This window comes from Solanum lycopersicum, chromosome 6, assembly GCF_036512215.1.
Source record: "Solanum lycopersicum chromosome 6, SLM_r2.1".
Classification (NCBI taxonomy): Eukaryota; Viridiplantae; Streptophyta; class Magnoliopsida; order Solanales; family Solanaceae; genus Solanum; species Solanum lycopersicum.
In genome coordinates, this window is record NC_090805.1 from 7,577,897 (window position 1) to 7,649,985 (window position 72,089).

General features: G+C 38.0%; 1 protein-coding gene and 1 long non-coding RNA gene across 2 annotated transcripts; both read right to left on the reverse strand.

The window, feature by feature from the left end:
* Nucleotides 1–17,080: 17,080 nt before the first annotated feature.
* LOC138349201 (uncharacterized mitochondrial protein AtMg00860-like) lies at nucleotides 17,081–17,518 on the reverse strand. The gene is made up of 2 exons (XM_069299532.1): nucleotides 17,259–17,518; nucleotides 17,081–17,216 (listed from the first exon to the last, which is right to left on the reverse strand). The coding sequence occupies exons 1-2, from the start codon at nucleotides 17,516–17,518 to the stop codon at nucleotides 17,081–17,083; spliced, it is 396 nt and encodes a 131-aa protein (XP_069155633.1).
* Nucleotides 17,519–28,186: 10,668 nt separating this feature from the next.
* Nucleotides 28,187–31,256, reverse strand: LOC104647795 (uncharacterized). The gene is made up of 2 exons (XR_002027856.3): nucleotides 30,521–31,256; nucleotides 28,187–28,675 (listed from the first exon to the last, which is right to left on the reverse strand). It is a non-coding gene; the product is annotated as an uncharacterized lncRNA (long non-coding RNA).
* Nucleotides 31,257–72,089: the final 40,833 nt, after the last annotated feature.

Below are 72,089 nucleotides of genomic sequence, written 5' to 3' on the forward strand. Positions count from 1 at the left end.
CCTATGTGAAGTATATGTTTATGGGAAGCATGTTAGTGTGATGAATAAAGGTATGAGTAAGTTGAGGAGGAAATGTTATGAGAATGGTGATTATGTGAAAGGTTGCTCACATGTACTCACACACTTTAAATGAATGAAAGAGTTAACGAATGTGAATGGGGGATTGTAGGGTGAACACTCTTCGTGAGTAGAGATGAAGTGTTTAGACCATACTTACTATTCTTATAGAATGAAAAGAGGGAGTTTTAATGTGGACACTCTTCGTGAGTTGAGATGAAGTGTTTAGTAGCACCCACACTATTCCCAAGAGCTTCTTAGATAGGTTGGAGGATGGATACCCTTCATGAGTTGAGATGTGGTGTTAGATAGTTATCCCTTAACCTATAGTAATGAATGTCAAGACTCAGTGGGGGAGTTATGCTTAGCATCGTGAGGATTTGAAGAAGGGGTGGGCACACTTCGTGAGTAGAGATGTTGCACCCAATGTACCTCTTGAGATGTGCACTCCTCGTTAGTAGAAATGAGTTACTTATATGCAATTTCCTTATCCCTTAACTATGTGCGTAGCTATTGGAGAATCCATGTAAAGCTCAAGAATGACCCTACCCTAGGCAAGTGAGGATCCCTCATCCGGTAGGGGTTAATATCGGGATTCCATGTCTATCTCTCATGATTTATGTCGGTTAAAGATAGCCCCCACAAAAAAATGAAATGAACTAAGTCTTCCAAAAGGTTTACTACTTAGGATGGTAGTGGTATAGGATGCTATCTACTCATTGCACAAGTAGGAATTTAGAGGGAGTCTTGGTGTGACCTTATATAAAATGTATGAAGGGGTCATTATGTTAAGTGAAGTTATGTTACTTAATGTCTAAATTTAAGAAAGTGTGTTAAGTTTATGTATTGTATTAATTAGTATATGAATTATTAATGTGGTGTGCCTAATCTAAGGGAATCCTCAACGAGCATTTGGTGGGAGTAATAGTATGGGATGCTACTTTCACATTGCACTATGTGTAAGTTGGAGGTTGTCTTGGAGAAGGGTTCTTATGTGTAGTCCTTAAATTTAAGTGTGTTCCTTTAGTGTCTTTGATGTGATGCCATTTATGGCTATGTGTTATTTATGAGGTTGGAGGTATTATAATGTGAAGGTGTAGGATGATGTAGTTCTAGCATGATAGTAGTTATAATGGTTAAATGGAGTCCTTTGGGAGGAGGATGAGTTACCTTATGGCAATGTGCAATGATAGTAGGAATTTAAGGTGTAGATCTGAGAAGTGTTGAAGGAATGTGTTAATTTATTAAGGGTTGATGGTTGCCCTCTTGTGTGGATAATGTTTCATAGTTGTCCTCTTGATTTGATTGAAGTTCTTGTTGAGGTTTACTCTAAGGAGGAAAGATATTATGTTTACCTAGCAAATGGTGGAATCTGTATAGCAAGATTATTAGCTTCCGAATGAATCTAACTCAATGGATGGGAAGCAAAGGAGAGAGTTTATTCAATGAGTTTGAGTTATGTGGTGCCTAAGAGTTGAATGAGCTGATGTCTAAAAAAGTTTGGTTAAGCTTGAATCATAAGATGAGCGTGTTATGCTTGACTAGTGAGGTTGATGGTTAGTCTTGATGTTCATGAGTTAGGTTCGTATGAGTTCCCACCTTATGAGAGGTATAGTGGGATTATGAGGCATGAGACCTTGAATATTCTTAGTAAGGATCCTAACAAAAAGTAATGAGAATGTGTAAAGGAGCTAATCCGGAATGAAGACCACGGTGAGTCATGATTTCTTATGGTTGTCTTGATTTGTTTTAAATGAGTTTGCCCTAACTAGGGGGGAGTATGATTTGAGTAGCAAGTTTGTTGATATCCTTAACTTTTCCTTCTATTCTTATTCAAGCTTGAGAGTTAGAATGTCATAGTAGCATGTTGCATGGCATTTAGTAGTCTAGTTGAAGATGAATTTCACTGTTATCCTTGCTTTGTGCATTCCATGATATTATGTTTATGTTGTAAGATGAGTTTATATTGTATTGTCTCTCATATTGTCATGCCTTCTTAATGAATTTCTTAAAAGATGATTTATTGAATTATTAAGCATGCTTCACTATGAAGAGTTGGTGCTCACTGTATTGAAAAATACTTAAATAAATTGTATTTTCATGAGGAATGATTGCAATGTGTGTAGAAATTATGTATATTAGCATGTCTAATGTTGGAGAAAGTAGTTTCTCCACAAATGAAGAAATGAGTGTGCGCTTTAAATTATGGAAAATTGTTCCAAGGAGTTGTCTGTGTTGCTAAAAATGCTTATTAATGTGTAGTTTATGCTCCTTATTAAATTGGTGCATTTATTATAAATATATGATCATGGTTTGATGTGTCATATGCTTCTAGTTGAGTCCTTGATGTCCATATAAGTGTTTAGTGTCATTCGAGGACGAATGTTTTCTAAGTGGGGGAGAATGTAATGACCCTGATAATTAACTAGGTGAAACTTGATCCAACCATGTGCTTCATGAGTTTTTTAAGTCCTTAAATGGTTATTTATGGTTTTAGTAGGAAGTGTGTAAAGTTTTTTGGAAGTCAAACGTCAAGGGACGTTTGATGACTAGATCTCTATGTGCTTAGGTAAGTTCTTCTGTGCCTTGGCATGTTTGCAGTGTTATTAGGAGTCCAAATTGATGTGGGAGGAACCTAAGACTTAGATTACCCACATTTAGGGGATTAAAGTCCTGGTACAACTCCACCTAGGACCCACAAGGGGCTCGAGAAGAGGACCCCAACATTTAGGAAGATCCTGCCAGTTCACTACCCAAATGATGACCCCTCATCGACGAGTCATGCTCGGATCGACGATAAGTTGTCCTGAATATCATTACATAATTGGTGGTGCGCTCCTTGCCCCAATATTTCATCCTCTTAACCAATCGACGCCCTAGAAGGACAGTCTTCGATCAAGCGACGCCTTGTAGCTAGGAGTCCGCCGATGGTCACTGTAAAAGTTGTCTAGAAATCGACTGATCTTGGGTGTTCTTGTAAATTCACCCCAAGTCTTTTTTGAACCATGGAAGTTTGTTTAGGGATTTTTAGGTTATTTCAAGTTTGTTTGTAGTTCTATACCTAGACAAGACTTCATTTTCAAATATCCAAAACCCCTCCCTCAAGAAAGATCTCTCTCAAACTCCATAGATCCTAGAACTCAAGGAAGGGCTAGAATTGAAGGTTTTGGACGTTTTCTTCATCAAAATTTCGTGGGTTTCTTCTCATTGAGGTATGGTATTTCATTCTTGAACCTTCTTTCCTTCAAGGATCCACTTCAAAGAGATTTCAAAAAGGATTTTCAAAATCCAACTTCTTCTTTTTGTGATTGTAAGCATGGTTCTTTGGATGAAAACGTTTTAATGATTGAAATGTGTTGTTTTTAGTGCTAGTTGATATTTATGATGTCAAAACCTCAATAAACCCATGCTTATGCATATTTCCAACTTTTAGCTTATGAAGTGGGTTTAGTGTATAGATCTAGGGATATCGGTAACGGTATACCAGCTTTACCTTCCCACCAGCAAGGTCTTTATATGTATCGGTAAGTACAAGGTTCACCAGGTCTAACTTACCCGTCGTTAGCTACAGAATTCATCAAGGTCTACCCCCATTTATATTCTTCTTGTGATTAAGTCGAAGCATTCCATAATCGAACAAAAAATTTATATCTTACCAAATCATATCTTCTCAAATTTTAACAACCACCTGTCAAAATAGTATTTCTCAAATAAGTGTTAAATTTTTTTTAAAAAGTAACCATATCTTGTATGAAGATATCATTTCAAATAATCTTTCCAATATCACATTCAGTAAAAGACTTGTCCACATGCAAGTTCAAAACAGTGGGTCACACATTTACTTTATAAACCACGTAAAAATCATGAATGTTTTAAAACATCAATTATTGTAACTACTCACAGTACTCTTGTCGAATTGCCAAGCTTGCCACTCGGTTAATCCGTACGAATCCTTTTGGTCAATGTATAATCACATTCATAACAATCTCGTGCTAACTCCTTCATTTAGGCTATTTCATGCTAAAATTCAAATACTCGCCCCTTTTGGACCTATTGGTTGCCTACTAGTTTGATTAACCATATAAATTCAAGACATGATTAATTCAGTTGGAGAAAAAAACTATTAACTTCATCTATTAATTCATCTTATTCAACAAATTATAGATATTCCAATCTCTAGCAATCAGATTTTTATCACCCAAAGAAACTACCTGGCATAGGATTCTTAGCCAATCTCTAGAAGATGAAGAAAGGAAACAGAGATTTACCTTAAACCTCTTTCTCCTCATATGCTCCTTAAAGTTTTCACTCTTCAACTTTTTCTTATCGTCTCTGTTCCTTCGCTGGAAAAGAAACACAGTTGCTACGCTCTCTTCCTTTTCCCTTTTTTTTAATTTTTAGTTACAGCGTTGTTCTCGTTCTGTTAGGGCTTTCAGCTCTTTTTTTAAAAAAAATTGAGCTTTTTTTAATGAGAGTTAAATGACATATATTCCCTTATTTAATTATAGGGTATTACACTAATCCCACCTTAAGAAATTTGGTCCCTTAATTTAAAGCAGAGGTATACCTGTAGATTAAAATAAGACAGGATAGTTGTCTAGCATCTCCTTTTCCAACTCCCGAGTAGCTTCATCCATGGTATGGTTCCTCGATAAGAACTTCACAAACACAATTTCTTCTCACCTTAGCCTTCTTACTTGTTTATCCACAATAGCCACAAGTTCCTCTTCATATGTTAAGTTCTCATGAATTGGTATAGTTGGTGCGTCGAATACATGGTAGGAGTTTGAGATATACTTCCTCAACATAGAAACACAGAAAGCTAGATGGATGAAAGACATATCGGGAGGAAGTTCCAAACTATGCCCCACTCCTCCTACCCGGTCAAGTATCTCATATTGTCTCATACATCGCGGACTCAATTTACCTCATTTGCCAAACCGCATCACACCTTTCATAGAAGAAACTCGTAGAAAAACTTTGTCCTTAACCGTGAATACTAGATCTGTTGTTCTTTTATCTGCATAAGAATTTTGTCTTCTTTAAGTTATGAGCAATCTCTTCCTAATCAACTGGACATTATCCACGGGTTCTTGTACTAAGTTTAGTCCCAAACATATTAGCCTCTCAAACTTCAAACGACCCTATAAGAGAACAACATTTCCTTCCATACAAAGCTTCATATGGAGCCATCTGAATGCTGGACTGGAAGTTACTGTTGTAGGCAAATTCAACTTAAGGCAAGTAAGCATCCCAACTACCACCAAAATCAAGAATGCAAGATCTCAGCATATCCTCTAAGATTTGTATAGTACGCTCATACTGTCCATCTGTCTGTGAATGGAATGCAGTACTAAGGTCTACTCGAGTACCCAAAGATTCTTAAAAGGATTTCCAAAAGTGTGAAGTAAATTTTGACCCTTTATCATATATGATGGATATAGGTACTCCATGAAGTTGAACAATTTTATTCATAAATATCTGGGCATCTCACTCCACCATATGCAGTCTTTACTGGTAAGAAGTGTGATGATTTTGATAGTCGGTCTACAATTACCCATACAAAGTCATAACCTCTAAGAGTTCGTGGTAAACCAACCACAAAATCCATAGTAACTCTCCCATTTCCACTCTATAATATGGATTTGTTATAGTAACCCTGTAGGTCATTGATGTCTACTTTAACCCTGTTGACAAGTTAAAAAACTGGAAACAAAATTAGAAATATCTTTCTTCATACTTTCCTACCAATACAGTTGCTTCAGGTTATGATACATCTTACTGGAACCATTGTTCCTAGTATATCTAGAGTTGTGAGATTCTTCAAGAATAACTCATCTTAACCCACCCCTGTTTGGTCCACACAACTGATTACCTAGTCGAAGCATACCAGCACAATCAACTATCATCTGCTTACTTTTACCACTTGTGACCTCATTGCTATATTTTCAATGTTGTTCATTCTCATATTGAGCAGCTTAATGTGCTCCACTAATGAAGATTTGGCTGGCATACAAGCTAGCAATATCTTTGAACTTCCCACACTAAATCTACCACATGTGCCCTCAAGTTTCTGCACATCTTTTACCAACTGTCTCTTTTCATGTGCTAAACTGCTTATAGATTTCCTACTCAATGCATCCGCAACAACATTAGCTTTACCAGGATGATACAAAATAACACAATCATAATCCTTGAGAAGCTCAATCCATCGCCATTGTCGAAGATTCATATCTCTCCGCTTGAAAATGTACTTTAAGCTCTGGTGATCAGTATATATCTCACAAGTTTCACCGTATATATAATGCCTCAAAATTTTAAGAACCAATATCACTGTAGACATCTTCAAATCATGTGTAGGATAGTTTTGCTCGTGCCTCTTCAGCTATATTGAAGCATAGGAAATAACACGACCATTTTTCATAAGAACACATCCTAACCCAACTCTCAACGTATCATAAAATACCATAAAACCTCCAGAACTCAATGGTAATGACAATAGCGGTGTTGTTGTCACATATATTTTGAGTTTTCTAGAAGATTTACTCACATTCTTGTATCCACAAATATTTGGCATTTTTCTATGTCAACTTAGTCAATGGAGATGCTATTTTGGAAAAATCCTACACAAAATGCCTTTAGTAATTTGCCAAACCCAAAATGCTTTGAATTTCTGTCGGCGAAGTAGGTCTTGACCATTTTTGCACAACTTTTTTCTTTTTGGATTCCACCTTGATCTCATCTTTGGACACCACATTGCCCCAAAAATGCTATTGAGTCCAACCAAAATTCAAACTTTGAGAACTTAACATAAAGCTTATGTTCTTGCAAAGTTTGTAACATTGTCTTAAGATGATCCTTATGTTCTTCCTGGCTACGAGAGTATACCAAGATATCATCAATAAACACTATCACAAACCTCTCTAGAAACGGCTTGAACACTCAATTCATTAAATCCATGAATGCAGCTGGAGCATTAGTTAATACAAATATCATCACAAGGAACTTATAATGCCTATATCGAATTATGAATGTTGTCTTGGAAACATCTTCCTACCTGTTTCTAAGTTGATTATAATTAAATCGAAGATTAATCTTTGAAAAGTTGACAAACCCTGTAATTGATCAAATAGGTCTTTTATACAAGGTAAAGGATACTTATTACGTATTGTTACCTTATTTAACTTCCCTTAATCGATGCACACTCTAATAGATCCTCTTTCTTCTTTACAAATAATATTAGTGCTCCCCACGGAGATATACTCGATTAGATAAAACTCTTATTGAGTAAGTCCTGCAATTATTGTTTTAGCTCCTTTAGCTCTGCTGGTGCCATATGACATCGAAGGTATTGATATTGGCAATGTATGAAAATTTAAATCAATACCAAAGGTCTGTCTCTCGTATAGGAGGTAATCCAGGCAAATCCTCAGGAAATACATCTGGAAACTCATTCACCACCGGTACCTTCTCAAAGCTAAGTATTCCTTCTTTTGTATCCTTTACCATAGCTAAGAGACCCATGCAACCTTTTTGTAGTTACCTTCGAGCCTTCATACGGGATATAATTTTTCCAACCTCGAGGACTTGACCCCCTTTTAATACAAATGTAGGCTCATCAAGTATTTTGAATTTGACTATCTATGCATGACAATCAACAGTAGCATAGTAAGAGTATAACCAATTCATGCCCATCAACACATCAAAGTCAATCATATCAAGTACGATTACTTTATCTAGGGAATACCTACCCTGAACTCTAATGTGACAATCACGATACTCCTATTCAACAAATAACGAATCCCCCATATGAGTAGAAACAATATAAGGATGATTCAGCATCTCTAGTTGTCTACCAAATCTCAAAGAAAAGTATGAGGACACATAGGAGTGAGTAGATCCTGTATCAATCAGAGCATGGGAATCAAAAGAATGAACTGAAAAAATATATGTAACCACCGCATTTGAGGCCTGAATATCCTGTCTAGTAAGTGCAAAAACTCTTGGTTGACCTCTAACAACATTCTTTTTTCCTTGAATTTCAATGAAATGATCTCCATCACCTCTACCTATGTTTCTTGTACTAGTATTACTTGAACCGTTATGAGCAGTCTGAGTAGGTGCAACTAGTTGTGCATAAGTTTGAGTGGGGGTTCTTGACGGTTGAAGGAAATTCCTAAATTTATTCCCTAATTGACCATACTGAAAGAACCCTCTAGTAAAAGTATGACATTGGCCTTTATTTGATCTACTACAAGTATGACCGGATAGAGCACTAATATACATTGGCCTAGAATTACGATGTCCTTGTGAAGATTATTGTCCTTGAGTACCCTGTTTTTTATGTGGCTTGTAGGTGGACTGTGAAACTTTATCCAACCTTAATGAGAGCCTTGTTGTTTTCCCTGATTCCATATTTTGTGATTTTCACTCAAGTTGCCGCTGTAAGATCCCCCTATCTTGGCCTTCTTATGTACATCATAGGTTGTATGCTTCTCTCGACCCTTCTCTTCAATCTTCCTATCTAGTTCAATTGCTTCTGAATAAGTCATGGTACTCATATTTGGGACTAAGGAACTGAATAGACAACTAACCAACCCATGCACGAACCTCTTAACTCTATGTTCTTCAGTAGGTACTAATAAAGGAGAATACCTAGCAAGCTTACAGAATTTGGCGCTATATGTTGCCATATGCATATCTGGAGTCTGTACCAACCTCTCAAATTGTGTTGCATACTTCTGCCTCTGACTGTTAGGAAGGAAATTATCAATGAACAACTTAGTGAATTCATCCCACTTTAATGTTGCCGCTCAAGTAGGTCGACCTAACAATACAATCTCATACCAAGTGTTAGCCATGTCCTCCAGTTTGTATGCTGCTAGCTCCACCATCTCTCACTAGAATATCCTAGATCTAGAAGGGCCTTGAATGCCTCATCCAAGAAGCTTTGAGGATCCGCTGGACTATCAAAACTTGTGAATTTTGGTGATTTCAATTTCAAGAATTCCTGCAAGGGTACCTCTTTACTCCCAAAAGTATAAGTTCGTGCAGGTGATTGAAGTGGTGCATGTGTCTGAGAAGCAGCAATATTAAGCTCACCATGCCTCCCATATCTATCCATTTTATCGACCAAACTCTCTATGGCTTTCTGTAAGGAGGCAAGTACCCCAGTAGTAGCATTCTCCTGTGATGTTGGGGACGGACTAGTTCTCCTTTCCAGTAGTAGTGGTGTTGCGGTTCCCTGTGGTGGCATTATGACCCTCTCCCGACCAATTCTGTAAGCTCTTTTCCTCCCCAAGTTGAGGAAGTTGATTCCTTGGCTGAAGTGACATTACGTGCCTCAGGAACACCTGTTGTTGATCTATCATTAGATAATCAAGTTCGAGCCATATGGTTAACAAAAATGAATAATGTTAGATTAATCTAGTTGGAGCTAAACGCCATACACATATGCAGGAATTAGAAAGGAAGACCACACACATCCTATTATGTACTTGCAGTATCATAATTATAGAAATAGTCAGGAAGCTAACCATAATTGAGATTCTACTACTAACATGTGATCCATAAGTCATAAGAATAACCTAGTGCTCAAATACGAACTTTTTCACGACCTAATTAAGGACTATGACCGGCTCTAAGGGAAAGTATTTCAAAGCTACACTTACAAGAATTCTACAGAAAAATCGGGTAGGGTTTTCTTTGTTTTTTGCTCATCCTCAAATTTCCTTGTCTTAGAAATACACAATGTACAATCATCAATGACCTAATTTTCAAGCAATAAAACCAATTAATCTCCAAATGGTAAAAAGAGGTTCAAACTAGTCACTTCACTTCAATTAGGAGGAATTTCCTGACTCTAAATAAGAACTAACAAATGGAGCAACTTTAAGAGTTTTAAAGAACTAAATAAACATAGCAAATGAAATGTTCTCTTGTCACGTGAAGCAATGCGGGGCTCACAAGATGCAACCAAATCACACTCTCTAGTTAATGAAATCCAACTCAATACCACCTGATTTCTCATTAAAAACAATTAGTGAGGAGTGAGACGCTAGCTGAGTGAGTAATAACACTTAAACACAACCATTTTAATGACGGACAAGTCAGAAAACATGCTAGTGTGATAATCAAATGGTGAAGTGATCCTTTTTAAAATCATATTAATATTCATCTTCTGTGCCTCATAAAAGCAAAATCAATGTAAATACTAAATAGTAAACTCAGAAAAACATTCATTTATCAAATCATATAGCTGGAAGGTTTCCAAGGATGAATCATGTAATCATTGTGGCTTCTCTTGACGAAGAAACATATAACAGTGAACTCCACCTAACGGAGTTAAATATTTATATCGGTAGATCCCTACTCAAGGGATATCGGTAATGGTATACTAGTTCTACCTTCCCACTAGAAATGGCTTTATCAGTATTGGTAATTACATGGTGCACCAGGTCTAACATACTCGTCGTTAGCTACAGAATTCATCAAGGTCTACTCCCATTTATATTCTTCTTGTGTTTCACTAGAAGCATTTCAAAATCGAACAAACCTTTTAAATCTTACCAAATCATATCTTTTCAAAGTTTAACAACCATTTGTCAAGATACTATTTCTCAAATATGTGTAAAATATTTTCAATAATAGTAATCCTAACTTGTAAGAATGAGATCATCTCAAAAAATCTTACTAATATCACATTCAGTGAAAGACTTGGCCCACTTGCAAGTTCAAAACAGTCAGTTACACATTTACTTTATAAACCATGTAAAAATTATTTAAGTTATAAAACATCAATTACGGTAAGATTACTACTCACAGTACTCCTGTCGAACTACCAAGCTTGCCGCTTGATTAATCCTTACGAATCCCTTTGGTCAATCTTTAATCACATTCATAACAATTTTGTGTTAACTTCTTCATTTAGGCTATTTCATGCTAAAATTCAGAATACTCATCCCCTTTTGGACCTATTGGTTCCCTACCTGTTTGATAAACCATATAAATTCAAACCAAGAGTAATTCAGTTGGAGAAAAAAATTATTAACTTCATCTATTTATCCATCTTATTCAACTAATTTATATATTTTCAAATCTGTAGCAATCAGATTTTTCTCGCCAAAACAACTACCTGGGATAGGATCCTTAGCAAGTCTATAGAAGATGAAGAAAGGAAAGAAACATTCACTTCAAACCACCTTCTCCTCCTACGCCCCTTACAGTTTTCACCTTTCAACTTTTTTATCGCCTTTGTTCCTTCGCTAGAAAAGAAACGCAACTGCTACACTCTCTTCCTTTTCCTTTTTTTTACTCGCAACATTGTTGCTGTTTTGTTAGGGCTTTAAGCTCGTTCTAAAAAAAACTAATCTCTTTTTTTAATGAGAGTTAAATAACCTATAGGCCCTTATTTAAATATAGGGTATTCTAATGTATTTCAGAAAACCTTGCACAATGTCATTTTGCTTGAGAAGATTCAAACCTTGAGAATTCAATTGAAAAAGTCTTTTGTGTCAAAGCCATAAATCATGAACAACTTCATTTTTTAATGCAATTAATGAAATTGTAATGAAAGTTTATTTTTATCATCTTTAGTTCAACAATGACTTGTTTTGGCTTAATTTTTTCATAAATATTACAAGAATTATGTCTAAACACAAGAGAATAACTATTTTTAGTGAGTTGACCAACACAAAGAAAATTTTCTTGCAAAGTAAGGAACAAAATGAACATCATTAATTTTTTTACAGCTCCCTTTATGTTATTTGGAATGATACCTTTAACTTTTGCATCAACTAAGATGATGGTGCAGGCCCCTCTTATTTCTGAAATTGTGGTCGATTTGAACCACCATTCTACTACCCAAGCTCATTCTCAATCTTAGCTTTCTTGCAACTATACTTTTCTTTGTTCCTTAGCTTCTCCTCTTTGACCTGATGCACATAAACCATCAACATGAATATCTCCATGTTGCCTATCAGTATCGCAAACCTACCCTCTTTACTTGATGCACGACCCAAGCCAGCGACAAAGAAGCTCATTATGCTCCTCATATCCTTAACCAATTCAGGAGCATAGCGGGACAACGGGTGAACTTCAATCCATACTCATCCACACTCAAAGAGTCATGTTTCAGTGTAAGGAACTCTCGTACCTTAGCCTCTTTCAATTCTAGGGGAAAGAAATCCCCCAAGAAAGCTTCTTCAAAATAGACCCAACTCGAATGTGGTGCATCCTCATCTCTACAATCCTTCCATTGATCGAACCAAGTCCTAGTCAAATTTTTCAGTTGATATGCAGCTAGATCAACTCGTTCAGCATCACCAATATACATTACATTAAAAACCATCTTCAGTTCTTCAACAAAATTTTGTGAATCCTCAATAGTTATTGAACACCTGAAATTGGAAGGATTCATTCTCAAGAATTCACAAATCCTCAAACTTTCAGCCTCTTCTTGCCTACCTCCTCTTTGCTGCCAAACTTGATTAGTCACAACTTTGCTGAAAATCTGGATAGCCTCATAGAATTCAGCATTTCTGACTTCTCCTTGAGGTTGCATGTTTGGCACATTAGGAAATTATGGTTCGTCTACATTCATCCTAGTTGGACAACCTCTTGTTGCTCTTCGTTTAGGCATGGTTATTTGAAACACACGGAAGAACGAATTAGAGAGAATCTTTTAGAGATAAACTCTAACACATGATAAGGAATATAAAAGAAGTAAGAAATTCCTAAATGTTTTAGCCTCCTAATTATAGATGCAGCGTGCTTCACACCGATAACTAGGACTCTACTAACACGGTTTCATAGACTCCCTTTGACTCTTGAACTCTATGCTCTATTACCAAGTTTGTCACACCCCAAGCCTACACCCTAGATGTGGTCGGCACTGAATGACCATTATTGGTCTTGAGCAGACCATTGTTCTGGCTTACTTAAATCAGTGGAAGACTTAACTCAATGAAATAGAATCATTCAATAACTTAAAGTAAATAACTTAGCCAAAATGGCACTTAAGACCGAATAAAAAAATTCCAACACTATAAAGATAAGAGACTCAATACTAACAGACCCTATAACATCCTATAAAATTTAAGACTGAAAAGCAATAAATGTGTCCTCCAGAATGCAAGGAGGCTCGCCACTAACTATGAGTGCTTAGCTTGATCAACGATGAGTTGGATAATGTTGATATTGGTTACCTGCATCTGCATCAAGATACATGCAGGTCAACTGGCATCATTACATTGAATGTATGAGTATGTCAGTTGGAATGCTAACAACAACTTAAGCTTGAAAAGGCATAAGAAGGAACACTTACCTCTGTGTGTGTGTGTAAGTGATGATACAACGGCTTGCCCATGCTGCTAGAACTGTCCTATACTTTGTCGTCGCATAGAACTAACTGTTGCATAGAACTAATTAACTTAGTGGATCAACTTAAATTATGTGATCATCTAAAAAAAGTATGACCCATTAATACAGATAATGGCTACATGATTTTCATGTAGACTTGAGTTAATATAAACTCTCATCCCCACATCGGTGGTCAATACTACTCCCAAAATATACTTGCTCTTGTGTTTTTTAAAAAAATTCCTTCTTTGGGTTGAGATAATTGCTTAACAATTAGCTTTAAAAAGCTCTCTTGGAATCAATATTTTCTTTTCTTGCTCAAAACTCTTTTGGAAATCTAATTTATTCTTACATACTTAGTTCCCTTATAATTTTTGAGAAATGAACTTAACTCTTTGATCTTTAATAAGCTTGAAACTTGAATCTTAAAAGGAAGTTAAAACGTTTAATAAAAACTCTTGAAACTTTAAGAAAATTTTGTTTGACTTACTTCATAACTTCTAAACTTAACTCTTAACTCCTTTTACTTTAATCTTATCTTTCCTTGAATTGGATTATGGTTTTAGGTTCATGATCTCATATTTATGGATGATTTCATGATGCTTAATGTACCTTAGAGTGATGGAATCAACTAAGAAACATGGATACATCACTTAGGAACTAGTACAAAAGAGTGGGGAATGAATGGGGTGAATAGGCATCCTTGGCGCTCTGAGAGGCGTGGGGCACAAGTCCCAAACATCAGAGACCATGTCGGGGCGCTCTGGCTGGCACGACGCCCAAGTCCCTACGAACAGAGATTGTCCTGTGGGGCTATGGGAGGCGAGGCATCCCAGGGTCCTACACAGGCGTTTTGACTTTTTTCCTTCGTTTTACATTTCTAAACCCTCTAAATTTCCATGGTTCTTTTTCCCAACCACTTAAGATCATTAGAACCCTAAATACCCAATAATTTGACTTGAAAAATAACCCGGAAATACTAATCAAATCAACACTAGTCATGTAAAAACTCAACCAACAAGAATTCAATAATGTTGTTCAATTACTTCACATTTTATCATTCAACCTACTAAAATTTCTAAATTTAAACAAATTGGTGTGGGTAAACTAACCCAACATGAAAGATCTCACATACCTTTATAGGGATCACCCCGACGAACTCCACTCGCAAACTTTGGTGTTCTTGGCTAATTGCTTAAATGTAAAGTTTAACTTTCCAATCTGAACTAAACCTTGTTTTTACACCCAAATAAACCCCTGAAACGAAATAGAAAATTAATTGGTGAAAGACTAGTTTTGCCTTTCGTAAATCCGGATTTGGACTTTTGTTACTTCAACAGCCCAACATTCGATAGACATATCTCCCTCATAAGATATCAAAAATGCACAAACTCGGAGGCGTTGGGAAGATATCTCCAAGGTATTTCCAACCATGTCAGTAACTACCTCTAAATCATCATTAGCTAGAAGTTATGTTCCTTTGAAAATGACCAAACCTCATTTTTTAACCTTAGGCAATTTTCCAGATTTTCCTTTTCTTTCCAAAAATGAAAATTTTTAATCTCTTAGCATATTCTTAGCTATTTCACATTTGTGAGATGTTACAATATCTCCCCAGTGGGAACATTCATCCTTGAATAAGATTTCTTTCACTAAGCTAAGGATAGTACATCAAGTTTAACACTCAACAAACAAAAGCAAGTAACCACATGTTTACTCGTAATTTATAAAGTACCAAGAAGAGAATTAGTACCTTGATATGCATTCTCTCCTGATTCAAAGAGATGTGGATATCTCTTCTTGACATCCTCTTCAGCTTTTCGAGTCGCTTCTTCATCAAATCGGTTCCTCCAAAGGACCTTGACTGATGCAGCCTCCGTTGTTCTCAACTTGAGAACTTGGAGATCGAAAATCTAAACTGGAATCTCTTCATAGGATTGGCTATCCTTGATCCCAACATTTTCAATTGGTACGATTAATGAAGGATCTCGCCCATGCACTTCTTTAACATAGAGATCTGAAACACTGGATGAACTGCTACCAACTCTTATGGTACCTCTAACTCATAAGCTACGTGCAAATCCTTTAGGCTATGCAATAAGGTCCAATATATCGGGGACTAAGTTTTCCTTTCTTACAACACCTCATAACACTCTTCATGGGGTGAAACCTTCAAGTATACCCAATCATCCACTTCAAACTCCAACGACCTTTTCTCCTAGTATCTGTTTAGGATTATTGACAACTCTGTGCTATTTTCAATCTCTCTTGAATAACCATAACCTTCTCCATAGCCTGGTGAACTAGATCTGGTCCTATAAACCCGTCTTCACCAACTTCGAACCACCTAATAGGAGATTTGCATATTCTTTGGTAAAGAGCTTCGTATAGAGTCATTATGATGCTCGAATGATAACTTTATTGTAGGAGAACTCAATAAGAGCTAGGTGATCATCCCAATTCCCCTATAAATCAAATGCACAAGCCATCAACATATCTTTTAAGGTTTGGATAGTATGATCCGCTTGCCCATCCGTCTGAGGATGACAAGCAGTGCGTAAGTTCACCTTTTTTAACCGAAACCTTTCTGGAAAGAATTCAAGAACTGTGTAGAGAATTGTGCACCTCTATTTGAAATGATTGAAACTGTGACTCTATGAAGTCTCACCACCTCATAAATCTATAACTTTGCATAATCCTCTGCCGAATGAGTGGTCTTTACTGGCAAAAAATGGGTTGATTTTGTCATTCTATCGACAATCACCCAAATTGAATCATGATATCTGCGAGACCTTTGCAAGCCTGTGATGAAGTCCATATTAATCATGTCCCAATTCCATTCTGGAAGTTCTATATTCTGAGACAACACTCCAGGCCTTTGGTCTTCTACTTTCTTTTGCTTGCAATTCGGACACTTGGCAACAAACTCAGCAATGCATTTCTTCATACCTTCGCACCAATATACTTCTCTAAAATTGCGGTATGTCTTGGTGGAACCCGAATGAATGAAATATCGGGAGCTATGAGCTTCCTCCATGATCCTCTCTTGGAGTTCATCCTCCTTAGGTACACACAATCTACCTTGATACTTCAGCACACCATCTCCCCCTTGTTCAAAAGCTAATACTTTTTGCTTATGAACATTCGCCTTCAAATCAAGTAAAATGGGGTCTTGGCCTTGTTTTTGTTTATCATCTAGCACTAGTGATGATTCAGCCCCATTTGTCACCACTATCCCTCCTTCTGTGAATTCCATAAGTTTTACACCCAGGTGTGCAAGTATGTGCACATCTTTGGCTAACTCCCTCTTTTCTTCCTCAACATAGGTGTTACTCCCCATGGATAACCTACTTAAAGCATCAGCAACCACATTAGCCTTACTTGGGTGGTAAGTAATACTCATGTCATAATCCTTGAGTAATTTTAACCACTTTCTCTGTCTGAGATTGAGGCCTTTCTAGGTAAACACATATTGTAAGCACTTGTGATCAGTGAATATATATACATGAGAACCATGTAATTAGTGTCTCCATATCTTCAAAGAAAAAACTACCGCAACCAATTCTAAATCAGGGGTTAGATAATTCTTCTTATAAACTTTCAACTGTCTACGATAACTTTTTCATTCTACATTAACACATAGCCCAACCAAACTCTAGATGAATCACAGTACACCAAAAAACCTTGAGTACTTTCTTTTAAGGTCAAAATTGGGGCAGTAAGTCAACCTCTTCTTCAACTCCTGAAAGTTTTTCTCGCCAGCTTCTGACCATTGAAATTTAACTATCTCTTCAGTCAACCTGGTAAAAGAGGACAAAATAGATGAATACGACTCAACAAACCTTCTATAATAGTTATCCAAACCCAAGAAACTCCTAATATTAGTTGGAGACGTGGGATTAGGCCAACTCTGAACTGCTTTTATCTTTTGAGTATCAACTCTAATTCCATCACCGGAAACTACATTGTCCAAGAATGCCACAGACTTAATCCAGAACTCACACGTGGAGAACTTGCCATATAACTCTTTATCTTTAAATCTTTGAAGGACTATCCTGAGATGATTAGCATTATCTTCTTCATTGCTTGAATATATTAGCATGTCATCGATGAAGACGATAACAAACATACCTAGATAAGGTTCGAATACTCTGTTTTAAGGTTCATGAATACTGCTGGTGCATTAGTTAAACCAAATGACATAACCAAAAACTCATTATGCTCATATCTAATCCTGAAAGTTGTCTTCAGAATGTCACATTCCCTAACTTTCAACTGATGGTTAGCCAAACCTGAGTACTATTAACTACCAAAGTTATTTTTATCCCCATATGCATAATATTTATGATAAACTTGTTCATCATAGAAAATTACAAAAATTTGTCAGTAATAGTATGTTTTCATCACTAAATAGGCTATTAAGCCGGACAGAATTGGTGTGTGACTAAGTATTTAAATGACAATGCCATTTGTCTCTATTGTAATAGGTATTCGTAGCTAAACAAATATTATTTCGTCATTAAAAAGTAACATTTACCTATGTATCCTATTTTGTCTATAAATATATAAATTAGCGACAAATTAGTTTGCAATAATTTTGTTGTTGAAAACAATAAATGTCGTCACCAAAACCATTTTTGTAACGACGAAACAAAATTGTCTCTACTAAATACCATAACTAGTGACAATAACTATTGTCATAAACTACAAAAGTTATTTGTAGGTAATAAATAGGTAATTTTTTGAGACAAATTATTCTCGTCACTAAATGTTATACTTTTATGAAGAATGTTAATAGTGAAGCTTTTAAGGACAAAATATATTGCCACAAATACAAACACAAGCAAGTCAATAATAATTTAAAAACTTATAGGCCATATCACATCGTATTATACTCATATACTAAACATTAATAAAACTAAAGCAATAAAATAAAAACTGCTTGTTTACACAAACTAGTGTACAACACAAATTTACCAATTCCTGCTTTCACAAACTAACGAAGATTTGCTTCTCCACTTGGCAATTGAGTTTTACATAACTAAGTATTAGTTTTACAGAACTAAGCATTTACTTCTATTTCTACCATTGTACTTTCGAAAAATTACGAATTGCAATGGACGTGTTGCCGCTTCAGCCACACCCTTGTAACATTTTGCCTAGTTGCTTTTTGTTGCCTCTTTGTCAATGATTTCTAGAGTTGTCAATATGGGCTAGCCCACCCCATCAGAGCTAAATCATACAAGCTTTGACATTTTACGGGTCAGGCCGGGCTAGCCCATTTTTGGCGTAGGCCAGAAAATGATCGGCCCAACCCACAAGTACGTGGGTTACAGGCTTGACGGTTCAGCCCACTTTTGAAAAAAATTATATTTTTTTATAATTATTAAATTAAATTTTAAATTATAATTTAAAATATTATCATAAATATCGACAAAACAATATTACATGATGTTAATGTTAGTACTTATTAATCAAATCAAAATAAAATTATTTTTATAATATTTATTAGTGATAATTTCAGAGACGATCTATAACACTCACATCTTCTTTGGTTTACGATATTATGTCTACCTCCCTTATTTTTATTTACTTGTAATCATTCTTTAAACCTATTTAAAATAAATATAAACTAATATAAATTTGACAATTTTATTCTTTTTTATATAAATTTCTTCTTATTAATAAATTATATATAAAAATAATTCATTTGACAAATACTTTAAAAATAAATTAACACAAAGACTTGTTTTTTTAATTCAACAAAGATCAAAGTCTTCAACAAAGTTGACTCACATTTTCACCAAATATTAACTTTTTATTTCTATTTCACTTTTACCAATTCGCGTAAAAAAATTTCCCACAATAAGCCATCATTTTCCGACAACAATTTATTCAAATGGAAGACTAAATTGAACTTCCCAAGAAATAAATTCAATAAGAACGATAAGATTTTGTTCTAGTTAAACATTTACACAAGCGAAAAAGAAACATGATCCAAGGAATAAAGATACATTATTGAAAATTAGATCTAAACATTCATATATAATGTTAAATTTGTCAAATCTAAATTAATTTATATTTATTTAAATAAATTTAAAAATGGTTACAAGAAAATAAAAATAAGGTAGACGTAATATTGTAAGTCACAGGAAAGGTGAGTGTTATAGAGCGAAGCCCGGAGGGAGGTCTTTAAAATTATATCTATTTATTATGTTTTTTTCAAGTAAAACTATAAATATATAAATAAAAATAATAACGTAATTATTTTGAATTTGGACTCTCTTTAATTTTAAAATTTAATATTATATTATATTTTTCAATTAATTATTATTGGTCACGAGCCGACCCTACCTATATTTCTCAAGCCCATCAAATCAACAGGCTTATTCAGACCGGGCTAAAAAACCTTTTTCTTAAATGGGCTCCAAAAATCTTAATCGAACCCTATTAAATTCCGGATTAAGCCAGGCCGGCCTAACGAGTCTAGCCCATATGTCAGCTCTAATGATTTCTAGTTTTTGCAGTACATTCCTTACACTGTAAGGCCAGCCAAATATAAAATAACCTGTGAATTAATATTATAATATACTCAAGCAAAAGGAAATAATTATTTAAGGAGGAGATAATTGCAGCCAATTCAAGTATCAATATTCACATATTATACTAGTTCACCATAATTAGATAAATAAGAAAATCGACAAGGATTACTTATGGAACTTTTAAATAACCCAATGGCAAGACTAAGGAATATTGAATACGTAGAACAATCAATTTAGAGATTATTCAAATTAAGGTAATCAATCACAATTTTTAAATAAATCAAGAAAGAGAATTATTAACAGGTCAACGTAGAGGGCAAGTACTAAGGCATCAAACTCAATCACACTCAATCATTGAAGTCTTGGTTTTCCGAAACAAACCAAATAAATATATGTTTTCCATATATAATCACTAACATCATTTTCTTAAATCAGTATAAGGAAGGTAATTAGTCAAGGAGTCTACTAATATTTATTAAAGTAACTGTGGAAGAGAACAATTCACGATTTAAGGAAAGAAATAAAGATCAGTGAAATTCAACTAGGCATTCTAAAATTTGAGATTCACACACTAATATTATAACTCAAAACTTGAAAAGAAAAGAAGTCAATTATAGTAAATGGACGAAAAATAGAGCTGGCCAAGAGAATAATTCTCCAAGTAGATGACCATCATAGAAAACAACACAAAAAACTCTTCATTATCCCCGAGTAGAACAACAATCATGCTCATGATAACACAATCACAAAGTATTATTACAATCATATTTTCACAAAACATTATTATAATCATATTTCAAGCAAGGAGGATATTAATATAGAAAGCTAATATGGAAAAGACTGTGATCCGAATCATGTTTTTTTCGTTGAAACGTTAATAGTAATCACTATACAATACAATTTAGAGGTAGAAAAATGTAAATCACTAAGAGGGATTACATTCATGAAAATCATAAAATTATGAGCAAAGCATAAGCTTTTTTTTATATAGGTCTCAGATATAAAAAAAAAATAGATGAAAGTTGTAGCAACTGGGATAGATTAATCTTACCAGGAAGAGTTCTGTTAAATAAAATTGAAATTCCGAAATCAAAATTTTTTTTATTAAATTTGGCTACGATCATGGTGGTTCATCATCGTCATTAGCTAGAGATTTCGTTTCCATCGTAGCTTTTTGGTCGGAGCAGCAATGTTCTTTCTATTATTTCCGTCAGCCTCATAGGAGAATAAGAGAGGAGAGTAGAAGCGGTGTTCTCTGGACCTGTGATGGTCCATTGACTGGCATGCATGTGGTGGTTCGTCAGTGGTCTTTGGGTGGCGGGGGTGGAGGAGGAGAGTGAAGGAAGAGGAGAAGGACAGCAGGGGTTCTGCTGCCATTTATGGTTCTTTGACGGCAAAGAGGAGGAGAAATGGGCTCGTTTGGTGGTTACTTGAAAGGGCGGAAGTTTAGGGTTCACTTGATGGTCTTCGCCATTGAGCGGCGCTCGTTTTGAAAGAAGAGGAATAATGAACGTAAATGTTAAGGGTTTTGGGGTTTTAAGGGTATTAAAATAGGGGGAAAGATTAATAGATCCTGACTGTTGGATCTAAATAAATGAACAAGTATGATTTAAAGTGAAATTGATCAGGTAAGATGGACGGCTGGGATGAGATTTCATACATGAGACTTCATGGTTTACAATTGAAATGAATTGTGGAAAAATGGTCATCGTACGAGTAGGGGGTGTGCATCGGTCGGTTCGGTTCGATTTTATATATAATTGATTCGGTTTATCAGTTTTCGGTTTTAAAATATGCTAACCCAGTAACAAATCAATAAGAAACTTTTTATTGGTTTATCGGTTTATCGGTTTTTGATGTTATCGGTTCGGTTTCGGTTAACCCAATAAAAAAATGTCGATCAAATAATATATAATAGTACGTACGTTATAATTACATGTTACCAACTTACCGCAAAAACATAATAGAAAACTTTGAATGCTGATCAAATTACTAATATTCACAAACTTGCAAAAGCTATCGCCTACAATTACGAACTAGAATTAAAACTAAAATAAAATATTTCAATGAGACAATCTTGAACAGTTGTTTGATCCACCAGATAATCAACAAAGTTCTCACCAATTTCCTAACCAAACAATCACATAGCCTGAAAAGCTAATATTGAATCTGTTTATGTATTAAATTATGCATATTTAATATTGAGGAAGGGTAAGTAGTAAATAAATATCGTCTTATTGGGTTATCGATTTACCCAATAACCCAATAGGATAAACCGAAACCGACCCAATAACCCAAAAAATATTTTTTCTAAACCCATTAAAAACCCAATAACCCAATAACAATAACTCAATAACATTTTATCGGTTCGATTTATTGGTCGGTTCGGTTTGTGCACACCCCTACGTACGAGTAAACAAGTGACTGTAATGGAAAGAAAATTGAAGTGATAGGCTAAAATTGGTAAAAGATCGACTCGAAAGGCTAGAATTGAAATAAATTGGACAGATAATGCTATAATATAAATCTAACCACTGATATAATAATAATAATAATAATAATAATTTTTAAAATTATATATGTTAGTGTATATAGTTATTTAGAAAAAATAAAATATAAATTTAAACAAATAGGAAAAGTAATACATTTCAAAACAAATATCAATCTAGAAACGGTAATAGGTTTATCAAAATTAGGTATCAACATATAGGTATTATCTTTTAAAACCAATGAATTATCAATGTTCAGTTGAGTATATCATTGAGCGAGACAAAACATTCAAAGTTTCGATGAATCGCTATCATAAAAATAATTTGGTTTATTATGACATTTATATGAGTATCGTCTCATATTTTTATGAGTATTGCCTCACATTTTATACTCTGATGAATCATCTTTTGGCTCTTGACCACTACATCGTTAAACGAGATTCTAGTTCATGATATGACGGTAGATTTGATAAATTTATTGCATTAATTTACAAATGTACATATAATGACCTGTTAATTAATATCGTCGTTATTCAATATTTCAAATATAATTTATCATTATAATTTTGTCTACTCCACGAATTAATTTTTTAATAAAACAAAATGGGCTGACCTCTGGAGTTTAATTTATACTAAATTTAAATTAAGGAATATTGATCTGATAAAATTAAATAATATAGACCTCCGAAGATCTATATTTTATATTTTTTTGTCTTTTATTTTACATGAATATGTCTTTCTATAAATAATTTCTTTAAAATTAATTGAAATAATTTTGAGGTTTTTGTATTTTTATAGAAATAAAATAACATTGTATTATTAATTTTATAATATAGTACCGACAATTAGAGGTCAATTTTAATAAAAATAAAACGAATGAACTCCAATCGTCACTATATGAATGTTTAATGAAAATAAAATTAATTGAAATAATTTTGAGGTTTTTGTATTTTTATGGACATAAAATAACATTGTATTATTAATTTTATAATATAGTACCGTCAATTAGAGGTCGATTTTAATAAAAATAAAACTAATGAACTCCAATCGTCACTATATGAATGTTTAATGAAAATAAAATTAATTACGGAAATTTAATATTATCGACTTTCGTAAGTGGATGTTGTAATTATTTTTTTTTGTTTTACACATAACATTCCTCCGAAAGATAGTTTGATTAAAGTTTATTAATAGCAATTATTTCTTTTTATATTCAACCAAAGTAATAATTAATCTTATTCTTTATTTGTTAATCCGATATAGACAAGAGATCAATTTTTATATCTATTTTTAAGAGATATTTTTCGAGCTCTAGAGGTTGGTGTGATTTTTTTTTGTCTATGGCAAAACTGATTTCTTGGGGATGATTTTCTTCGGAAAATAAATAATTCTTTTTAAGAATATCGGCATCTCAATTTAAGAAATTGTTGACTTTAATTGGAGACCAGTATTCACATTATTTTTAATAGTGAAAATTTTTTGTACATAATTCTTTTGTATTAATTTCTATGGAAAATTGTATATAATAGCAAATTAATAACCTAAAATAAATAAAGTAGCTAGCGTTTGATTTAATTGTTCTCCATAGCAAACGTTTGCAAAAAAATTGTCAGGCTTCTCTCTCCCAAATATCTCGCTCGCCAGTCTCCTTCAATCTCTCGCTCGCTTCCTCACTTTTTATATAAACACAAGTGTATAAAAATTATTTCTAATTGTATAAAGCAGAAAAAATTGTATAAAGACATAAATTTTTGTTCTTTCTATCTCCTCTTCCAGAACTCGCTCGCCACTCTCCCAAATCTCGCTCGTCATCCTCTCCTTTCTCACTTATACATACAGAAGCGAAATGTATAAATTGCGTTTCTGTTTGTATAAATCGTGAGAAAATTGTATATACACATGCAAGTACATATATTTTCGTCCTATACACTTATAATTATAAAATAAAAATACTCACCTGCCCAGTTTCTTTTGCCTTTCTCTCTTTCTCATTTTATACAATTTTCAAATTTTTAAATTGTAAATTGTATTTAATTTCTCTCTTTCTCGTTATACACAATTCAATTCGATTGTATATTCCTTGTCAAGTCTCTTTTGTCTTTTTCTCTTTCTCATTTTATACAAATTCAAATTGTATATAATCGTTCTATACACTTATAATAATATTCATTTTATACACTTCGTTTTTATACAGTTCTCTGCCCAACTGTCTTTCTCTTTCTTGTTTTATACACTTCGTTATATAAAATTTGCTTCAACTGTATATGTATAGCGAATTATACAATTTTTATGTTTGCTATGGAGCGCAATTATGCAAATTTTGCTATAACATACAAATATAAATTTTTTATTAGCTATATGTGAAAATTGCCCTAATTTGTATTTAACCAATTAAAGTGCATAACATGAATTCATTTGAGATAATGAGAAAATAATCCGCGATGAATTCTGTAACCAAGTCAAATAATATTATAGATAAACAGAGACAAAAAGATGATAGACATTAAATGTTTATATTATTAGTGACAAAAGTGAATGTCACGAAATGACATATAATTAATGACTAAAGTTTACACCATCTCACTACAAACATTATTTTGTCAATAATTTGATTATATACATTTCATGAAGAAATATTTTTCGTATCTAAACTTAAATCTTTTAATGAGAAATATTGATTTGTCACGAATTGTCAGTAAAATTAGTGATGAAACGGACTATCACCAATTACATCAAATTTGCGGCTAATATTACCTTATAATTGGCGCCAATTAACATTTTTGGTGGAAAAAGTTTGTAAACAAAACATTTGCTACAAAATTAACTTTGTCACTAAATGTATGTGAGTCATGCATTTAAGGTTCGTCACAAGTTGTGAAGTGACAAAACTGATTGTCACCAATATCTTTAAATTTGTGGATAAATTTACATAATAATTGGCGCAATTTTTCATTTTTTGGTGGGAGAGATTTGTAGACAACATTAGCTACGAATTTTATTTTTCATCAATAAAAATATGTGAATCATGTGTTTGAGGAAGAAAAGTAATATTTGTCGTAAAAATGTATAATAGGTGACAACTTATTTAGCATATCTAAACTTTTTGTGTCTAATCGTAAGATTTGTTGAAGTGAATGATGTATATGCTGAAGTTTATTTCTCTCACAGGCTGGGACTCCGGGCAGATCATAAAGAAAGACTTCTAGAAACTCCTTTACTATAGAAACTTACTAAAGGGAAGGTACCTCAACACTTGAGTCATTAACTCGGATTAAGTGATGGATATGCCCCTTTAGAACTAACTTTCTTGCCTTAAGGTATGAAATGAAACGACCCTTAGGCACTGCTGAACTACTACTCCACTCTATAACTGGCTCATTACGACTCTGAAACTTGACAACTCGAGTTCTACAATCTATTGATGCATAACTGTTACGCCCCTCAAAATGAACTAGGATAAACTAGAGACTAACATGAGTTTTATGTGTTAATAACTTGTTAATAAGGTGAGAAACAACTTGTAATAGTTGGTTTGAATATGTTTGACGTCAAATGTCAAAGGACGACCAAAACGTCCGGAAACTAGTCTTTTGTGTGCTAGTGTGTACTTGGATGTTTGTCGTGTTTTTATGTGTTATTTGGAGCCTAAAAACAGTGGAGGTTACCCTAGTGTAATAAACATGTGTAGGGTCAACAAGTTTGGGTACGACTCCCCGAGGACCACCCAAAGGGTCCTTGAGGAGGACCCAAACGTTGGAAAAGAAAGTTGTCAGGCAGCAGGTTTTTGGGACTGCTTGCCCAACGTGCCATGTAACACCCTTTAAATTCCATAATCATACTAGAGCCTCATATATTGTATAATGATGATTTAGACCCAATTTAGTATAAATAACTTGTAAAAGAAGTATTGGAGCCATATCATTAAAGAAAGTCTTGAAGTCCGAAAACTAGCGAAATTTAACTAGTTAATGTACCTAAGTTTGGTGAAGGTTTCAGAGGGTTATATGGAGTCTAAAACTTGTTAAAAGACATTAAATAGGTAAAATGTAGTACAGAGATAGTAATGCTCCTATGTCTAATGTGTGATTGTGGTGTTGATGCTAGAAATTCCTCATCCTTAACTCTAAGGTATTGAACTAGACATGAATTATGTATGTATGATATGATATGAATATTATATGATTGAAAGTAGTTTCTCATGATTTTAATAAAGTGTTAAGTGAAAGTTTTACTCACTTGTATGTGGTTTTGTAAGGTGAAAGGGTAGTTCTCACTTATGAATATCTATGAGCTATTATGATAAGATGTTCACATAGGGGTTTAGAGGATACTAATGTGATCTTGTATAATGATTATGATGATTACTAAAGGGAATAATTTCTTAGCACCAAAAGGACATGTAAATGAGATGGAGGTCCCACGTTAGTAAGTCCGGACTTCCACATGGGTTTCCTCACGTTAGTAGGTCCGAATTCCCTAATTATGTGTTGTCTTATGATATGGAAACCTCCACGTTAGTAAGTCAAGGTTTCTAGAAACAATTTCCTTGACCCTTAACTGTGTGCCCAATAGGACTCTAGCTTAGTGGATCCACCTAGATAGCTACGTACGAATGGTTACGCCTTAGGCAAGTGTTAATCCACTCTTTTCGGTGTGGGAATGGAACACGGATTCCATGTAGCTCACATGGTCTCGTCTCGGTTATTGCACTTCTTTACCTAATGTTAAAGTAATGAACAAGTATGCTTGTGAACTCCTATTAGGATCATCTTAAAGGCTACTACATAGTATGAGGGATGATATGGGACTTCTCTTACACATTGCACATATTGGATCCTAAGGAATGGTTCTAGTAGTGTTCTTTTATGATTATGGTTATATTAATAAGCTATGAGTAAGTATTGATGTAAAGGTATGTTATGAAAATATGTTGTAAGTATGAAGTGGGTTGCTTAATGTGATACTTAGCCTTGCATAGGATTATGAGGTTCTATCTTTGGCATTGCACAAGTATTGCTTGGGTTATCTACATGTTGGGTTGCTATTATGTTGAATTGACTTATTATGCTTTTTATATATGCAAGTTGAGTTAAATTGATAGAAAGCATGGTTTTACTAAATTGTCTTTTTCTCATGCGTTAATGATTTTTGTGCATAAGAGTCATACTTAATGTTTCACGGAAAAATATAACCAAAAAAAAGACTAAGTTTCAAAAAATTAATTAATCTTATGATTTAAGAGAAATCGATTTTCCAAATTAACAAAGTCGCCACTTGATTTTTTAGTAAAAATCAAGAAAAAACTTATAATTATTTTCAAAAAATTTAAACAGATAAAATCAGTTGAAAAATGATTCGAAGTTCAAATATACATTCCAAAAAGGTGTTAGGCCCTCAGAATGCCCGCTAACTCGCGATTGATCGACGATTTGACTAAATGACCTTTTAAAAATAATTATCAAATATTGAATAAACAAAGTAAATTCAAGTTTTATTTATTTACTTACCAATATCAATATTTCAATTTTAATTGATTATTCAAAAGGGAAATGAACTTAGAAGGAAAAATTTCTAAAAGAAAATAATTTGAAGTGTTGATAAGACTAATAAAATAAAAGGGGTATATGAAAGGACTAAGTAATATATATATATATATATATATATATATATATATATATATATATATATATATATATATATATATATATATATATATATATAATTTGAATATCTATAACAAAAGAGAAATGACTATCATTTAGAATTAATTAACCAAAAATTAAATAAATGTTAGTGGCTATAATAATAAATAAAGAGTAGGGATAGAAGCATCAATTTTGGGCCTTTGAGCCCATTTTCTGCTGCTGGAATTTTTGGGCTTTTTGGCCTATTTTCCTTCAAAATATTCTGTGTATACACTTTATGTATATTCTGGTATATAGGCCGTACACGACCCCACTTTGGACCTTTTTTGAAAATTATGTCCTGTATTTTATGCCGAGTTTTCACATTTTTTGCACCTGTATATCATATATTACGGCTGTATATTAATGTATACAGCCGGTATATCCATTTGTTTTGAGCCTTTGGAGGCCTGTAAACTTAATTCCCAGCAGTATACTTGCTGCTCTCAACCTGTACGTCAATTTCGAAAAGGCTGGCAGACTCGGGGGTAAGGGTTTGAGACTTTACGGCTCAACAAGAGAATGCAAATGGATGAAGTAGGATCTGTAGGGACCCAAAATGAATTTTTTACATGCAATAAAATAGAAGTGAATTAGCATATGAAATGATAAAATAAATAAAATGTATTTCCAATGGAACACAATTTTTTTAAAAAAAGAAAGCTACTTAAGAAATTCAAATTGAACCGACACATATCACTCTAAACAAAGCCAAATGAAACCAAACTAAAATGACCAAAATTAGTAAACAAACCAACTCTAAATAGTAGCATATTCCTTAAAAAAATATTTGGATTCCAGAGAATACATAACCATCGGCCAATAATAGATTTTAAGTGTTAAGAGGAAACATGTGGCATAATTATTAAGTAAAAAAAAGGCTCATGATAAAATCCAAATTTAACTCCAACAAAGGAACCTAATATTGTTAGTTTTTCATGCTAAAGTGCAGAATGTTAACATAAGATAGTAGCAGGCCAAAATCAATTTAGAAGAAAACTATCATTACAGTCACAGAACCTAACATGCCAAACATTATTACTCCACTTAATATGCTTAAGGCACCTATGGGTAGAAATAAGTAGAACATTTAGGAGATGACATGGTTCATTAATAATTTAAATAAATGGGTGAGCTAAACCAGCCAGTTATGCTTATGATAGATATCTCCAAGCTACACGACGATGGAAACTAGGACCGGAATGCTTATTGTTGTTCAAGACGAGAGTACAACTATGTTAAACCAACATGATTCCCAATCCAAAACTACCTATCATCGGTATATGAAAACAACCTAAACAATATAGAATAGGAACTTAACTCACAGACATGACTCAAAAAAAAATCGATTAGATTAACATTCAAAGAAGCATGTCCTTAACACTTAGAAAACTATTCGAGATGAAGCCTAATGAACAAATAAACTGGCTACCAAGCAAGGACGTGGTACACCCATTTACAAAATACAACACTTAAGGATATTGACATGGAGTAGTAGATAACAAACTTGAAGAGAAAAATAAGAAACAAAGCATGTTTAATCTGAAAAAAAACAAAGCTAACACTTCGAAACAGACTCAACAAAACAACAGAGTAAAGGATCAAAAAGAGCAGTCGATGCAAGAAATCAAAACAACAACAAATATGATATATAAACTTGAAATATTGACGCCTTAGTTCATTCACTCAACTTGAGTTGAAAGGATGAAGGGTATGGCATCGAATATAAAGCAATACTACATGTTCACGGCGATAACAAAAAAATGTAGTAAAACGAAATAGAACACTCGATAACTTGACTAAGAGCCTGTTTGGCTCAGCTTAAAAGCTGGTCAAACCGACTTAAAAGCTGATTTTTGACTTATTTAGTTGTTTGCAATACTCAAAATAACTTATTTTAAGTTAAAAAAAACTTATTTTAAGCCAAAAGTTAAAAGCTGGGTAGGGGTGTTTTTTTTAGCTTATAAGCTGTTTTAAGTTGACCACATTTTTATCTTTTTGCCCTTAATATTTTTATACAATCTCCAAATTACCCACGTAACCCTAACATCTCTTTCTTCCATTTTTCCTTTTTCACGTTTGGCATAGCAACTTCAACACTTTTATCCAAACGAATAACTGATTATTTTAAAAATAAATTTCAGAACTTTCAAAAGTACTTTTTTAAAGCTGTTTTTATTAAGCCCATCTAAACGGGCCCTTAAAAAAAGAAGCTAGGAACATAAATAAACAGTAAAGGAGACGGAACAACATAGCCAACCTGAATCAAAGCAAAACTTTACTGAATTTAGAATTCAAACTTACTCTTCGAAAACTCATAGGAAAACACAAATATAGAATGCACACAATATGCTACATTGAAACGAAATACAGAAGAAAGCGATGATACTTTTCTCGGGGCAGCGAAACTTGACAACACTTGAGCTTGGAGTAACACTTCACCACTAACCTTAAATCGTAGAAGATCCCAGCAACCAAATAACATAAAAATGTATGTATTTAAGGTGTATTTTCTTGTATTTCCTATATGACTATTTCAGCCTAGTGGTTTCCCTTAGTAAGTTCTTGCCGACTTTTCCCAACTCTCAATATTTTTTCCTCCCCTTTTCTCCCGAAAATCCTCCAATTTCCCCCTTCCTTAAGAATGATTCAGAGGGCAACATTTATAGAATGAAACTAGGGCAGAGATTGAGAGGAAAAGATGAGGGTAGAATTGGAATAAACAAGGGCCCATTTCAAATTTTAAAATTCAAAACTCACCACTAAAGGGAAACACCCTTTTTCTGAAGTTTCAACCCATTCCAAAAGAGGAAACGGCGAATCGACGACCCAAATTGGTTCCATGGTTCTTGACGAGCAACGTGACTCAATCTTGCGCTGATAGGGGTGCTTCTGCGATAGTACGAATTGAAAGAGACGTTGGGAGGAGAAGACAACAAAGATGTTGTCTTTGTTGTACGCGTACAGGGCGGGTAAGGGTAAAAGTGGTGGGCTGGTGATGAATTGGAATGGGGAGGGAAATGGGTTACTGGTTTCTGGAGAAGTATGGGGTTGCTGAAAATTAAACTTGGGCCGCTGAAATTCAAAAGGGACCAAAACTTTGTTCTTTCAATTGGTTTAGGGGATTTGGGATAATAACTAAATAAGATGAATTATAAATTAATTAATGAGCTTCTTAATATTAACAAAATAAAATAATCGACATAACTATATAAAATAATTAATCCAAAAATGTAAACTATCATATCACAAAACTAATTTAGTAAAATAATTTAAAAAAATTAAATCATTTGAGATGATTTTTTAACAATCATAAAATATACTAATTATATATATAATCATGTAAAATATATATGTATTATCTAAAAATTATAAAAAGTGACAAAACTATTCAAAATAACGCAAACTTTATATTTTTTCTTAAAATTTATAAAACTAATTATTTTAAATTATTTGAGAATTTAAGAAGCTCATGAACTAATTACTATCGGGGAGGGTCAAAATTGGGTGCCAACACTTCGTACATTTTTTTTGTACTTACCATATTTCTTCTTTTCCCCCCAAACATTTTAGGTTCGGGCAGTTGAGGAGATTCGTGGTCATTGAAGAAAAAGACTAGGCTCTTTCCTAAGTCAATTGATGAGTCCTCTTGAGTTCTGAGGATAGAACCACTTATCAAGCCTTATTAGTTTTGTCTAATTTGTTTAGACGATTATTCCATTCTCTTTTGTTGGGACTTCATTGTAGCCAATATAAGCATATTGTAATAGACTAAGGGCTATGCCCAAACTATTATGGTTCATTCTTTAGATTGTTAAATGTGTGACGAACTATTAGACTATGTTGTTGTTAAATGTTAAGTGAGAAGCCTATGTAAGCTTCATAAGCGAGGGGTCTATGTAAACCCCATATGATATATCAAAAATTCCAAGTATACTTTGTTGTATAGAAAAGTTTTAATGTTTCGGTACTTTTGACCTATGATATGTGATGAAGAATGCTAAAAGGCTTGTCATAGTCTACTTTGAGGACGACGACGCCGGTAACGACTAGGGTTTACTTTAGGTCATTACAAACATGGTATCAGAGCATTATGTTAAAGTAAATCTTAGGTTTGATGTCTCAATAAAACACGTCTATGTAGGGTCTTATTCATAATTGTGAAGCGTGTCACACTTATGAATGAGAGACTTTGTAATGCTTAGGAATTTTCACTCTCTTGTTATTTCTTAGTCGTTCCTACGTGTCCTAGCTCTATTTAGTCATTCTTCTAATCGTTTTATTTTTGCTTATAGGCAATGAATACAAGGAAGAACAATGCTCAAAGGGCCAAAGAGGAGAATTTGAATGAGGCGGTTCCCCCTCAGGCTCCTCAAAACACTCAAGTTCCTATAGTGAAGGGGCTGTCTCTAACGTTGAGATAAGGTCGGCCATACATAGATTGACTTAAGTGTTGGCTCCCCAAGTTTCTAGGGATGCAAGGGTGCAAGTGAACCCTAATGCTAACACCACCAATTCAAGGACTAGGGATTTCATAAGGATGAATCCCCCTACTTTCTTTTGTTATAAGATGGAGGAGGACCCACAAGGGTTCATTGATGAAGTGTTCAAAGTTCTTGATGCTACGGGTGTTTCCTCTCAACAAAAGGCAAAACTAGCCGCCTACCAACTCAAAGACGTAGCTCAAGTTTGGTATGAGCAAATGGAAGAATGAAAGGCCAGTTATAGAAGGCCGGATTACTTGGCGATCTTTCAAGACGACTTTCCTTGATAGGTTCTTTCCCTTGGAACTAAGGGAGAGAAAAATTCAATAATTCATCAATCTTCGTCAAGGGAGTATGAGCGTGAAGGAGTATAGCCTCAAGTTCACTCAACTATCCAAGTATGCCATTACTATGGTTGCAGATTCTAAAGCGAAGATGAACAAATTTGGTACGAGGATATCCGACCTTGTGGTTAATGAGTGTAGGTTGGATAAGTTGATTCTTAGCATGGACATCTCTCGTCTTATGGTTCATGCGGAACAAATTGAGGAACAAAAGCTTAAGAAAGTTGGTAGGGAGTTGTAGAAGGTAATAACCGAAGATGGGAATTCTTGTAAGACTAAATTTGAGGTTGAAGACAAGCCAAGGTTCAAGAAAATATTTTCCAATAAAGGACCTTCTAATTCTCCAAGGGTTAACAAGAGTAAGGTTCCTACTCCCAATCCCCAAGAGGGGAAAGGTAAAAGATCTTATGTTGAGAAGCCTCTTTGTGCAAAATGATATAAGAGACATAATGGTAAGTGCTTAGTTGGCACGGGAAATTACTATGGTTGTGGAAAGAGTGGTCACATGAATAGAGATTGTCCTATGATGACAGCTCAAGGAAGGGAAAATTTCAAGCTCAAGCAAGTACCCCAAATTCAGATGCTCCTAAGAAGAATCACTTTTATGCTCGCAAACCTTGAAGTGATCAAGATAGCTCACTTGACGTGGTTACCGGTATATTATAATTGTTTCTCTTTGATGTATATGCTTTGTTGGATCCGGGAGCTATATTGGAATTTGTGACCCTCTTGTAGCCATGAAATTTGAAATACTACCCGACATATTAGACGAACCTTTTTCGGTTTCTACACCGGTGGGTGATTCCGTGGTGGTTAAGAGAGTATATAAATGTTTTCCTATTTCCTTGCCCAATTGAGTTACATTAGTTGACTTGATAGAACTAGATATGCTAGATTTTGATGTCATATTGGGAATGGATTGGTTGCATGCTTTCTTTGCCTCTATTGATTGTAGGACAAGGGTTTCCATATGAACCCATTTTTGAGTGGAAGGGAGGAAACTCAAATCCTAGGGGTAAGATCATTTCATGCCTAAAAGCTTGAAAATTGATTACAAAGAGTTGTCTCTACCATATAGTAAGATTTAGGGATCTTGAATCTAAGGTCCTTACAATGGAGTTGGTACCCGTGATGAGGGAATTTCTGGAGGTCTTTTCCGATGATCTTCCCGGAATTCCTCCCCAGCGGGAGATTGACTTCAGCATAGATTTATTGACCGATGCACAACCTATTTCAATCCCTCCTTATCGGATGGCCCCGACCAAGTTGAAAGAACTAAAGGATCAACTCAAGGTTTTGCTAGATAAGGGTTTTACTCAACCAATCATATCTTCATGGGGTGCCCCGGTATTGTTTGTGTAAAAGATGGATGGGTCTTTGAGAAAGTGTATTGAGTATCGTCAATTGAACAAAGTCACTATACAAAATAAGTACCCGTTCCTTAGGATTGATGACTTGTTTGATCAATTCTAGGAGTGTGGCACTTTTCAAAGATTGATTTGAGATTAGGTTATCACCAACTTAGAGTGAGGGAGGTTGATATTCGAAAATTGACATTCTGAACAAGATATGGTCACTTTGAATTCCTACTGATGTTATTTGGTCTAACAAATGCCCCGGTGGCATTCATAGACCTTCTGAATCTAGTTTTTAGAAAGTATATTGATTTTTTTGTGATTGTCTTCATTGATGACATTTTTATATAATCTAGGAGTGAGAATGATCATATGAGACACTTGAGGACAGTTTTGCTAGTTCTCAAGGATAACCAACTTTTTGCTAAGTTTAGCAAGTGTGTGTTTTGGTTAAGATCGGTTTCATTTCTTGGTCACATTGTCACTAGTGAAGGGGTAGAGTTTTATCCAAGGAAGACGGAAGTGGTCAAAAGTTTGCCTAGACCTTTGAATCCAATCAACATTCAATGTTTTTTTAGGGTTGGTTGGTTACTATAGGATGTTTGTTGAGGGATTTTCATCTATCACATCTCCACTAACGACCTTAACCCAAAAAAATTCCAATTTCAAATGGTCGGAATCATGTGAAAGAGCTTCCAATTATTGAAGGACAGACTCACCTTCGCTCCAGTATCGACCTTACCGAAGGTTTGTGATTTATTTTGATGCCTCCTGAGTAGGTCTAGCGTGTGTAGTTATTCAACATGAAAAAGTAACAGCGTATGCCTCTAGGCAACTCAAGCCACATGAGAATAATTACCCAACTCATGACCTTGACCTTGCGGCGGTAGTGTTTGCCTTGAAAATTTGGAGACATTGTCTCTATGGGGTACATGTTGATGTGTTCACCGATCACTAGAGTCTACAATATGTATTCACTCAAAAAATACTTGAATCTACGACAAAGAAGATGGTTAAAACTTTTAAAGAATTATGACATGAGTGTCCTTTACCATCCCGAAAAATCTAATGTGGTTGCACATGAACTAAGCCGAGTGTCTATGGGTAGGGTGGCTCATATGACTGATGAGAAGAAAGAATTAGTCAAAGAGGATCATTGGTTGGCCTGGTTAGGTGTCCGAATAGAAGAATCTTCAGGGGGTGGTTTCATGGTCCGTCGTAACTCCGAGTCATCTCTAGTGGTTGATGTGAAGTCCAAGCAACATCTTGTTCCTCTATTGATGGAGTTGAAAGAATCCGTCCTTAGCAAGAATAATGAATCTTTCTCCCAAGGAGAGAATGGGGTACTTAGGTACCAAGGAAGATTATGTGTACCGGATGTGGATGTTCTAAGTGATAAAATCATGCATGAAGCTCATGGATCCCGACACTCCATCCATCCGTAGTCCACCAAGATGTATCATAACTTGTGTGATATCTATTGGTGGAATTAAATGAAAACAGAGGTAGCTAAGTTCATTTCGAGGTGCCCAAATTGTCAACAAGTCAAATCCAAGCATCAAGGCCCTGGTGGTCTAACCCAACATATTGATATCCCCACTTGGAAGTGGGAAGATGTCAACATGAACTTCGTGGTAGATTTTCCTTGAACAACGTAGATAATATGACTCAATTTGGGTAATAGTGGATAGATTGACTCAGGCATCCCACTTCCTTCCTGTAAAAGTTTCTTACTCGGCGGAGGAGTATGATAAATTGTATGTTAAGGAGATTGTGAAGTTACATGGGCCCCCCTTCTTGATTATTTTGTATAGAGGATCCCAATTCACTTCACATTCTTAGAGATCTTTCCAAAATTGGCTTAGTACTCGAGTCAAGCTTAGCACCGTCTTCCACCCACAAACGGATGGACAAGCAGAGCGAACAATTCAAACTCTAGAAGACATGTTGAGGGTTTGTGTGATTTATTTCAAAGAAAATTGGTATGATCAACTACCTTTGACAGAGTTATCTACAACAATAGCTACCATGCAAGTATTAGTATGGCACCTTTTGAAGCACTTTATGGTAGGAGGTGTCTGTCCCCGATTGGATAGTTTGAAGTGGGTGAGTTTGCTCTTCTTAGCCCTGAATTAGTGTATGATGCCATGGAAAAGGTTCGAATCATAATACAGTGGTTGAAGACGTCTTACAGTCGACAAAAATCCTATGCCGACAATAGAAAGAGGAACCTTGAATTCAAAGAAGGAGATTGGGTTTATTTGAAAATTTCACCCATGAAAGGGGTGATGAGGTTTGGAAAGAAGGGAAATCTTAGTCCCCGTTATGTGGGGCCTTATAAAATTTTGAAAATGCTAGGGAAACTGGCGTATGAGTTAAAGTTTTCAATCGAATTGACCTCGGTCCATTCGGTTTTCCCTGTATCTATGATCAAGAAATGCATAGGTGATACGGTGTTGATTCTCCCTCTATAAGGTTTAGAGGTAAAAGAGGACCTTTCTTATGAACAGGTCCCAGTTGAAATCTTGGATCGTTAAGTAAAGAAATTTAGGACTAAGGAGGTTGCCTCGGTAAAAGTTTTATGGAGGAACCACCTTATTGTGGGTGCAACATGGGTGGCCGAGACCGACATGAAGACCCGCCATCCTCATCTTTTTCCCATACTTCTAGCCAAAGTAAGGTTAGTAGCTTTCTCTTAAATGAGTTACATGAATAATGTTGAACTATCGTGTTTATCTAGTATGTGCATATTCTTGTAGAAATTCATTCCTAAATGTAGTTTTTGTGAAATATGACCCTGATGATAACTTGCACTTAAATATGTAATGTGTTATATTTCTTTCATGAGAAGTATTGTTGGCATGTTTTGGTGTTGTATTTATAAGAAATTAGCATGTCAAATCTTTGAAATTGTTCATGATTGAGCTCATATTGAAATGGAAAAGGTAATTCCTCCTTAGGTGATGTAAATGATGAGCTCTTATGTGTCATGAGTTGTGGATTGAGTTCGTTTGTGTTAATGCTATCATTATATGTTGAAAGGAGTTGAAATTCCTCCTATGAGTGGTGACTCATTATGATATTGCTGGTTGGTTGGCTGCTAGTCTTGAGTCTATTCCTTTTTCCGAATAGAAAGTTTAAAGTGTAATTCAGGGACAAATTTTTCTAAGGGTAGGATATTGTAACACCCCTTAAATTTCATGACTCATAATAGATCCTCATAATGTTGTATAATGATGATTTAAACCCAATTTAGTGTAAATAACTTGTTAGAAAAGTCTTGGAACCATAGCATTAAAGAAAATCCTTGACGTCCAAAAACTAGCGAAATTTAACTAGTTGACGTTCCTATGTTTGGTGAAGGTTTCGGAGGGTTATCTAAAACTTGTAAAAATACTTTCAACAGGTAAAATTTAGTATATAGGGTCAAAACGTACATTCACGACACCCCAAGGACCACCGTATGGAACCGTGGGAAGGACCCTAACTTGGGCGAGCAGGCTGCCAAAGCAGCCTGTGTGGAGCAGGATTTTGGTGGTTGCTACGCGACACGCAACCATCACGGGGAGATTTGAACTTGGACTCGTGACGTGGTTCCTACATGAAGTTCACTGACTCAACTTGGATTTCAAAAATAAATCGTGAAATTAAGCTAGGGACGAGCAACTACTTCCCAGATTCGTAAAAGTCGTATTTTAAGCATTTTGACTTCATAAAAAGACCCATTTAAGTGAGAAGTCTTTTGGGTAATTTAATGGGTGACTATATAAGGTATTAGGGTCAGTTTTAGGTCAATTTTAACACCCAAATAAAGTCTCAAAATTTGAAATAAAAAATCACTCTCATCTCTCCCAAATTCTCTCTTCCTCCAAAACTCCATTGAAGATCACTAGAGCTCCAAGAAGAGGATCAAGCCTTCAAGTTTCCAACCCAATTTCTTGGCTTTATCATCTCTAAGATATGTTTTCTTTAACTCTTGGGATTCCTTTCCCCAAGAGGTCGCTCCAAAAGATGATTTCTAAATCCCCCAAATCCAGGTTTTTCTTCTACACATGGGTCTGCTTTGAAAAACGAAATTATATATAAATTGTGATGAATTCATGTTGTTTAAGTAAATATTTGTGGTTAATTAATGACTTAGTATGATATTTCCCTATACCCATGTCCTTCCTCTAATTTCATGAAAACCTTGAATTGATATGGTGAATTGTGAAGATTATGAGTAGGTAGATTGTCTACAATGTTGCTAATTATGTAATTGCTTCTTGAATTTACCTTGTTTATGTAATTGGTTATGTATTATTGGTAATGTAATTATCAAGGTTCTTGGAATGGTCAAAGAGGCATGTTGATGGGTTCTTTATTGGATTCAATTGTGAATTATGAGTTATGTAGATAGTAATGCTCCTATGTTTAATGTTTTGTTGTGGTGTTGATACTAGAAATTCCTCATCCTTTAACCCTAAGTCATTGAATTAGACATGAATTATATATGTATGATATGATATGAATATTATATGATTTAAGTAATTTCTTATGATTATAATAAAGTGTTAAGTGAAAGGTTTACTCACTTGTATGTGCTTTCCATGGCGAAAGGGTAGTTCTCACTTATGAATACCTATGAGCTATTATGATAAGATGTTCACATAGGGGTATATAGGAGACTAATGTGAACTTGTATAATGAGTATGATGATTAGTAAAGGAAAAAAAATTGCTTAGCACCAAAAGGGCATTTAAATGAGATAAAGGTCCCACGTTAGTAAGTCCGACTTCCAACATGGGTTTCCTCACGTTAGTAAGTCTAGATTCCCTAATTATGTTTGTTTCATGATATGGAAACCTCAACGTTAGTAAGTCAAGGTTTCTAGCAACAATTTCCTTGACCCTTAACTATGTTCCCATGTAGGACTATAGCTTTTTGGATACACCTAGATAGCTACGTACGAATGGTTCACCTCAGGCAAGTATTAACTTTTTCTTTTCGGTGTGGGAGTAGAATGATATACCGTGGTTTCACGGTATAATTAATACTTTTTACTTAAGTTTAGTGTGTCTGAAAGCCCTTTTTGTGCTAATTTTGATATAAGTTTTTCTTTGTTTTGCAGGAAATCTGTCTATAGCTGAATGCGGAGATTTTGAGAGAAAAATGCAGAAGAGACCACCTACGGAGCTTATGACGGTCCGTCGTGCTTGTAACAGTCCGTAGGTGGCAGCATAGAGAAGCTGCTGAAGGAAGATGGGGAAGTCTGACCAAGTGTGGGATTACGAAGCTTGTGACGGTCCGTCCTGCAGGTTCGTCGCGAAGATCAGAGAAGTGATCCCAGTACCCGAATTCCAAAGTTGAAGTATTTTGTAACGAAGACCCTTGACGGACCGTCGTGCCTGTGACGGTCCGTCACACTTGCCGTCGAGGGGAATGAAGAAAGCAGCAGAAGAATTGTACCCAAGTATGGGGCGACGGAGCCCACGACGGTCCGTCATGACCATGACGTTCCGTCGCGTGGTCCGTCAACCCAGCCGCGTTTTGGCAGATTTCCAGTAATTAGAATCCTTGTTTAATTAGGTTTTTATTTTTTTGTAAATAGTTCGAAAAACCTCGTTTTTGAGGTTAGACTCTGGGAGATTAAACATCATATTATTAGACTTTGTTTTTTGAAGTTTTTGATTATTGGAGATTCTTACAAGTAACTCTTGTTGATTAATCAAGCAAATTTTCAGACTTTATTCTTTCTCATTAAAGTAAGTACATGACTTCTTGTTTAATATATTTGAATGTTGTGTTTATGGATATGAGGAACTAAACTCTATAACTAGGGTTGTGGGAACCATAGGCAAATAATGAGATAAACCCTAGCTAAAATAACAATTCTAGAATAGTGTCTTGCATGTATTAATAATTCTTTCGCATAGAAGTCTTTTTCAGCGGATGATCAACGTTAGAACTCGCCTTAATGCTACTTGCCGGACCAAGGAGGTAGATAATAGGAAAAGAATTATTAACATAGATTTAGTGTATACTATCTAATAGGCTAGTATTGATTGGTACGAGGTAATAACTGAGTCAAATATCGAATATGATGCTTAATATGAGGTAAGTATAAGGGTTAGGAAAGCAACAAACGTAGCCGGACCAAGGTGCGGAGTGAGATTTTCTAGATGCCGGACCAAGGATTTAGAAATACATAACTTATCACTTTGCATGCAAGATACTAGGAAAGAATTGTTATAGCTAGAATTATCAAGTTATGAACCTGTGGGGAACACGTAAACCCTAGTTACTTTGATTACTTGATTAAAACTCAACATTAAAAGCTGTTAAGTGTCTCTGTCAAGTTTGTTAGTTATTTTTTATTTTATTAGGAAGTACAAAATCCCCCTTTTATGCTTTTACTTTTTAAGGAAGTCATCAACCGAACAATAGTAATAACAAGTTGGAGTTAAGTCTAGACTATTTTCCTCGTGGGAACGATCCCAACCTCACTAGTTGGGTTATTTACTTGACGCGACCGCTTTACTTCTCATTTGAGAAGTAAGTTTGAGCGTATCAAATTTTGGCGCCGCTGCCGGGGAATTTAGCTTTTAGATTAACTTGAACTTCTTACTATAGTTTAGTTGATATTTTCTGGATTTTACTTTGTTTTATTGTTTTTGATTCCTTTTCAGAATTATCCTCCTTGTATGCCAAATACACGGAGAGGAAGAGAACCGTTGTCCCCTACGATCACGAGCTAGAACGTACACTGCGAAACATGAATCGTAACTTGGGAATCAATGATGAGGATCCAAACCAGAACATCCCAGCTCCGGCTGATGTTCATGGTCAGATGTTACCCGATGCTCCGGGTGAACATCAACAGAGGGGACAGAATCCCACTCCACGTCCCCAAGCATACTACAGAGGCTATGATAACATAGCAGATTCGGACGGGCCACTGGTTTTGCCTCCTCTACCTACAGGCCACACTTTTGTGGTAACTAGTAGTCTGATGCAAATGCTCACTGCCAGAGGTTTGTTTTCAGGGCTACCTTCTGAGGATCCACATGCCCATATAGCTAAGGTAAGGGCAGTGTGTAAGAGTTGTGTGGGGAGGCCTGATTTGGATCTAGATGTAATAGGTCTCAGAGTGTTTCCTCTCTCACTGACGGGAGAGGCTGCTATGTGGTTTACTGAGCTCCCATACAACTCTATTTTCACCTGGAACCAATTACGGGATGTCTTCTTAGCACGCTACTATCCGGTCTCCAAGAAATTAAACCACAAAGACAGGGTGAATAACTTTGTGGCACTACCAGGAGAGTCAGTTAGTAGTTCTTCGGATAGATTCACCTCATTCTTGAGAAGTGTCCCAAATCACCGTATTGATGATGAGTCACTAAAGGAATACTTCTATAAGGGACAGGATGATAACAATAAAGCGGTGTTGGACACTATAGCAGGTGGATCTTATAGAGAATGCCCTTATGCTGAGATTGCTGAGAAATTAGAGAAAATCTCCCGTAACAACAAAGCTTGGAGTACTAGGAAGTCCGATACAGGGAGAAACACCTTCGCAGTGCAGTCCACTCACAACCCAGCCATAGATGACATTCGTGAGGAAATGGCTCAGATGAGAACTGAGCTTGGGTTGGTACTAAAACATGTCACTGGGGGTGCAGAGAAGATAAATGCAGTCAATTACTTGGCTAAACCACCACCCCCTAACGGTGAATGTTACTATGAGGAGGATTCCTATGCAGTCAATGAACAAATGGGGGGTTTCCGACCAAGCGCCCAAGGCTCAAATCAGGATAATTAGCGCCAAGGTCAAGGTAACCAAGGTCGGAACTATGGTAACTACAAGCGTGAGGGTCATTATGTCCGAGATGGTAACTACAACCGTGACAACAACTTCAACAGGAGTAACTATGGTAATAGAAACGACAGGAGTGGACCCTATGTTCCTCCTCAAAATCGTGAAGTTACTCCTAGGGATGGTGGAGATAGTATGGCGCGAGTTGAGGATATGTTGCACAAAATAATGAGGAGGTTCGATGCTAGTGATGAGCACATTAAAGAATTAAGAGGTGAGTTAGCTAGTATTGGGCAAAAAGTGGACACACACGCAATTTCGATTAAACAGATCGAATTGCAAGTGGCCCAATTATCTGCGACAGTGAACACACGGCAACCGGGCACTCTTCCTAGCAACACTGTCCAAAATCCAAAGAATGATGCACACTGTATGACAATTACTACTCGGGGTGGTAGGCAAACCATTGACCCACCCATGCCATCTGCTGAGAAAAATGTAAGAAAGGATAATGATAAGGTGGTAAAGGGTAGTGGTGAAACAGATGAAAGTAATGGAACAGATGCAGAAGTACCTATCAAGGTAATCCCCATGCCTAGGCCACCACTACCCTTCCCTCAGAGATTAGTGAAAAAGACTGAGGATGGTAAATACCGGCGCTTCATAACAATGTTGAAGCAGCTCTCTATCAATGTCCCTTTGGTAGAAGCTCTAGAACAAATGCCCGGTTATGCCAAATTTATGAAAGATCTGGTCACCAAGGAAAGATCGGTCACGTTTGAGGATGATGATAGATTGCAACATTGTAGTGCTATCGCTACAAGATCCCTAGTACAAAAGAAAGAAGATCCGGGTGCGTTCACTATTCCTTGCATAGTTGGGTCATTACATTTTGCGAAAGCATTATGTGATCTGGGGGCAAGCATAAATCTAATGCCCCTCTCAATTTACAAGAAGTTGGGTTTGGGGGATCCAAAACCCACTGCGATACGGCTACTGATGGCCGATCGGACTGTGAAAAAGCCCATAGGGATACTCCATGATGTGCTAGTAAAAGTGGAGTCATTCATCTTTCCAGCAGATTTTGTGATTCTTGATTGCGAAGTCGATTTCGAGGTGCCCATTATTCTTGGGAGGCCATTTCTTGCTACAGGTAGAGCCTTAGTTGACATGGAGAAGGGACAGATGACATTTCGGTTGAATAATGAAGAAGCAACCTTCAACATTTGTAGGACCATGAGGCAGAGTGGTGAGCTCCAATCTGTATCTGCCATATCCCACAAAGAAAAGATGAAGAAGGGGACTGAACAAAAATTTGCAAAACAAGAGTTCGTGGTTGGGGATTTGGTACTTGTAGACAGTTCTGGGGTGCCTTGTCTTCCAGGTAGGCTCAAGTCCAAATGGACTGGCCTTTACTTGATTACCCAAATATTCCCTCATGGGGCAGTTGAGTTAAAAGCCAAGGAGGGAGTGCGGTTTAAGAAGAATAGAGATAGAATAAAACTCTATTTTGGGCATAAAGCATCGGGGAATAAAGTGATAGAGGCATGCCATCTTGATGAAGTCTGAGTAATCAAATGGCCCAGTCGTGCCGCGACGTTAAATCTGGCGCTTGTTGGGAGGCAACCCAATACTTGTCGTCTTTTTAATAATGGTAGCATTTTTCTATAAATGGGTTTTAAATTTGCAGGCACATCACCAGGAAAGTCTGCAGAAAACTACTCCGCAGTAGACATTGACGGATACAACGACGAACCGTCGCTTGTGAAACGGACCGTCGTATGCACCGTCACACCAGGTACGTATTTCTGTCATTTTTGAAATTAGGGCACACACGACGGACACCACAACGGGGCGTCGCATGTGCGACGGACCGTCGTCGGGGTACCGTCGCGCGATTAATGAAATTAACCCGACCCGACCCGGCTGGACCCCTTTTCAAAATTTGACCGTTTATACTCCCCATCCCTCCATATTCCACCCCATTACTTCCACTTCCTCTCATCTCCCCTCTCTTTTCCACTTCCACACTTCCCCCACTGATCATTACTTCCACAATCTCCCCAACCTTATTACTATCAGTTACTTGTCGGTGCTGCTGTTTTTAGTATCTACCTTGCCACCTGAATCATTCCCCACTTGTGTTTTCTCCATTTTCAAGGTATGTGTCTCTAAATTTGTACTCATTTCTCTTGTATTTTTGTTTATTAGTTATTATTTCGTTCCTAGTCGTCTCTTGTTACCTTGATATGATTATGTCTAGACCTAGGCTCTAAATGTTTGAATTTTCCATGATAATAACCCCAGACATAGGTGATTTCACATTAATAGTTTCCTAGGTAGTTGGGATAGCCACATAGAGGTCCACAACACTACACGACCATATGTGTTCATTGGGGTTGCTTAGGGTACCTACAGTTCTATCTCTGATATTCAGAACGAGACCCCGATGACGGTCCATCGTATTCACGATGGACCGTCGTAGGGTCCGTCACATATGCCCTAGCACCCTCCCCAACGACGCCTGTGATGGACCGTTGTCTTCACGATGGTCCGTCCTGCACAACCGTCATAATTGTCAGAGACCCCAATGATAAGGGTCTCCAAAAATTTTCCAAGTGTCCAACGACGGACACTTACGACGGACCGTCACACCCACGACGATCCGTCCTGCACGACCGTCATGATGGTCAGAGACCCCTATGATAAGGGCCTCCAAAAATTCTCCAAGTGTCCAACAACGTACACTTACGACGAACCGTCACACCCACGACGGTCTGTCCTGCACGACCGTCATGATAGTCAGAGAACCCTCTTCTGAGGTTCTCCCATCATTTTCTAAGTGTCCAACGACGGACCCTTACGACGGACCGTCATACCCACGACGGTCCGTCCTGCTTAACCGTCATGATGGTCAGCGACCCCTCCTTCAGGGTTCCTTATATATACATATACCAAGTATAACACGACGAACCTCATGACGGTCCGTCATAGTCACGACGAGCCGTCATAGGTCCCGTCGTGTGGTATAGTTTCAATATTACTAACACATTTTTTTAAAGTTTCATGTCATATGATCTTGCCTGATTTGATTGCCACTACTCATACTAACATTGCCCCTTTACAGGTACTATCGACTATGGCACCCAAGCAAGACCGCACTTATGCACGCGGGCGATCTAAGTCTGTCGCCCCGTCTGCACGCTTGATCATCAGGTCTGATGATGAGCGGGACCCTGAATACATGCCCCCAGGCACCTCCGCTCCTTCCCGTGCTACACGTGCCTCCAGAGCCACACCCAAGACGGTGGCGTCCGGCGTAGTCACTGCCTCCCAGTCTGATGAGGAGCGCACACTGACCGGCACAGCCTCTGGGTCGGCCACAAACGAGGAAGGAGCGTCTGGCTCCTTGGGAGCATCCTGGTCCGAGGAAGCTTCAGGATCTGCTGAGGTTCCCGCACCCGCCACTGCTGCATCGTCGGCCTCGTCTGATGAGGCTGACAGTTCAGACTCCACATCCGGCGCACCAGCCCCAGTCCCCACCCCAGCCTCTGACCAGCCAAACCGGTGGTGCGTTGTAGGCCAGTTTCAGGTTTACTCCGACGCGAAGTTCTTGACCGATAAAGGAGTAATGACTCGAACACTCACCCTGGAGCGGCGGGTACTTACAGGGAGTCTCCCCTCGATGCCGGAGATCCACAACATATTCACCAGGCATCGCCTAGAGTGGACAGCCCGTCCCTTGGGACGATACAGTGAGGAGATGGTCCGAGAGTTCGACGCGTCCTACGTAGAGGCTCTCCGATCACAGATCGACAGGCGGGCTGCTCCCGCGAAACAGGCCCCATTGGAGCAGGTTCTATTCCGGGGCGTGCAGGTTGACATTTCCCTGCCCGCCATCCGCCGGTTCCTATACGGCGAGAGTGCAGATGCTACTCGGACCCCCATCACTGCCGAGTTTGACTACCGCTGGCAGGTAGTGAAGGATGGACAGTTCCTACGAGAGCCAGCACTGAGGGAGACCACCAAGCGGTGGATGGCCCTACACTTATCAGTCGACGGAGAGGGTGCAGATTGGGTCACCGAGCCGAATGGGGCCATCAAGAAGGCCAACCTCACGTTCGTCGCCAAGTTCTTGTGGCTGCTCGTGCGTCACTGCCTTTCCCCCACAGCTGCTGATAACATAGTCACCTGGGATAGAGCTGTGCTGATGGCGGCGATGATAGCCGGCTTCGAGGTGGACTATGCATGGCTTCTCCAGGCAGTCATGCACGAGAGGGCATTCAAGGTCACCACCACCTACCCCTTTTCGTGCATGATCTTTGCCCTTTGCAGGTCTGCAGGTGTGCCCATATGGCACATAGATCAGTTGAGGACCCCGCCGGGTACCGTTGACGTCGGCCTCATCAGAGACGAGGCCAATGAGTGGGCCCCACGTCGTGGGCCCCGTCCAGAGCTGCCACCACTATCTGATGACCTTGCGGATACGGTGGCCCAGGCTCGCACATCTACACAGGCATCCACGGACACTACCCCGGTCGAGTCTATCCCGGGTAGCAGCACAGCCCCTCTACCGACACCGACCCCGCTTGCCCGAGTCCAAAAACTGGAGGCACAAATGGCTACTCTTCTGCATCATATCCAGCCGTGGATGCAGAAGTCTATTGCTGAGTCTGAGGCGCGTATGGAGAGGCAGATGCAGCGGAAGATTGCTGAGGTTAACCAGCGCCTCGATGCCTTTGAATTGAGAGTATTAGCTCGACCAGCCCCTCTGGTAGATGTGTCGACTCTCCAGGCTGCAGTCGCCAGTCTTCGTGCAGACATCGACACGATCCTAGCGACAAGAGTGTCAGAGTCTGTCGAGCCTGCTGAGGATACTGTATTGGCGGCTCTATTTTCTACTCCAGACATTCCCCCATCTTCCCCGAGAGAGAGTGCCAAGAGGCGGAGGGGTCGATCAGAGGATGAGGCGCGAGCAAGAAAGAAGGATCGCCGAGAGATGGAGGCCGCGAAGGAGAGCCTCACTTGCTGAGGCGGAGGCACACTAGATCAGAGCATCACAGATAGCGGCTAGGGCGTCTAGCTCCCGCACTGTAGAGACAGCAGGAGGCACTACTGAGGGTGCAGTTGTTGCTGAGGACATCACTGAGGGTGTCCAGATTGCAGAGGATGTGGGTTCTGGGAAACCAGACCCACCAGCTTGTTGATCGACGGCGCTATGCGCCACAGGTTTGCTTCACCTACCCCTCTAATCTTTAGATTTTTTATGCATTGGGGACAATTGCATGCTTTTTTGTTGGGGGTGGGGTAAATGGAAAGTGAGTGTTAGGGTGAAGTCTGAGTATCCCAACTCACTATCCTCTTTTGGGGTTTTCTTGCCTGTGTTCTTTTTCCCCAAAAGACTGATTACTTTTTCTGTTGAACCGGCACGTTATATCTTTTGTACATAGTTTAACTCTGAAGCATGATGGCTGAAATGATATCCCGATAAAATTGGAAAAGGTTGCATGAAAAGGCGTAGTAACTGATAATTGTGTGGATCTAAACATGAAATAGAGTTACACCATTGCACTACCCTAAACCTTCAAGTCGAACTAGGTGTCTGATAATCTGGTATAGTGATGAGATGTCAAGTGAGTGTGAGGAAAGTTGAATAGTCCACTACTGATACTGAGCTAGAACTTGCCTGGTTAGTCCTGCTAAAAGTAAGCTGTAACATACAATTAGGAAAGGATCATAGGCCCTTATTCAATATAGCCCATTTCTAGCCTAAATAAAAGAAATCAAATGAAAGTTATCCTTCGTTGATCCAAATAATTTGAGCTTAAATTAGACCTTTCTTTTTCACCCCAACTGATCTTTTCTGGGAACAATATGTTGGCCCTGGTCCCTCCTTGGACATGTGCACCTCAGCTTATGCCAAAAGCATAAGTTGAGGGTGGCTAATGTATAAACAACCTTCGTTATGGCCCTGACCCGATTTTGGGTATTGTGTACCTTGACTCATGGTAAAGCCATGAGTTGAGGGTGGCTGTTTTGAGGAATGCTCTTGAAAGTGGGGTTGAAAGAACAAAGAGAGAGAAAGAACAAAAGTAAAGTGACTCAAGAACTCGTTGAAAAAAAGATAGGGAAATATTCAATAATTACAAACAAGAAAAGAAACGAGTCACTTACACAAATGAAGAAAGAAGGGAAACAGCAAGGTGAAAGAATAGGAGAAACTGGGCGAGATAAATTGATATAGAGCGGAAGGTTTAGCCGACATGTCAAGGAGGGCAAAAAGTCACTAAAGTATACCTAAATATACCCTACCTGACTCTGAGCCTACGTTACAAGCTAAAAAAGTCCTACCGTGATCCTAAGGGTTGTATAGCGAACTTAAGGCAGTGAAAATAAGGGCAAGCTTATGGCAATAGGTATGAATGAGTGTGACTTTGTTCTGAGAGCGAGTGTTGAAATGTAATCCTTATACTCAAACTGAAATCATTGTGTGAAAAATGAGGATTTTGTTCTAAAGTGAGGACACTAGTTGCAATACCGGAATTGTTAGCACCTCAGTGAGCAATTGAAGAGGATAGGCGTTAGTACATGGTGAGTCTGTGTCATGTTCGAATCCCACAAAAGTCAAGCCTAATAGTGATAGCATGCATAAATTTGATGGGATTAGTCGGGATTGATAGCCAAATGATTGCAAAGGATAAAACATGAATACTATTGTACAAAGATTGTGTAGTGAGTCATAGTGCGTCGCTTGAGGACAAACAACGAATTTAAGTTGAGGGTGTTGATATACCGTGGTTTCACGGTATAATTAATACTTTTTCCTTAAGTTTAGTGTGTCCGAAAGCCCTTTTTGTGCTAATTTTGATATAAGTTTTTCTTTGTTTTGCAGGAAATCTGTCTAAAGCTGAATGGGGAGATTTTGAGCGAAAAATGCAGAAGAGACCACCTACGGAGCTTATGACGGTCCGTCGTGCTTGTGACAGTCCGTAGGTGGCAGCGTAGAGAAGCTGCTGAAGGAAGATGGGGAAGTCTGACCAAGTGTGGGATTACGAAGCTTGTGACGGTCCGTCCTACAGGTTCGTCGCGAAGATCAGAGAAGTGATCCCAGTACCCAAATTCCAAAAGTTGAAGTATTTTGTAACGAAGACCCTCGACGGACCGTCGTGCCTGTGACGGTCCGTCACACTTGCCGTCGAGGGGAATGAAGAAAGCAACAGAAGAATTGCACCCAAGTATGGGGCGACGGAGCCCACGACGGTCCGTCATGACCACGACGTTCCGTCACGTGGTCCGTCGACCCAGCCGCATTTTGGAAAATTTCCAGTAATTAGAATCCTTGTTTAATTAAGTTTTTATTTTTTTATAAATAGTTCGAAAAACCTCGTTTTTGAGGTTAGACTTGGGAGATTAAACATCATATTATTAGACTTTGTTTTTCGAAGTTTTTGATTATTGGAGATTCTTACAAGTAACTCTTGTTGATTAATCAAGCAAATTTTCAGACTTTATTCTTTCTCATTAAAGTAAGTACATGACTTCTTGTTTAATATATTTGAATGTTGTGTTTATGGATATGAGGAACTAAACTCTATAACTAGGGTTGTGGGAACCATAGGCAAATAATGAGATAAACCCTAGCTAAAATAACAATTCTAGAATAGTGTCTTGCATGTATTAATAATTCTTTCGCATAGAAGTCTTTTTTAACGGATGATCAACGTTAGAACTCGCCTTAATGCTACTTGCCGGACCAAGGAGGTAGATAATAGGAAAAGAATTATTAACATAGATTTAGTGTATACTATCTAATAGGCTAGTATTGATTGGTACGAGGTAATAACTGAGTCAAATATCGAATATGATGCTTAATATGAGGTAAGTATAAGGGTTAGGAAAGCAACAAACGTAGCCGGACCAAGGTGCGGAGTGAGATTTTCTAGATGCCGGACCAAGGATTTAGAAATACATAACTTATCACTTTGCATGCAAGATACTAGGAAAGAATTGTTATAGCTAGAATTATCAAGTTATGAACCTGTGGGGAACACGTAAACCCTAGTTACTTTGATTACTTGATTAAAACTCAACATTAAAAGCTATTAAGTGTCTCTGTCAAGTTCGTTAGTTATTTTTTATTTTATTAGGAAGTACAAAATCCCCCTTTTATGCTTTTACTTTTTAAGGAAGTCATCAACCGAACAATAGTAATAACAAGTTGGAGTTAAGTCTAGACTATTTTCCTCGTGGGAACGATCCCAACCTCACTAGTTGGGTTATTTACTTGACGCGACCGCTTTACTTCTCATTTGAGAAGTAAGTTTGAGCGTATCAAATTTTGGCGCCGCTGCCGGGGAATTTAGCTTTTAGATTAACTTGAACTTCTTACTATAGTTTAGTTGATATTTTCTGGATTTTACTTTGTTTTATTGTTTTTGATTCCTTTTCAGAATTATCCTCCTTGTATGCCAAATACACGGAGAGGAAGAGAACCGTTGTCCCCTACGATCACGAGCTAGAACGTACACTGCGAAACATGAATCGTAACTTGGGAATCAATGATGAGGATCCAAACCAGAACATCCCAGCTCCGGCTGATGTTCATGGTCAGATGTTACCCGATGCTCCGGGTGAACATCAACAGAGGGGACAGAATCCCACTCCACGTCCCCAAGCATACTACAGAGGCTATGATAACATAGCAGATTCGGACGGGCCACTGGTTTTGCCTCCTCTACCTATAGGCCACACTTTTGTGGTAACTAGTAGTCTGATGCAAATGCTCACTGCCAGAGGTTTGTTTTCAGGGCTACCTTCTGAGGATCCACATGCCCATATAGCTAAGGTAAGGGCAGTGTGTAAGAGTTGTGTGGGGAGGCCTGATTTGGATCTAGATGTAATAGGTCTCAGAGTGTTTCCTCTCTCACTGACGGGAGAGGCTGCTATGTGGTTTACTGAGCTCCCATACAACTCTATTTTCACCTGGAACCAATTACGGGATGTCTTCTTAGCACGCTACTATCCGGTCTCCAAGAAATTAAACCACAAAGACAGGGTGAATAACTTTGTGGCACTACCAGGAGAGTCAGTTAGTAGTTCTTCGGATAGATTCACCTCATTCTTGAGAAGTGTCCCAAATCACCGTATTGATGATGAGTCACTAAAGGAATACTTCTATAAGGGACAGGATGATAACAATAAAGCGGTGTTGGACACTATAGCAGGTGGATCTTATAGAGAATGCCCTTATGCTGAGATTGCTGAGAAATTAGAGAAAATCTCCCGTAACAACAAAGCTTGGAGTACTAGGAAGTCCGATACAGGGAGAAACACCTTCGCAGTGCAGTCCACTCACAACCCAGCCATAGATGACATTCGTGAGGAAATGGCTCAGATGAGAACTGAGCTTGGGTTGGTACTAAAACATGTCACTGGGGGTGCAGAGAAGATAAATGCAGTCAATTACTTGGCTAAACCACCACCCCCTAACGGTGAATGTTACTATGAGGAGGATTCCTATGCAGTCAATGAACAAATGGGGGGTTTCCGACCAAGCGCCCAAGGCTCAAATCAGGATAATTAGCGCCAAGGTCAAGGTAACCAAGGTCGGAACTATGGTAACTACAAGCGTGAGGGTCATTATGTCCGAGATGGTAACTACAACCGTGACAACAACTTCAACAGGAGTAACTATGGTAATAGAAACGACAGGAGTGGACCCTATGTTCCTCCTCAAAATCGTGAAGTTACTCCTAGGGATGGTGGAGATAGTATGGCGCGAGTTGAGGATATGTTGCACAAAATAATGAGGAGGTTCGATGCTAGTGATGAGCACATTAAAGAATTAAGAGGTGAGTTAGCTAGTATTGGGCAAAAAGTGGACACACACGTAATTTCGATTAAACAGATCGAATTGCAAGTGGCCCAATTATCTGCGACAGTGAACACACGGCAACCGGGCACTCTTCCTAGCAACACTGTCCAAAATCCAAAGAATGATGCACACTGTATGACAATTACTACTCGGGGTGGTAGGCAAACCATTGACCCACCCATGCCATCTGCTGAGAAAAATGTAAGAAAGGATAATGATAAGGTGGTAAAGGGTAGTGGTGAAACAGATGAAACTAATGGAACAGATGCAGAAGTACCTATCAAGGTAATCCCCATGCCTAGGCCACCACTACCCTTCCCTCAGAGATTAGTGAAAAAGACTGAGGATGGTAAATACCGGCGCTTCATAACAATGTTGAAGCAGCTCTCTATCAATGTCCCTTTGGTAGAAGCTCTAGAACAAATGCCCGGTTATGCCAAATTTATGAAAGATCTGGTCACCAAGGAAAGATCGGTCACGTTTGAGGATGATGATAGATTGCAACATTGTAGTGCTATCGCTACAAGATCCCTAGTACAAAAGAAAGAAGATCCGGGTGCGTTCACTATTCCTTGCATAGTTGGGTCATTACATTTTGCGAAAGCATTATGTGATCTGGGGGCAAGCATAAATCTAATGCCCCTCTCAATTTACAAGAAGTTGGGTTTGGGGGATCCAAAACCCACTGCGATACGGCTACTGATGGCCGATCGGACTGTGAAAAAGCCCATAGGGATACTCCATGATGTGCTAGTAAAAGTGGAGTCATTCATCTTTCCAGCAGATTTTGTGATTCTTGATTGCGAAGTCGATTTCGAGGTGCCCATTATTCTTGGGAGGCCATTTCTTGCTACAGGTAGAGCCTTAGTTGACATGGAGAAGGGACAGATGACATTTCGGTTGAATAATGAAGAAGCAACCTTCAACATTTGTAGGACCATGAGGCAGAGTGGTGAGCTCCAATCTGTATCTGCCATATCCCACAAAGAAAAGATGAAGAAGGGGACTGAACAAAAATTTGCAAAACAAGAGTTCGTGGTTGGGGATTTGGTACTTGTAGACAGTTCTGGGGTGCCTTGTCTTCCAGGTAGGCTCAAGTCCAAATGGACTGGCCTTTACTTGATTACCCAAATATTCCCTCATGGGGCAGTTGAGTTAAAAGCCAAGGAGGGAGTGCGGTTTAAGAAGAATAGAGATAGAATAAAACTCTATTTTGGGCATAAAGCATCGGGGAATAAAGTGATAGAGGCATGCCATCTTGATGAAGTCTGAGTAATCAAATGGCCCAGTCGTGCCGCGACGTTAAATCTGGCGCTTGTTGGGAGGCAACCCAATACTTGTCGTCTTTTTAATAATGGTAGCATTTTTCTATAAATGGGTTTTAAATTTGCAGGCACATCACCAGGAAAGTCTGCAGAAAACTACTCCGCAGTAGACATTGACGGATACAACGACGAACCGTCGCTTGTGAAACGGACCGTCGTATGCACCGTCACACCAGGTACGTATTTCTGTCATTTTTGAAATTAGGGCACACACGACGGACACCACAACGGGGCGTCGCATGTGCGACGGACCGTCGTCGGGGTACCGTCGCGCGATTAATGAAATTAACCCGACCCGACCCGGCTGGACCCCTTTTCAAAATTTGACCGTTTATACTCCCCATCCCTCCATATTCCACCCCATTACTTCCACTTCCTCTCATCTCCCCTCTCTTTTCCACTTCCACACTTCCCCCACTGATCATTACTTCCACAATCTCCCCAACCTTATTACTATCAGTTACTTGTCGGTGCTGCTGTTTTTAGTATCTACCTTGCCACCTGAATCATTCCCCACTTGTGTTTTCTCCATTTTCAAGGTATGTGTCTCTAAATTTGTACTCATTTCTCTTGTATTTTTGTTTATTAGTTATTATTTCGTTCCTAGTCGTCTCTTGTTACCTTGATATGATTATGTCTAGACCTAGGCTCTAAATGTTTGAATTTTCCATGATAATAACCCCAGACATAGGTGATTTCACATTAATAGTTTCCTAGGTAGTTGGGATAGCCACATAGAGGTCCACAACACTACACGACCATATGTGTTCATTGGGGTTGCTTAGGGTACCTACAGTTCTATCTCTGATATTCAGAACGAGACCCCGATGACGGTCCATCGTATTCACGATGGACCGTCGTAGGGTCCGTCACATATGCCCTAGCACCCTCCCCAACGACGCCTGTGATGGACCGTTGTCTTCACGATGGTCCGTCCTGCACAACCGTCATAATTGTCAGAGACCCCAATGATAAGGGTCTCCAAAAATTTTCCAAGTGTCCAACGACGGACACTTACGACGGACCGTCACACCCACGACGATCCGTCCTGCACGACCGTCATGATGGTCAGAGACCCCTATGATAAGGGCCTCCAAAAATTCTCCAAGTGTCCAACAACGTACACTTACGACGAACCGTCACACCCACGACGGTCTGTCCTGCACGACCGTCATGATAGTCAGAGAACCCTCTTCTGAGGTTCTCCCATCATTTTCTAAGTGTCCAACGACGGACCCTTACGACGGACCGTCATACCCACGACGGTCCGTCCTGCTTAACCGTCATGATGGTCAGCGACCCCTCCTTCAGGGTTCCTTATATATACATATACCAAGTATAACACGACGAACCTCATGACGGTCCGTCATAGTCACGACGAGCCGTCATAGGTCCCGTCGTGTGGTATAGTTTCAATATTACTAACACATTTTTTTAAAGTTTCATGTCATATGATCTTGCCTGATTTGATTGCCACTACTCATACTAACATTGCCCCTTTACAGGTACTATCGACTATGGCACCCAAGCAAGACCGCACTTATGCACGCGGGCGATCTAAGTCTGTCGCCCCGTCTGCACGCTTGATCATCAGGTCTGATGATGAGCGGGACCCTGAATACATGCCCCCAGGCACCTCCGCTCCTTCCCGTGCTACACGTGCCTCCAGAGCCACACCCAAGACGGTGGCGTCCGGCGTAGTCACTGCCTCCCAGTCTGATGAGGAGCGCACACTGACCGGCACAGCCTCTGGGTCGGCCACAAACGAGGAAGGAGCGTCTGGCTCCTTGGGAGCATCCTGGTCCGAGGAAGCTTCAGGATCTGCTGAGGTTCCCGCACCCGCCACTGCTGCATCGTCGGCCTCGTCTGATGAGGCTGACAGTTCAGACTCCACATCCGGCGCACCAGCCCCAGTCCCCACCCCAGCCTCTGACCAGCCAAACCGGTGGTGCGTTGTAGGCCAGTTTCAGGTTTACTCCGACGCGAAGTTCTTGACCGATAAAGGAGTAATGACTCGAACACTCACCCTGGAGCGGCGGGTACTTACAGGGAGTCTCCCCTCGATGCCGGAGATCCACAACATATTCACCAGGCATCGCCTAGAGTGGACAGCCCGTCCCTTGGGACGATACAGTGAGGAGATGGTCCGAGAGTTCGACGCGTCCTACGTAGAGGCTCTCCGATCACAGATCGACAGGCGGGCTGCTCCCGCGAAACAGGCCCCATTGGAGCAGGTTCTATTCCGGGGCGTGCAGGTTGACATTTCCCTGCCCGCCATCCGCCGGTTCCTATACGGCGAGAGTGCAGATGCTACTCGGACCCCCATCACTGCCGAGTTTGACTACCGCTGGCAGGTAGTGAAGGATGGACAGTTCCTACGAGAGCCAGCACTGAGGGAGACCACCAAGCGGTGGATGGCCCTACACTTATCAGTCGACGGAGAGGGTGCAGATTGGGTCACCGAGCCGAATGGGGCCATCAAGAAGGCCAACCTCACGTTCGTCGCCAAGTTCTTGTGGCTGCTCGTGCGTCACTGCCTTTCCCCCACAGCTGCTGATAACATAGTCACCTGGGATAGAGCTGTGCTGATGGCGGCGATGATAGCCGGCTTCGAGGTGGACTATGCATGGCTTCTCCAGGCAGTCATGCACGAGAGGGCATTCAAGGTCACCACCACCTACCCCTTTTCGTGCATGATCTTTGCCCTTTGCAGGTCTGCAGGTGTGCCCATATGGCACATAGATCAGTTGAGGACCCCGCCGGGTACCGTTGACGTCGGCCTCATCAGAGACGAGGCCAATGAGTGGGCCCCACGTCGTGGGCCCCGTCCAGAGCTGCCACCACTATCTGATGACCTTGCGGATACGGTGGCCCAGGCTCGCACATCTACACAGGCATCCACGGACACTACCCCGGTCGAGTCTATCCCGGGTAGCAGCACAGCCCCTCTACCGACACCGACCCCGCTTGCCCGAGTCCAAAAACTGGAGGCACAAATGGCTACTCTTCTGCATCATATCCAGCCGTGGATGCAGAAGTCTATTGCTGAGTCTGAGGCGCGTATGGAGAGGCAGATGCAGCGGAAGATTGCTGAGGTTAACCAGCGCCTCGATGCCTTTGAATTGAGAGTATTAGCTCGACCAGCCCCTCTGGTAGATGTGTCGACTCTCCAGGCTGCAGTCGCCAGTCTTCGTGCAGACATCGACACGATCCTAGCGACAAGAGTGTCAGAGTCTGTCGAGCCTGCTGAGGATACTGTATTGGCGGCTCTATTTTCTACTCCAGACATTCCCCCATCTTCCCCGAGAGAGAGTGCCAAGAGGCGGAGGGGTCGATCAGAGGATGAGGCGCGAGCAAGAAAGAAGGATCGCCAAGAGATGGAGGCCGCGAAGGAGAGCCTCACTTGCTGAGGCGGAGGCACACTAGATCAGAGCATCACAGATAGCGGCTAGGGCGTCTAGCTCCCGCACTGTAGAGACAGCAGGAGGCACTACTGAGGGTGCAGTTGTTGCTGAGGACATCACTGAGGGTGTCCAGATTGCAGAGGATGTGGGTTCTGGGAAACCAGACCCACCAGCTTGTTGATCGACGGCGCTATGCGCCACAGGTTTGCTTCACCTACCCCTCTAATCTTTAGATTTTTTATGCATTGGGGACAATTGCATGCTTTTTTGTTGGGGGTGGGGTAAATGGAAAGTGAGTGTTAGGGTGAAGTCTGAGTATCCCAACTCACTATCCTCTTTTGGGGTTTTCTTGCCTGTGTTCTTTTTCCCCAAAAGACTGATTACTTTTTCTGTTGAACCGGCACGTTATATCTTTTGTACATAGTTTAACTCTGAAGCATGATGGCTGAAATGATATCCCGATAAAATTGGAAAAGGTTGCATGAAAAGGCGTAGTAACTGATAATTGTGTGGATCTAAACATGAAATAGAGTTACACCATTGCACTACCCTAAACCTTCAAGTCGAACTAGGTGTCTGATAATCTGGTATAGTGATGAGATGTCAAGTGAGTGTGAGGAAAGTTGAATAGTCCACTACTGATACTGAGCTAGAACTTGCCTGGTTAGTCCTGCTAAAAGTAAGCTGTAACATACAATTAGGAAAGGATCATAGGCCCTTATTCAATATAGCCCATTTCTAGCCTAAATAAAAGAAATCAAATGAAAGTTATCCTTCGTTGATCCAAATAATTTGAGCTTAAATTAGACCTTTCTTTTTCACCCCAACTGATCTTTTCTGGGAACAATATGTTGGCCCTGGTCCCTCCTTGGACATGTGCACCTCAGCTTATGCCAAAAGCATAAGTTGAGGGTGGCTAATGTATAAACAACCTTCGTTATGGCCCTGACCCGATTTTGGGTATTGTGTACCTTGACTCATGGTAAAGCCATGAGTTGAGGGTGGCTGTTTTGAGGAATGCTCTGGAAAGTGGGGTTGAAAGAACAAAGAGAGAGAAAGAACAAAAGTAAAGTGACTCAAGAACTCGTTGAAAAAAAGAGAGGGAAATATTCAATAATTACAAACAAGAAAAGAAACGAGTCACTTACACAAATGAAGAAAGAAGGGAAACAGCAAGGTGAAAGAATAGGAGAAACTGGGCGAGATAAATTGATATAGAGCGGAAGGTTTAGCCGACATGTCAAGGAGGGCAAAAAGTCACTAAAGTATACCTAAATATACCCTACCTGACTCTGAGCCTACGTTACAAGCTAAAAAAGTCCTACCGTGATCCTAAGGGTTGTATAGCGAACTTAAGGCAGTGAAAATAAGGGCAAGCTTATGGAAATAGGTATGAATGAGTGTGACTTTGTTCTGAGAGCGAGTGTTGAAATGTAATCCTTATACTCAAACTGAAATCATTGTGTGAAAAATGAGGATTTTGTTCTAAAGTGAGGACACTAGTTGCAATACCGGAATTGTTAGCACCTCAGTGAGCAATTGAAGAGGATAGGCGTTAGTACATGGTGAGTCTGTGTCATGTTCGAATCCCACAAAAGTCAAGCCTAATAGTGATAGCATGCATAGATTTGATGGGATTAGTCGGGATTGATAGCCAAATGATTGCAAAGGATAAAACATGAATACTATTGTACAAAGATTGTGTAGTGAGTCATAGTGCGTCGCTTGAGGACAAACAACGAATTTAAGTTGAGGGTGTTGATATACCGTGGTTTCACGGTATAATTAATACTTTTTCCTTAAGTTTAGTGTGTCCGAAAGCCCTTTTTGTGCTAATTTTGATATAAGTTTTTCTTTGTTTTGCAGGAAATCTGTCTAAAGCTGAATGGGGAGATTTTGAGCGAAAAATGCAGAAGAGACCACCTACGGAGCTTATGACGGTCCGTCGTGCTTGTGACGGTCCGTAGGTGGCAGCGTAGAGAAGCTGCTGAAGGAAGATGGGGAAGTCTGACCAAGTGTGGGATTACGAAGCTTGTGACGGTCCGTCCTACAGGTTCGTCGCGAAGATCAGAGAAGTGATCCCAGTACCCAAATTCCAAAAGTTGAAGTATTTTGTAACGAAGACCCTCGACGGACCGTCGTGCCTGTGACGGTCCGTCACACTTGCCGTCGAGGGGAATGAAGAAAGCAACAGAAGAATTGCACCCAAGTATGGGGCGACGGAGCCCACGACGGTCCGTCATGACCACGACGTTCCGTCACGTGGTCCGTCGACCCAGCCGCATTTTGGAAAATTTCCAGTAATTAGAATCCTTGTTTAATTAAGTTTTTATTTTTTTATAAATAGTTCGAAAAACCTCGTTTTTGAGGTTAGACTTGGGAGATTAAACATCATATTATTAGACTTTGTTTTTCGAAGTTTTTGATTATTGGAGATTCTTACAAGTAACTCTTGTTGATTAATCAAGCAAATTTTCAGACTTTATTCTTTCTCATTAAAGTAAGTACATGACTTCTTGTTTAATATATTTGAATGTTGTGTTTATGGATATGAGGAACTAAACTCTATAACTAGGGTTGTGGGAACCATAGGCAAATAATGAGATAAACCCTAGCTAAAATAACAATTCTAGAATAGTGTCTTGCATGTATTAATAATTCTTTCGCATAGAAGTCTTTTTTAACGGATGATCAACGTTAGAACTCGCCTTAATGCTACTTGCCGGACCAAGGAGGTAGATAATAGGAAAAGAATTATTAACATAGATTTAGTGTATACTATCTAATAGGCTAGTATTGATTGGTACGAGGTAATAACTGAGTCAAATATCGAATATGATGCTTAATATGAGGTAAGTATAAGGGTTAGGAAAGCAACACACGTAGCCGGACCAAGGTGCAGAGTGAGATTTTCTAGATGCCGGACCAAGGATTTAGAAATACATAACTTATCACTTTGCATGCAAGATACTAGGAAAGAATTGTTATAGCTAGAATTATCAAGTTATGAACTTGTGGGGAACACGTAAACCCTAGTTACTTTGATTACTTGATTAAAAGTCAACATTAAAAGCTGTTAAGTGTCTCTGTCAAGTTCGTTAGTTATTTTTTATTTTATTAGGAAGTGCAAAACCCCCCTTTTATGCTTTTACTTTTTAAGGAAGTCATCAACCGAACAATAGTAATAACAAGTTAGAGTTAAGTCTAGACTATTTTCCTCGTGGGAACGATCCCAACCTCACTAGTTGGGTTATTTACTTGACGCGACAACTTTACTTCTCATTTGAGAAGTAAGTTTGAGCGTATCATAGAACACCGGATTCCATGTAGCTCACATGGTCTCATGTCAGTTATTGCACTTCTTTGTCTAATGTAAAGTAATGAACAAGTATGCATGTGAACTCTTATTAGGGTCGTCTTAAAGGTTACTACAAAGTGTGAGAGAGGGTATGAGACTTCTCTTACACATTGCACATGTGGGATCCTAAGGGATGGTTCTAGTAGTGTTCTTTTATGATTATGATTATGGTTATGTTAATAATCTATGAGTAAGTATTGATGTATAAGCATTTTATGAAAATGTGTTGTAAGTATGAAGTAGATTGCTTAATGTGATGCTTAGCCTTGGATTGGATTATGGGGTTCTATTTTTGGCATTGCACAAGTATTGCTTGGGTGATCTACATGTTGGGTTGCTATTATGCTTAATTGACTTATTATGCTTCTTATATATGCATGTTGAGTTAAATTGATAGAAAGCACGGTTTTGACTAAATTGTCCTTTTCTCAAGCATTGATGATATTTTTGCATAGGAGTCATACTTAGTACATATGTTTTGTACTAACCCATATTTCTCCCTTTTCCCCCAAACATTTTAGGTTCGGGCCATTGAGGAGATTCGTGGTCATTAACGAAGAAGAATTGGCTTTTTCCTAAGTCAATTGGCGAGTCCTCATGAATTCCGAGGACAGAACCACTAATCAAGCCTTATTAATTTTGTCTATGTTTTGAGACGATTATTCCATTCTCATGTTGAGACTTCTTTGTAGACTATATTAGCATATTGTAATAGAGTAAGGTCTATGCCTAAACTATTGTGATTCATTGTTTGGATGGTTAAACATGAGATGAACTATTAGACTTTGTTGTTGTTAAATGTTAAGTGAGAAGCCTATGTAATCTTCATAAGCGAGGGGTCTATGTTAACTTCATATGCTATATGCGAGAAGTCTAAGTATACTTTGTTGTATAGAAACGTTTTAATTTTTTCGCACTTTTGACCTATGATATGTGATGATGAATGCTAAGAGGTTTGTCTTAGTCCTCTTCGAGGATGACGACGCCGGTAACGACTAGCGTGTACTTTGTTTCGTTACACGCCACCAACACTTAAATGGAAAAAAGTCGTCTTGCGACGCGGGCTCAACACGAACCATTCTGCCTTAATTAAATTCCAGAAAAAAGATTTATAAGTGCCTTTGCGATGCGCATCCATGTCCCTGATTCGGTCGTGTTGTTTAAAAGTAAAGTTGGACATGTCTAAAAGTCCAAATAAGTATAGGGGTGTTTTGGGTACTTTGGGTGTTGGTTATAAACATTATTAAGTTACTTTTACCCCCATAATCAATTCAAAACACAAATACCCAATGAGAACCTAAAATCCAATACCCTATTCTCTTCCAAAATTCTCTCAAAACTCCACTAGAGGCCAAACTCAAGATCAAGCTAGAAGATGATTTTTCTATTGATTTATTCTCAAAATTTCGTGGGATTTTGTTCTATAAAGGTAGGGTAATCATTTATCCTTGGATAACCTTTCATTCAAGGAGTTGTATCAATGATTTTCCAAAGATTTTCAATGATCAAATTCCCGAATTTCCAATCTAAACATGGGTTCATTGTCAAATGGTTTTCAAATTCATTGTAATGATAAATTGATGTTTAGTCAAGCTTTTTAAGGTGATTTTGAATGTAATTTCTTGAAGAACCCATGATCTTTTTAATCTCTCAATTTAGCCTATAAAGTGGGTTTTGTAATCTTGATTGGATGTTAGTAGAATTATTTTTGTATTGTGATGTACTGTTGAATGCTATTGCTATTTATATCCTTTTATTATGAATTTTTGAGGATTTATGTACGATAATCACGGCTTGGAAAATTAGTAAGTTGACCTAACTTCTAGTCTATAGTATGTGAATTGATGTTGTATGGTTTGTTCCATTTATGGTGGCGGTGTTTGCTTCTTGTCTATGTATACATGTTGTGATCATTCACTTGAGGGAAATAGATGTAAATTATATTTTTATTATGATTATTATGAGTATGAAGGTGTGCTATAAGATCATGTATGTAGTCCTTAATGTTAGTATCATGATTAAGTTGTATTAATAATGTGAAGTATAATGTGTATGATGATTTTAGGGTAAGGTACGGTCGACATGCTTGATTTTGATAAGTACTATTATAAAATGAGACCTACCTATATAACCCTATATGAATGTGTGATCCAATACATGTCACGAGTTGTCCATTCAAATGTTGAATGTGTTGTTGTCTCCTATGATGAAAAATAGATGTGTTGTCTATAGTCCCTATATGCTCTATGTTAGAGTTGTTCATGATTTGGGGGATATTGTAAATGTGTTGTACTACATTTCAAGGGAGGTTACCTCAATAACGATGTTGTTGCAATTATGTAATTTGTATACCACTATGTACACACACTTCATGCATAACTATGAGTAGGATTAGTTTATGGTGTCAATTGAAAGGGTAATTATCATATGCACTTTTACATATTATTATGCATGTAAAGTATATGATTAATGAAGTATGAACACGTGTTGTCTAAAGGTGTTTATGTGAAAGTCTTTCTCTCATATGTATACACACATAAATGTATGGATGAAAGATGTTAATGATAATCTAGTGAATGAGAGTCTCTTGAAAGGTTTCCTCAATTGTACTCTAAAATAGATTATGTCATGAATGTAATGATTATGTTAAAGTATATTCTCACATGATGTTGGTTTTAATGCAAGGAATTCTCATCAAATAACCTATGATCTATGTACATGTTATATAAAGGGTTAATCTCCTAAGGTCTATCTGATAGACTAATGTTTAAGAATGACCTAAAAGCTCTTCAAAAAGGAAATTTAGCTTAGCATTGAGTGAACTTTACAACTAGAGGTGTTCCTTCACAAAGGAACAGAGGTTCACCCGATCTTCTCATGAGGTGCAAACTACAATGCGAATTAGCACAAAGAGGGTTTCTAGTAACAACCTCCTAGTTCCTTAACTATGTGCCCCCATAGAACCTTAGCTAGTTGATCCACCAATATGATATTATCATATATATATCCTACCTTGGCAAGTAGATGCCCTCATTTTGGTGTGATGGGTTGACACCGAATTCCATGTTTAGCTCACATGGTCTAATGACGGTTATGGCAAAGTTTTCCAAATATAAAAGGTCTTACTTAGTATGCATGTGTTGTCTATGCTTGTCATGTTGATGCATGAGGTAAGTGGCAATGCTTTTGATATCCTTTTGGGTTTACTTGGTACGAGTGAGATTATGAGGGTTCACTTATACATTGCACTAGTAGACTTAGATTGAGGTTATGAGTAAGGTCTTATGATGTTTTAGTGAAATGAACTCTAAATATGTATATTGACTATGGTTTTACTAGGGTGAGATTTATAGTACGGACTTGTATGTTGTCTTGAGATGTGCACAAAGACTAAATAGATGATGACTATAATGTAATAAATGAATGAGTTCTTGTATGAGGTCTATGAAGTATGTGGGTCTTATGTCTAAGGTTAAATGAATATGTTGTGGCTTATGGAATGTGATAGGGTGACTTCATAGGAACACTTGGTGTGGGTAGTATAAGTGTATGCTACTTGTACATTGCATTAGTGTGACATGGGGATGTTTTAGGTAATGGTTCTTATATGAAAGTTATGTTTCATGATATGTTATGTTCTTATAAATGTATGTGCTTGAATCGACGAAGGTTGTAGGATTGTTTACCCTTGGTGACCTTAATGTAATACCTTCGTATGAATGGTGGAATGGGACGCTATTCATGCATTATACTAAGTATTACTTCAGGGTTGCTTCAGGTAAAGGAGATAAGGTAAAAAGGAAAGGTAATGTATTGGAGATATTGAATGTATCTCAAAAGTAATAAATGGCTTTATGTGTTATTGTGAATGGTATCCTAGTCTATTATGATTTATGTGAATTATGTTGTGCTTATTCTATCAAATGGTTATAGAGTTTTATTAAAAGATATGGTGCATGGTTTCTAACTAAATGTTCTCTTCAAAAGCATGTTTTTGCATGGTTATCATACTTAGTACATTATTGTACTAATACCATTCTTCTTCATCTTTTTACACAAAGTGTAGGTGGTGATGGATAAAGGATCTTTCCTAGAATGAGGATCTTGGATTACTATTCCCAAGTTCAAGTGTGTCCTTAATGATCCAAGGACCTTCATGTCAAGAGTTCAAATTAAGTTCATGTAATGGGATATAAGTATTCTTTTGTATTTTTAAGGGTCGTGTCCGTATTCTATTAAAGTCGTGTCTAAGATGGCAAGACGAGACTTAGTGTCATGCCTATGTACTAATGGCTTTTAAATAAAGTGACGTTTTAGTCTTGTGTCATCGTATGAAAAAGTTTTAAATTTTCTGCTAATTTTATGAAAAATGCTATGAATGAATGTCAAGGGCTCGTATAAGACCTCCAAAAGGTCAAGTACACCATATTACTTCTACGGGGTATTCTCCGATCGTGACAATAACAGGCATGAAGACAAATCATATCTAGAATGACATAAAAATCTACCATGTATAACTCCACTAGGTTAGCATGGTGTTCTTGTGATTGATAGAAACAGAACAATCACTGTAGACTTTTTGCGCTAGAATATACTACCCAACAGGTGTAGAAAGACACAAGGGTTCAAAAAGTTTCTCAGGAAGAATTTCAAACTTATTTGCAACATAAGAAGTTAAAGAAGAAAAACTTGCTTTTTTGTCTAGCAAAGCATAAACATCAAAAGTAAAGACTTTGATCATACCAATGACAACATATAGAGAGTTCTATTGCTCTTGGCGACTAGAGATTGCATAGTGGTTCGCCACTTCGCTAGTACCAAAAGTAGCTCCTCTGGGTGCATCCGTGACTGGTGGAGCAACTGATAAAGATTAGGCTCTATTACCCGGATTTCCACTACCCTGCCTCTTCTTATGGCATTCCTTCATGAAGAGACCCTCTTGAAAAGACTTAAAGAAACCAGTTTGGCCATCACAAAATTTACCTAGGTGGGTTCTACCAGACTTAGCACATACAAGAGCCCAACTACCAACTTGTGCCATACTTCCTTCAGACTCTCCTAGTCTAGCACTGAAGTTCTGGAAATTTTGTCCATGATTCTCACCTTTGTTTCTGGGTGCAGGCGCGCTAGCAATAATGGTGCATGCCCCTTTTGTTTCTGAAATTATGGTCGATTCTAACCACCTTTTTCTTTCCTATACTCATTCCTATTCTTAAATTTCTTGATCATATACTCTTATTTGTCCCTTAGCTTCTTCTCTTCGACTTGATGCACATTAACCACCAACCTGGATATGTCCATATCGTCTATCAGTATCGTAGCCCTTCCCTCTTTTCTTGATGCATAACCCAAGCCAGTGACAAACAAGCTCATTCTACTCTTCATATCCTTAACCATTCAGGAGCATAGCGGGATTGCTGGGTGAACTTTAATCATATTCATGAACACTCAAGGAGTCATATTTTAGTGTAAGGAACTCTCGTACCTTAGCCTCTTTCAATTATCAAGGAAAGAAACGCCCCCAAAAAGCTGCTATATTATAGGCCTAACTCGGATGTGGTGCATCCTCATCTCTACCCTCCTTCTACTAATTGAACCGTTTTAGCAATATTTTCAGTTGATATACAGCTATATCAACTCGTTCACCATCAGCAACATGTATAACATCAAAAACGTTCTTCAGTTCCTCAACAAAATTCGCGAGATCCTCAGTAATGATCGAACCTGTGAAACTGGGAGGATTCATTCTCTAGAATTCATGAATCCTCGAATTGTCAGCCCCTTTTTTTCAAGTTCCTCTTTTCTGCCCAACTTGATCAGTCACAACTCGGATCACCATCCGGATAGCCTCATGGAATTTAGAATTTGTGACTTCTCCTTAAGGTTGCACGTTTAGGGCATGAGCAAATTATGTTTCCTGGACATTCCTCTTAGTTAGACGACCTCTTGCTACTCTTCGTAGATGCATGGTTATCTAAAACATGCGCAAGCATGAAGTAGATAGAAACATTTTGAGATAAACTCTAGCGCAAGAAAAGGAATATGAAAGAATTGAGGGAGATACTTTCAGAGATCAACTCTAACGCACGGAAAGGAATATGAAAAAAGTGAGGAATTCCTAAATGTTTCAACCTCCTAATTATAGACGTGGTGCACTTAAGACATGGTTTTATAGACTCCCTAGGACTCTTGAACTCTATGTTGTGATATCAAGTTTGTCGAGCCCCGAGCCTACACCTTCGACGTGGCTGACACTCAATGCCATTGCTGATCTTGAGCGGACACTTTGGTTGTCTTACTTAACTCAGTAGAAGACTTAACTCAATGTAATATACTCATTCAATAAGTTAAAGTAAATAAGTTTGCCAAATTGGCATTTAAGTCTCAATAATAAATTTAAGAAATACAAAGATGAAAGACTTAATACTAAGTGTCTGACTGTCGATGAAGCCTCTATAATAATAAGATGGATGTTGGAACAGATCCACCACAACATCCTATAAAAAGAATGACTGAAAAGCAATAAATGTGTCCTCCAGAATGTAAGGAGGTTCACCACTCACTCCAGGTACTTAGCTGGATTAACGACGCGCTGGATGATGTTGATCCTGGTTACCTGTGTTTGCATCATGATATGATGTATGTTAACTGGCATCAGTACATTGAATGACCGAGTATGCTAGTTGGAATGCTAACAATAACTTAAGCTTGAAAAAAAGTATGAAGAAACACTTACATTGGTTCTGCTCTACTCATGAATAACTTGACTTAATATAAAGTAATAAACCACATTAAATATATAACATTTAGTTCATTTAAGATAATGTAATAACAAACTAAACTTTACTTATATACGAAGTAATATAATTTATATGGGCGATTCTCTAACTGACAACCACCACTATTGAACCTAAGTGCCATGCTGCCAGAATTGTCCTATACTTTGTCGTTGCATAGAACTACTTAACTTAGTGTATCCACTAGCTTAACTTACGTGATCATTTAAAAAGTATGACCCGTTAATACCCATGACTGATTCATGGTTTTCATAGAGACTTGAGTTAATATAAACTCTCATCCCACATCAGTACTCAATACTACTCCCAAAAAATACTTTAGGTAATGTGATTTTAAAATAACTTCCTTCTTTTGGTTGAGATAATTGCTCAACACTTAGCTTTAAAAAGCTCTCCTGGAATAAATGTTACCTTTTCTTGCTAAAAATCTCTTTTGGAAATCTTAGTTTCCTCTTATCTTAAATCTGAAAACATTTATATACTCTTTGAGAATACTTAGTTCCCTTATAACTTTTGGGAAATGAATTCAACTCTTTACTCTTTACTTAGCTTGAAACTGGAGTCTGAAAATGATGTTGATGTTAAAACATTTAATAAAGACTCTTGAAACTTTAAGAAACTTTGCTTTGACTTACTTTTTATTTTCTAAACTTAGCTCTTAAATCCTTTGACTTTAATCTTAACTTTCCTTGAATTGGATTATGTATTCAAGGTTCATGGTATCATGTTTATGGATTATTTCATGATATTTATATGTACCTTAGAGTGTTAGAATCAACTAATAAACCTGGATACATCACTTACAAACTAGTATGAAAGAGTGGGGAATGAATGGGGTGAACTGACGTTCTTGGCGCTCTAAGAGGAGTGGGGCTCCAGGCCCCAAACATCAAAGGCCAAGTTCGGCCACTTTGTTTTGCACGGTGCCCCAAGGCCATATGGACAGAGATTGTCATGTGGGTCTATGGGAGGTGCGGTTCCCCAGGGCCCTACAGACATGCATTTTGAATTTTCTCCTCCATTTTTCATCTCTAAAACTCTAAAATTCCATGGTTATTTCCCCAAAAACTTAGGATCACAGTACTATCACATTCGGGGAGCACCCTATATATGTAACTGCATCATCTTCCTTGAGGAGGACTAAGACTAGCCTCTTAGCATTCGTCATTACATTTCATAGGTTAAATTAGCGGAAAATTTAAAAAATTTTAAACTACTTCTTAATTGTCGTTTACTTAGACATCTCGCTTACACATAGCATATATTTAGCGAGTATACATAGACTCCTTGTATAGGAAGCAATACATAGGCTTCTACTTTTATTTCACATACATAATATAGCAATATAGATTCGTAAGAAGTCTAGAATACATCTTATATTAAACCATCTAAGTCGAATACAACATTTTGGATTCTACCCATACTTCATTACAATAAAGGTCTAATATAGGCATATACAAAGTCAACAAGAAAGAGAATGAACTAAATTATCTTTAAGACTAAACAATATCCAATAGCAAGATAGTGGAATCTTCCTCTGAAGGTGAGGACCTACCGAACACTTGGGAAATACCCAAGCAGTCTTCAAAGGCCTTCCTATAAGCTCAACGGTCGGATCCTACATCTGTAGTAAAAATAAAATATGGGTTAGTACACACTTGTACTAAGTATAAGTATATGCACATAAAACATTTGAAATCATGCTAAAGATGTTATTTATTCAAAACCATGTTTAAGTACTTTGAAAAGCCTTATGCACAATCATGAACACATATAGACCAACAATTACATAATCCATAAGTCAAACCCATGTATAACACAAGACCAATATTATCAAGTAATAGTCAAGTCAACATGTATAGAGTTCACAAGTACATCACATAAGCAAGACTCTTACTCATAACCCCACATCAAGCCTCCAAGTGCAATGACCAAGTAAAGCCCCATAACTTTACTCAACTAATTAAACCAAATAAGGGATCATAAGCAATACAACATCACATAATATAGCATCAAGAGAAGTCATCATCATGTTTACAAATATAGACCAATAACATATTCATAAATGAAACTAACATCATATCGGATCATCAATGTGTAAAGTCAACATATGCATAGCATTTACTTCATAAGATCATAAGAACATAAGAACAACCTCCTAAGGCTTCTGTCAAGGCAAACTAGTGCAAGACATAGGTAGAGTTCCATATCCTTACCTAGGCTAAGTCAAACCTCTTGAGTCACCCTAGTTAGTGTGTACTTAATTACTTTATTTTACCTTCAGGAATATTTGCCTTAACTGACATAGACCACAAGAGCTAAGTGTGGAATCCAGTGTTGTAAAACCTTACACCAATGGAAGGTGGTCTACTGTCCAAAGTAGTACCAAACATGAACATAACATCTAGGTAGATCCACTAGCTAGTATTCCTATGGTTTCAACATAGTTTATAGATCTTGGGGATTGTTATGGAAATATCACTCTATGACCGTTTTGGTCTATGAGGCTATCTGAGGACTATGGTGAACCCTACCTTCCCTCCTTGCGAAGGCACCACCCCTCATCTAGAAGTTCACTCGGTGCTAAGCTAGAGTCTCTTTTGAAATGTCTTTAATTAATAATTATAACTTAGTTTAGGTCATAGGAGAATAGATCCTTGTATAATCATAGTCATTATCTCAATAGGCATTGCACGAGAACATTCTTTCAATACAACCCTCATATGTGAGATTAGCACATTAACCTTATTACATCATAGTAAGGCATATAGGTACTTCATAACCAACCTTATAACATTTCATCTTAAGCATAATATCACAATTACATAATTCAAACATTTAAATTCAACATCATACCAACACCTACTTAGGCCATTCACAAGACATACTTCAATTGAACTAGATCATCAATCACAAGACATCATAATATAAGTAAAGGTCGGGATCAAAAAGACTTACCAAATCTCCTCCAAAAGTTATCATCATAGTATCACCATCGACAAACCAATTACATCCAATAATAGGTGTAGTAACATTAATCAATAGTAAATTAACACAAGAACTAGGTCAACTACATCATTACTATCCCAATTAACTTCAATTCACAACCTAGGGTTAGGGGAGAAGGGTCAACATGAACTCTTTAAGAATTATATCCAATATCCCCAACACATTACCCTAATTAATATATAAATGCATTAAAATAGATAAAACCAATCTAACAATCAATACATTCTTCAATTCCCATAAATTCATAACCGAGATCCAAGATTTGGGGAAGTTGGGTAAAGTGACATAATCTATATGAAATTTCATCAATTAACCAACAATATACACTTAATTAGTCATAGGTAATCACAATTTATCATAAATTCAAAGTTTAGAAGAGAACCCATTAGAATAGGAAAATTTCATGGAATTGGGTAATTTAGAAATAAACTTTGAAAGGACCTCTTGGGATTAGGATTCACAAGAGTGAAGAACCCATACCTTAATGAATATTAATCCACAAAATTAAAGTGAAATCCTAGATAAATCGGTTTTCTTTCTTCAACCTTGTTCTTCCTTCGATGGAGGATTTGAGGAGAGAGAAAGTAGAGAGAGATGAGAGCTTTTGGGTTTGTTTTGGGGATTGGGTTTAGGTGAGTGAAAAATGACTTAAAACTGACCCTTAGGCTATATATATTCACCCCCTAAATTATCCAAAAAACCTCTTACTTAATTGGATTTTTTTGTGAAGTCAAAATGCTTAAAATATGATTTCGACGAATCTTGGAAGTGGCTTCGCGTCGCGAGGCTGATTTCTGATTTTATTTTCAAAATCCTGGTCGAGTCAATGAGCCTTGAGAAGTGCACGTGTTGCGAGCTAAAATTCTCCAAGCTGCGTGGAAGCTGTGCGTTGCGCAGTGGGGGCCAAATCTAGGCTGCTGCAAAACTGTATTGGCAGCCTGCCTACCCATGTTGGAGTCCTCCTCAAGGACCCTTCGGGTGATCCTTGGGGATTCGTTGTTGAACGTTTAGACCCTCTATACTACATTTTACCTATCCAAAGTCTTCTTACAAGTTTTGAACTTCATTTGACCCTCTCAAAGCTTCACCAAACATAGGGACGTCAACTACTTCAATTTAGCTAGTTTCTGGACTCGAGGACGTTCTTTGGCATCTTTTCTCTACAACTTCTCGGATGACTGATAAAGATTATTTTAGGTCTTAAAACAGAATCTAGACCCCTAGACACTTGTGTTAGACTCTAGATTAGGTCTTGACTTTTTGGGTGTTACATTATCCCCCCCCCCTTCCTTAGGAACATTCTCCCCTAATGACACTAAACTTTTAAAAGGGATAGGATAGACTCAAGACTAGCAGCCAACCAACATTATACAACATCCATGATTTATAACTAAAGGAGTGTTACACAAGTTCATCCAACACATAATCATTTCATTTACACAAATAAGTGAAAACACTTAGGAGTTCAAACTCACAACATGAGGAATATCCTTCTCTCAACAACAACATGGGCTCAACATATCATTAAAGAGTCAATAATGTCAAAGTTCTTTTCTAAACATTCCAACATGCTCAATATGACCTTATGAAGGCAACAACATACCAAATACACAAATAAGTGCAATTCAAGCAGAAGACCAATTTTCCATGATAGTTCATTTTAGCACAAACCTTTTATCATTTATATTGCATATCTTTGCAAAACAAGTCAAAATCGAAATAAATCATTATTTTCATTATTAATAGGAATAAATAACCTTAATTAGAAAAAGGATGAGGATAACAGGACTTCATGTCGGCCTCGTTCTCCCATGTTACTCCCTCAATTAGGTGATTCTTCCATAACACCTTTATGAAAACCACCTCCTTGTTCCTCAACCTCTTCACTTGTCTATCAAGGATTTCAAACGGAACCTCCTCTTAGAGAGATTCTCTTCCACACCTAAACCCTCAATAGGAAGTATGGACTCGAGATCATCAATGCACTTCTTAAGCATGGATACATGAAAAACCGGATGAATCGAAGATAGTTCACTAGGAAATTTCAACTCGTATGCAACCTTTCTAACCCTTTGCAAAATTTCATAAGGTTCCACATAACGAGGACTCAGCTTTCCTTTCTTGTCAAATCTCACCACTCCCTTCATGGGTGAAATTTTTAGATACACTTTATCAGTTTCCTCAAACTCTAAGTCTCTTCTCCTATGGTCGGT

Excerpts from the sequence above, each read along its gene's own strand:
- LOC138349201 (XM_069299532.1), bottom strand. The coding sequence starts at position 17,518 with ATGCTAATATATTCAAGCAATGAAGAAGATAATGCTAATCATCTCAGG. Across the intron at positions 17,217-17,258 it reads TTGGATAACTATTATAGAAG|GTTGACTGAAGAGATAGTTA; the intron begins GTTTGTTGAGTC and ends CTCTTTTACCAG.